This window comes from Manacus candei, unplaced genomic scaffold, assembly GCF_025592945.1.
Source record: "Manacus candei isolate 608988 ecotype Guabito, Panama unplaced genomic scaffold, ASM2559294v1 h1tg000095l, whole genome shotgun sequence".
NCBI classification, from domain to species: domain Eukaryota; kingdom Metazoa; phylum Chordata; class Aves; order Passeriformes; family Pipridae; genus Manacus; species Manacus candei.
The window spans coordinates 3,511,339-3,583,427 of NW_026138143.1; the positions used below are offsets into that span (position 1 = coordinate 3,511,339).

The window sequence follows — 72,089 nt, forward strand, 5'->3', positions numbered from 1 at the left end:
TTCATGTTTATTTATGCACACCAGCATAAGACAAAAAACCCTTAAAGCACTGATATTGGACTGAAGATCCAACTAGATTTTCCATCTCTGCTTGAACATTACTGAAATCTTGGCCTAATATATCTCTGTAACCATAAGCTCTAAAATCTGAATTGCCAGTAATTTTGTCTAGCAGCAAGTATTTCATATGTTACTGAAGTAAGTTCCATCTGGGAGTGCTGACAAAGAATAACCAGTGGATTGCATGGAACTACAGCAAGGATCATAGGTCTCTGCATCAAGGAAAGGTACCTAAGATTAAGTAAGGGAAGTAATGTAGCTTCCCTTCTTCTTTCTTCTTCTTTGTTTTCTCTGTGCTTGGTGTTTAGTGGTAATGTTTAAGCTTCTTTTTTTGCATAAAGTATAATCACTAGATCTTTAAAATGTGGTCAGCAAGGATTTTGAAATTGTTATTATCCTTAAAAATTTTAGGTAGCATTTACTGCTGCAAATGTAAATAGTGAAATTGAAAAACTAATCAGGAAAGTTTCTGCAAAATACCTATCACTAGAGAAAATAAAGCCAAATAAGTTACATCAATGATCCAGCTTTCTTAACTCTTGACTTCTATGCAGTACAAATGACTTGCATTACATTTCATCAATGTATGTTTCTAAACCATCTTAAGCAATAAGGTTTCTTTAGGAAGAGTCTTCTGGCAGACAACAGCAATTACAATGCAATAGATAACTATTACTGCTACCCACGTTTCTCCATTCTACAGCACATTTTCATTTTCACCCATGTAAAATGTCTCATTTCCACAACACTGAGCATAATAATAAGTGATTACATTTTTTAAAGGAAGTCATTATTGAAACAATTTGTTATGTATACAAAGAGGAACCCTTTTAAAAACAAAATATTTCAACAGCTAAGTAATACTCTAATCATGTGTAACATGCAAATGTATTAATTAAAAACGCTGCTAAAGGACACTACATATTGTGGTTTAACCCCAGCCAGCAACTAAGTACCACACAGCATCTCGCCCACCCGTCCATCCTCCCAGTGGAAGAGAGAGGAGAATCGGAGAAAAAGGTAAAATCTGTGGGTTGAGATAAGAGCAGTTTAATAATTAAGTAAAATATAGTAATAATAATAATAATAATTTTAATGAAAAGTGAGATAACAAAGAGAGGGTGGAATAAAACCCAAGAAAAAGTAGTGATGCACAACTCAATTGCTCACCCATCACAACCAATGCCCAGTCCAGCCCCCAGCAGTGATTGGCCCCTCCCAGCCAACTCCTCCCAGTTTATATCCACTGAGCAGATGCTTTATGTTATGGAATATTCCTTTGGTCAGTTCAGGTCAGTTGTCCTGGCCATGCTCCCTCCCAGCCTCTTGTGCACCTGCTCTCTGGCAAACTATGGGAAACTAAGAAGTCCTTGACTTAGGGTAAGCACTGCTCAGCAACAACCAAAACATCACTGTGTTATCAGCACTATTCTCATCCTAAATTCAAATATTCAGCACTGTACCAGCTACTAAGAAGAAAATTAACTTTATCCCAGCCAAAACCAGGACACTTCAGTATGCTGGACACACAGAAATCCCAAAAGTAAAACAGCATCAGCATGAACTGATACTCTGGACCCATTTTACAAATCCCACTCATGCAGTCATTCACATATGGCTCTCAGAAAGCATTCAAAAAATAAGACAAGACTAAGTGATTTAAAAAATCTTACAGGTTTTATAAAAACATTACATTACAAAAAGACTTTTATCAATTAAACCTTACAAAGCACTTAAAATGCATAATAGTCTTTTAAACTAAGATTATCTATTTTTCAATAGGTACAAGTAAAAGTTTATATCAAAACTTTATCAAATAAAAGACAATCCCTAACCTTCATACCTATCTAATCAGAAACAGGTACACAGTCAGAAATATGAATGTGTTTAGAGATTACTGTTCTTGTCTATAAAAATAGAAAAGAAAGATGCTGTAAGTATCTCACCTGAACGCTCAAAGTTCTAAACATAGCAAGACCTTAAAATCAGAGAAACTATCCTTCTATTTTTCTGAGTATTCCAGCTCAGAAGAATGACGATGAAAATTAGCAAGAAAGAAGAAAAAGAAGACTGAGCAGAAAAATACCCCTGAGATAAGTCAGAAAGAATTTTTTTGTCTACATGCTTGGTTCTTTGGCTTTTGTTACTTTTAAGCTACCATATAGGTTTGAAAGGAAATTGGTCTTTTCTTAGGTTTGAACAATTACATTATCACAACACAGGTAATTATTCTGACATAATACAAGCAATAAGAAACAAGTAATAAAAAAATACAAAACATAGAATAAGTTCCTCTTTTTCTTCAGACTCTTTCCATTTCTGATCCCATCTCTCTATTCTTTTTAACATTTTTTCACTCTAAAATCAGATTGTTAAGAGGATAGAATAGCCATCCAGAATAATTTTTCCAATTATAATTTCCCACATCTTCCTTTTTTTCTTGAGATTTTTTTATAGGCAAGTTCTTCAAAAGCCATGCTTTCATCTTCCACTTCATTTTCCAAGTCTTTATCATGCACAGAGCCTATATTAAAAACAATAAATTAATGCAGAATGGAAAACCCAAACATCTTTTCCTCTTAATAGGATGACAAGCTATGTCACTGCTATTTGGTGCATCAGCAATATACCTTCATATGTGCAGAATCATGTTTAAGAAGTATTTAGCTCAATATGACAATATGGTTAAGAGCTCTGCAAGGAAGTAGGGACTATTAAGTCACTTGCTGAACTAGTAATTATTTTCATCATGAAAATCTGTTTGTATTGTTACTGCCTTTGACTTTTTTAAGAAGTGTGTCTCACCTCTCTCAAGGTTCAGTTTCAGCAGACAATGCATTTGCTTACTGACTTCAAAAATAGACTATAATGTTGCTTTTGAGATAATGAGAGAGTTCCCAGGTAGTCTTATTACCTGTATCTTTCTTGGAATAGGAAGATGGAACACCAGGCTTTATCACAACCAAATTTTCTAAATTAGAGCTACTTTAATGCTTTACATATAGTGCTATTTGTAAGTCTGATCACTTCATTGCTGCCTATTTATGCAATTGTTGCAATCCCACCACCTAAATATGTGTTTAAACCTGAACATTTAGGCAGGCACAATGAAGTCTTAAACTTGCCCTCAGAGGTTTGTGATGCAATAGACTGTATCAACATATGTTAATTTTGGTATGAAACCAAGAGAAATGGAAGTAAAAGCAAAAGAAAACCAACTGCATGTAATATTTTTTCCACAGAACTCTTCAAAGCAAGCTAAGGATTAGTTTTGTTAGGAAGGTGGTTTCCAAGAACTCGGATCCACACTGCCCATTAAGGCATCAGAGTTAAGAAATAGCACCATCTTATTGGTGAAGATGAAGATGGCTTTTCTTCTCTCCCCACTGCCCAAGTTTCCACTCCGAAGACTGCACCTGAACCACAGTTAGATGGGCAGCTGTGTGTGTCTGTGTGCAAAAACACACTCATCCTCTGTGCAGGCTGGGATCCACCCAGGGCCAGGGAGGAGGCTTGCTCCATTCTGGCCACTCTGCAACCAGCTGCAAGGCTCATGCTCTGTTTTAAAGAGCTACTGAGGAAAGCCTGGTTAACCCATGTTTTCCAGAGTGCCCCTGTGGAAGTGCCCAGTTCTTGCTGCCCAGTTCTTGCTGCCTAGAGGGTAAGTGAATATCCACAACGCTGCTGACTGGGAAACTGCAGTGATGCTAAGATATCATTACTGAATAGTGTCCTCACAGGGCACAGAAAGCTGTGCAATTTGAAAACATACCTTCTTCTTTTATCCTGTGAGAGTCCATTTTCTTCAGCCACTTACGAGCGTCATCAACGGTGACAACCAATTTGTTGGCATGTGTGGTTATTATTTCTTCAGCTGAAAGGGAACACAATTAACATTCTGTAAGAACTCTACAGCAGCTAAAAGCCAAGCACAAAACTCAAGAAAACTTCATGGACTTAATCCATATGTAAAAGCTTTCCATTAGGAGTAAAGATAAAGCTTACACATGAAGATCACAACCTAAGATTTTGTTACAAATTTAACATATTTCACTGATCAGAGCTGCTGAACATACCAAATACTACGGTATTTTCGCTACTGTCAGACATCACAGGCAAAATGACAACTTGACAGGATTGGTGGATTTCTATGCCTGAAGTCAGTAAAAATGTTATGATCTAAGTTGTCACTTTCTCAAAGCAAGTGCACCAAACAAGTTTGCTCCTAGGCCACTCATTCAGTACTCATTCACTCATTTCGCTTGCAAAAATCAGCATAGAATAATGTTTTAAGCATATGAGGGGAAAAAAATCTAATATCAAAATATATATCTCAAGTACCATAATTTAACGAACTTTATAACACCAGCGTTTTTCTCTGAGTATCTGACACCCCACAGATTTGTAGTTAAGTATCCCCTTTGTTCAACCCTTGCAAAATTACAAGTTCCAGAGCAGACTAGTCAGAGATATTCTTAATCAAAGACTCCAAGTACTCCTAACACTCTACCCCTGCATACCCAAATTACTATGGCTGGCAGAAGTAGGAAACAGTAGAAATAACAGAAAAATTCATAAAGATGACCTTGACTAATACAATAGGCTGCTGTAAAAGTGTGTAAGTTTAGAGAACACAGCACATCTGATCGCATAGTTAAAATTCACTTGCTTATCTGTAAAAATTCACTACTATTTACTTTACCTGTCCTATCTGATGCATTAAGTTGTGTTTGGAAGAGGTTAGAAAATAATTTTCAGTATTTCCAGCTGTCTCAGTTCTTTTCCTCAGCTACCTGAAATACCTAGAAATACCTTCCTCTTGACCATATTAAGATTTTCAAATGGAGCTTTGTCAGGTCTAAAGGTTTGGCCAAAAATGACATATTACATTGTTTAAAGAACACTGTAAAGGTCCTACCTTTAGCCCAGGCTTTTCTTTCATAGATTTCCTCTACTGCATCTGAAATTTTCTTAATATTCTCTTTGATTTTTCTCTGGCATAAGTTGGAACCTTCTTTATATGCTAAATGGTCTCGTGTGTAAGACTTTTCTGTAATGGCCTCCACTACTTCCAGTCCCTCATATATTATTGGATCTATCTCTCTTCTGAAAAACTCGGCGTAGGATCTGTAGGCAGCATTATTATTTGTGTGTTCATCTGTGTTTCTGTGCTCTATGTAGGCCTCACTGGCCACAGAAATTGCATTTCCTTCTGCATGCAACTTCTCTTCCCCACTGCCCTCTGTTGGTGTCAGAGGTTCAGAAGCATCTGACTCCATGTTTTCCGACCTGCTGAAATAGTTCTCAGAGCTCTGGATAAATCTGACTCCACAGAGGTCACACTGGGTTTGGTCAATATCTGCTTTTTTGAATATCTCTGACAAAAATTCATCATCTTTCATTGCAACAGGATGAGCTCTGGAGCAGGCCTTCCTTTTCCACTTCATGTAAAGGGAAACAAAATTGAACACACGATACAGCTGGCGTTGAGCAGATGCTTTCTGCTCTTGCTTCTTCTGCTTGCTGAGTGCAATGACTTCCAGGGGATCCTTTTGATCCTTTTGGTCCTCTAAGCAATGAACTCTTTCAAGTTCCTCTTCTAGCTCATCAGCATATTCTGTTTTATCCAAAGAGGTCATAAACCTGTCAAGGTTTATGTGTTCATACAGGATGCCCCGTATGGTTGGATGCCCCTGACTGTATGCAGCGTCCCACTTCCAGTGGCAGTCAACCAAGTACTCTTCATCTCGCTCTATCAGCAGCTCTTGCAGGCCTGTAGCTATTTCTCTTACATGTGTAGCATCACTCACTTGTTCAATAACCCTCAGCAATCTTTCAGGAACTTTAGAGAGAGTGTCTTTTCTCATTGATTTCAGCATCGCCCTGATTTCAGGAAAGTGGTGGCATAGGAGGGATCTATGTTTAGAACTCTGCACCTGGTCAGCATTCAGCAACATCACTAAGCACAGCACTACAGTCCGCTCAGCCTCCCCTGAAGTTATGCAGTCGGGATCCCTGAACGCATCCAGAAGGACATCAAACCTTCCATGAACACCACACAAAACTTCTGCTAGATAACAGAGATGAAATCTGAAATTCTGTACAGCTACATATGTTTCCTTTGGTCTGTACTCCTGTATAATAGAAAATGTGTCTTTCAGTTCTTTGTTATGGTCCTTGCTTCTGAACAAAAACTCCCAGTAATGAAGGAGAGCAATGTAACTCTTTGGAAGGCAGAGAGTAATGTTCTTGGACAGACGCATCAAGACAGCACAACAGAGAATATACTGCAATTCCAACAACATCACCGTATTTCCTATGCTTGGAATCAGGTATCTTGTGCACTTCCTGATCAGGACATTCATAAAACGGAAAAAAAATCTTTTACAGTTTTCCGGGTTCTTATGAACATAGAATTGCTCAAGTGAATTTTGAAGAAGTCGAATGAAGCACAAGTGTGTTCTTCCTGCATTTTCAGCATTTTTGTCAGGTAGCAACATACCATGTCTGCCCTCTATTCCTTTGGTCTTTCCTCCTTGGTCTCTAGTCTTTGGGGAACTTCTTGCCTTTGCCAAAGCAAAGTTTAGCTCTTTGTTATAATCATCCTCTTCCTTAAAAAGAAGTTTCTCAAATTCTTCAGGATATCCTGAAGATAAGATAAAAACTTTCATGGCACTTAGCCATAAGTCAGTTGATTCTCTTCTGGCTGCAGTGCCTTCATTATTAAACTTAAATGTGATATACTCCTTCAACATTGCTCTGCAGGGTTTGGAAATAATGCTACTGAATTGTAATATTTCTTTACATGCCTTTGGGTTCTCAGACAGTATTCTCAAATGAAAATGATCAGGAAAAAACATTTCTAGAAGGGCTTTACACGATGCATATTTGTCAGAAGTCAAAATGTCATCAAAGCTTTTGCACTGATTCAGGAGCTCTTTAGGGAAAGTGCATGTGGCTTCTAAGAACAGCCCCCTTATTGCCACCAGATGCATTTTACACTGAAATATTGTCTTTGCTTCGTGGCGCAACAAGGGCCTATGGTAATCACAGGTTCTGTCTCCACAGTTCAAGCCGGCAATGAACTTCTTACAAATATCAGGGTAATTCTTGTTCAGTAACTCACGGGTGATAGAGCAAAACCTGCTTAACAAGTGCTGCTTCAAAGCTGATTTTACCTCCTCTGTACTTACTGAGAAATCACCTTTTATCTTCCTCTCTTTTAGATTTGGCTTGTCTGACAAAAACTTGAGAATGGGTTCAGCTTCATTTTGAGACACCTGGCAACTGTCACCTGTTGGGACAATCCCAAAATAGGCAAAGCATAACTTCACCATATCTTTCTCTGCATTGGTGGCTGCTCTCTTCAAACCCCTAACCAGGCTCAGAAGAGCCACTAAGCCACGCGTTGCCATGAAGAGGATGTCCTGGCTAGGAGTGCTGAAATGAGATAATGCAAAGAGAGCTTCAACAGCACCAGCAGAATGATTCAGAGATAGGAACTGACGGAACGCGTCGCTCAGCTTTGTGAAGTCTCCCTTCAGAGCTCCCTGCAAAAACATAGCCTCAGCAATGCCAGACTTCTGCCCAGTTTGATCACAAAGTTCGAGGGCTTCTTTCAGGATTATCTCCATGTCTACCAGGTCTGATTCTGAACAATGAGTCAGACTGGCACGTGCTGCAGCAAGCAAACACGATGCACGAAACTCTTTTATAGCTGTGAGGTTGGCTGCTTCCAGAGCAAATCCATGTTGTTTCATTAGCTTTGCAGCTTCCTCCTCTCGACCTTTCCTTTTCAATAAGTCTGCTGTTTGGTGCAAGCATCCACGAGACTTCAGAAACTCAAGCTGATCCTCTATGTCAAGTTTTGAGAGGACTTGCATCATTTCCTCAGTCCTGTTCATACTCAGGTACTTTGCAGCTGCTTCCAAATACAATTGATTTGCTGTACATGAGAGTTTGGAAACCATTTGTCCTTTCGTATTCAACATCTCTTCATATCTGAAATAATAGATACATCAATTTACTACCACAGATGACTAATCTAGACAAAAAAAACCACCACTGCATTTTTAAAAAAACCTTAAAACATTACGCAAATAGCTGCCCCTAGAAGCCTTTCCTTCAAAAAGGCCAATTATTTCATGTGATATGTCTGTCAGGAGATAAACAACCACAACATCTTAAAAAAAATCTACAAAAAGAAATTAATTACAACATAAGGCTGTCTGAAGCAAGATCATCAAAACTTATGGTACAAACAAGATGCAACAGTGAAGCATTATCCACACTGTTGAAACAATGTACAAATTACTTTAATCACATTTTATCAGTGTTAATCCTCTATTCTTAAAAGTAAGCCTCAATACAGAAGATAGAATGAAATAGATACGAATTCAATGAACCCTCCACAGGCCAATACAGATAATATCCTATAAAATTTACATAAACTGGTCAACTTAGAGAACTCTCTCAAGTCTGTCACATGTATCTGCATATACTTTGTGTGGGAACCAGTTAAGCCGGCAGCACCCGCATTCAGTTAATTAGGATCAAAAATGAGTGTTTTGGCCTTCACTGGTGCTTTTGATAAAGAGAGTGCTGTGTTCTCAAAGCAAAAACAATTTTGAATGGTCTGCATGATAGCATGTGTTTTTCTCTCGTGGCTGAACGCAGCCACCACATGATGCAAGGAGAATGGGATCAAGGCACTGGTTTAGGATGATCCTGGGAATTCAGGATAACTAAAAGACAAATACTAGGTGCTGTTTACGAAGGAACTCTAATAAAAGGGGAATGCCAGACAAATCCCAAAATCGAATTCTGTGTGGTGGCTGCCTCATTTCTTTTAGCACCCATAATCGCCCTGTCTTTGTTGCTTAGTGAATGCCTCAGAAAAGTATCCAGTTGCAACTTTCATAACATGCACTTTAAAATATTCAGTTATTAAGTATTATTGGCTGATGTAAAATTATTAAGGTACCCCCGAGCCAGTTTTGCAAAAGTGTGCTCTCCTGTATGCTGAGAATGAGTCAATTTTTTCTGTTGTGTAAATTATCATTAGCCTTTCGTTATCATCTTTCTCATGATAAATGCAGGAGTGTAGATTTTTTGTATCTATATTTATAAATTTGCATTAATGATTTGGGAAGGCTAAGTTAAAAATTCCTCAGTTGGGAAGGTGACTTAATGCTTGAACAATCTCTTTATATTTAACAAGCTTTAATAATTCAAGAAAACAGTTACCATTACTAAAGGTACATCACAAAGGATTTCAGTGAAGGTGTGTAATTGCAGGCCTTGCTAGAATTTTAATTGGTTTACATATTCTCTAAAAATCAATCAATTTAAGTGTACTGAAAAGTGTGGCCAATAAATGAATCATTTATGCAAGAATGTGCTAATGAGGTCACTATTTCAGTCTTAAGAGAGAAGTATTTAATACTTCTATAGAATTATTTTGTCATATTTACCTTAAGAACATAGTTCAGAGGATTGGCTGAAGGAGAACTTGCATGACTAATACTATAGACTGGAAAAAATTTCCAGGAAAATTAAACTAGTCACTGCACCAGCTGTGAAAGCAGTAGAATCCTTTCACCATGTTATCATTACCCAAGTAAGAATTCTGACAATGTTAATTTAACTTCATATAAAATGAAGTCACCAGCCAATAACCCTTGTGAAAATTTTTCGGCATGCCAGTCATATTGTGTTGAATTTGGAAATGGAAAAGAGAATTATATTCCAGTACCATCTTGGAAGACATACCTTTCAACTGCCTTTGCTGCTTCTTCATAGAGTTCTTCCTGACAATACATTTTAATGGCCAGATCAAATTCCTCAATTTGTTCATAACATCCAGATGCTTCTTTGTAGCACTGGCTTTTCTGATAGTAAACTGCAGCATCCTTCATCTGCAATGCAGAAGTCAGTAATGAAACTGAAGTGTTCTAAACAGCCAAAGCTACATGAATAGAACAAATCTAGTAATTCTATTGTGTAAGTGTCTCATAAAGAAGTACACTTAAATAAAATGTAATTAAAGTATCTTAATGTAATCATATAAATATTAAAGTAACCATCATTAAAATGGAACAGATTTTAAAAAAAAAAACCTTTATGTCTTAAAAACTAGAATGTAAAAATAAAGGTATTATCCAGGATTTTCAAACTACTTTTTACCCACCAAGCTCTGCCCACTGTTAGAAAACACCATACACTTCTGTTGACTTACAAATTTCTCAGAATCAACAGGATTAAATTTAAACAGTTATGGATTCAGAATGAGAACCCTAATTTTTTACCTTAAATTTCAAATATTTGGGAACAATTACTTTACATTCTTTTAGTGGAAATACACTGCAAATAAAAAACAGTACATACTGTTAGCACACTACTTCAACCCTTGCAAGTTACAAGGTTCCATATAGATGGCTGTAATCAGTGAAGTTTCAGTATCATCAGAGTACTGAATGAAGTAACAGCTTAAGTTTCATGAGATCAGTCATTAACTTTTGACTGCAAATGACTGATGATGACATTTGAGGAAAGCCAAAGAAATAAACCTGGCCTGCATAACTGCATTATTCTCTTCTTCATTCCTCTTCTGCCTATTCTCTGACAAATGCTTCCTTTTGAACAGCACAGCTTAAAGAGCTCATTTAGTTCAGCTACTACCATGCCACAGAAAAATACTATTACTTTATGTGTAATATGAGAGGAAAAAAAAGCTGCAGGAAAAGGAAAGTTATAAAGTGAGGATAGCTTAAAGGATTTAATACCTTTCCTAACTTTTTACACAGTTCTGCACAAAGCCGGAACTCCTTTGACTGGTACAGACATTTTAGTGATAGTTTCGGTTCTCCACATTCCAAGTAAGTTTTAGCCAATGTCATATACTCCATCTTTTTTTCCCTGTAGAAAGCAAGACAAAATTACCGCTTACATCCAAATTAAGTTTAGGGTCATGTGATCTGTCACTGAATCCAACCAGCACTGGCATCATGTGTTCTTCTTCTTATACAACCTGATGAGCTATTACCTTACAATTAGTTATATTTTGGGCTGACACAGCTCTGTCCAGAAGTCTGTTCTAGAATCTGGCTTCTGTGGCAGTAAATTTTTTTTGTTTTGTTTTTTTTTTTAACTAGAGTATAGTACTGTGGTTTTGCAACACTTTTCTAGCTTAACTTGTTCCTTCCTTTCTTGTTTTAACCCCAAGGTAATCAAATACAACAATCAAACGTGTTATCAGCTGTTGTTTTGTATAACTCAACAATCTCAGCATTTCCGGTATCACTGCATGCAAGTGATCTAGATTGAATTCCTGATTCTCAACCCTGAAGAATCAGAATTGTACAGAGCATTTCATATTATAGAGCACACAGGAATCTTACTTAAGCTTTTTACACCAGCATTAATACCTCTATTAAACAAAAAGTCATTTTAACAGCTTCATTATTACATATATTCTGTCAACTTAACACATCCCAATATACTGAGTTCCTTCTCCCCAAATTTGCTTCAGTTGACAGGCACCTAAGCATACAGTGAACTGAAAAAAAGTTTTATCAGTCCCATCACCAATTTCTCTATGATCACTAAATTTCATGAGCATCCTTATACTTTTAACCAGGGCCACTAATATAAAGCAGGTAATTACAAAAGATAAAACCTTGTTTAACTCCAGTAATAGCAATTCTCTAGACCTTCCCTCTTCTTCATTCTGTGCTAGCTTCCTCTAATCTAGTCATTCCTTACCCACTCTGCTATCACTGCTAGTTTCTGGCCTCCCCAGCATAAAAAGGAATTTATTAACTTAGATCTAGAGCTCTCCTCATTAAGTTTTTTCTTGTCTTATGAGATGAGTCCCAAACAGTTTCCCAGCCTCTTCAGGAAACTGCAAACTCTTTCCCCGTCAAACCCTTGAGCTATTTTACTCAGCTGACAGCATGAACTCAATGATTAATTTCAAAATATGTTCTTTAAAACTGTCCTTCAGATTTAGTTCTGCTTGTTTTGTTTAAATTGACTCTAATTTTACCCCAAAGCTCACTTTTTGCTAGCAGTTTTTCTTCCCTAATGTACAACAATGTTCCTTTCTCTTTGTTAAACGAATATTCAGTGGGATTAACTGAAATGGAGCACTGCTGATGGAGTATGTTCTTCTATCTATATCAAAGAATATAAAGCCTCTTGAGGTAATGCAAATCCTGTTGCTTTTCTTTCACATGACCAGTAAGTCCTTTCAAGGGCCACATTTCATTTGGACAGCCTATGGTGTACAACTTCTCCACTACTCCCCAAAGGGAGCAGTGCCCCAGATCCTGTTGTGCTAGACTTTCTCATTTCTTAAATCCCTTTTGCCACCCACAAACATGTGAAGACACCTCATCTGCATTGTTCTCTGATGTTTCCAGTCCAGTCCTACAACTGGGGTGTGAATCTCCCCATCACAAAATGACACTTGCTCATCTGCACTGACACTTACCTAGGGCTGCTTTTCTTTGCATGTACTTTGAGAACAGCATCATGTGCCAGGGCCAGTTTTGACTTCTCAGATGCTCCACCCTTTTGGTAACATTTGGCTGCCACCTGGGGTGAAATCATACACAGCATTCACAGATGTGCATCCAGTCCATGGCTTATCACATAAAAGCAATACTTAATTTTAGTCACTGTAATGGAAAGCAGAAAGAATGGCAGGGTGCCTGGAAGAAGGAAAAGGTAAAACATTGCAGTATATTTTTAGGACAAAAAGAAAAGCTTTAAAGTCAGTCCACATGTGACTATCAAAATTAGAGTATTAATTACAATGTTTTACATGGAAGTAGTAAAAGCAGAATTCCTGGTAGGCTGATAGAATAAATAGCATATGCAATTTGAATGATAGGCTAAACCATTAACTGGTAAGTCACCAGACATCTACTACATATTAATAAAGGAGGAAAATCAATGTGTGCAAAGTGAAATCAAAAAGCTTGGAACATTTTTCATGCTTTGATCATACCAGGCCCTTTCTGTGATAAACTAAACAGAGGTACCAGGAATTACCATGCTCCTAAGCAAGGTTTGTTTCATTATCACCCTGCTTATTCTGCAACACCATGATTTCTTTATTCTATCCACTAATTTTGTATTTGCGTCTGTTTGGAATTTGCCCATTGCAAGCCACTCTTAGAAATGCCAAGTTCACCAGATAATTTCTTCTAAAGGTAGCAACGATAAGCAAAGATGAAGGTTATAAAGAAAGCAGAACAGCAGATAATATAATTAATACATTTCAGATTCCAAGATAAATTTTTTTTAGCTATGTTGTTTTTTTTATCTAAATTCTTTTCTGTCCATTTAGGGAATTGCCTTTTACTTTCAAGGGGAGATAACAACTGTCTGTACAGTGGCAGCTGATTGCTTTGATTTTTTGCCTTGTTATAATTATCTATTTTTCTTTCTAGCTACCAGCAAAACACAGAAACTTTCTTTTTGCCATGATCAAAGAAAGCATCCAAAATTCCCTCTCTGGACTGGCTGGCAATGCTTTGCCTGATGCCCCCCCCAGGACACAGTTGGCCCTCCTGGCTGCCAGGGCACTGCTAACTCATATTCTACTTTCCATTGACCAGGACCCCCAGGTACTTTTCTGTAGCACTTCTCTCCAGCCTCTAATTCCCCAGCCTATACACACAACTAGGGCAGAATCAGGCACTTGCCCTTCTTAAACTTGATACAGTTGGTGAGTGCCCAGTGCACTAACTTACTGAGGTCTCTCTGCAGGGCCTCTCTATCAAGGGAGTCAACAGCTCCTCTCAATTTAGTATCCTCCTAGTTTAGTATCTCTGGCAAACTTACTTAATGTACATTTAATTCCTGTGTCCAAATCATTTATAAAAACATTAAAGAGCACTGGCCCTTAAATTGAGCCTTGGGGAATCCAACTAGTGACTGATCACCAGCTTGATATAACCCCATTTACTGTAATTCTTTGAGCCTGACTTGTCAGTCAATTTCCCACCTAATGTATTATGGACTTGTCTAGCTGTGAGCTGGACATTTCATCAAGAAGGACACTGTGAGAGACGGTACTAAATCTTTGCTGAAACCAAAATATATCACAACTACTAGCTTCTCTTGGTCAATTAGATGGGTGACCTTATCATAAAAGGTGCTGGACAGCTTGAACTCTAATCAAGCTTTGGCCATACAAATTTTCTCCCTACAGTGACAGCATCTCTGTTATCCTCCCATGTCACCTCCCTTTGCTTCCAATGTCCATACACTTTCCCTTTCTGCGTAAGTTTTAGAAGAAGATTCCTGTTCAGCCAAGCCAGACTCTGCCCCACTTGCTTGACTTCTGATGCTTTGGAATCACTTGCTCCTGCACTCTTAAGAGATGGCTCTTAAGAAGCACCTAGCATTCACAGACCCCAAGATTTTAAAAAGCAAATTCCCAGGAAATTTTACTAATTAGATCCTTCAGCAGCCCAAAGTCTGCTACTCCCATATCCATGGTCAAATATTTGTTGGCCGGCTTTCTTCTATAGCCAAAAATTTGAAACTCAGTTACTTTGTGGCCACTGTGACCACGAGAGACACAAATCACCACATTACTCATAAGTCCCTCTCTGCTTACAAACAGTAAATGTAGGAGGGCACCCTTCCTAGTTGGCTCCCTTAGTACCTTGCACCCAAGGGTTATCTTCTTCAACATGCTCCAGAAATTTCCTGGACCTGTTAGTGTCCACTGTATGATATTCCCAGTTGATATCTGGGAAGTTAAAATCACCCATAAGGACAAGGGTAGTTGATCTATAGATATCCCTTATCTCCTTGTAGAATAATTAATTGGTGGTGTCGTCCTAGCTGTGCTTTGCTTCCATCCAATTAACTGTCATCCCATATCTGGATTTGTATTAACTACCAATTTAGGAAAAAAAACCTGTCAAATCTCCATGTTCTTTAAGAAGGAAGGGAATGAACCTGTCATTTTACTGCCCAAATTAATATACTTCCAAGAAATCCTTTCCTTCTCCTACACTATGTGGAATGATAACATCAAGAATATGGTTTAGATTCACAGATTTTAATCAATTCCAGTCGTTGCTAATAATTGTTTTTTTCCAATTGTCTTTCATTTGTGTATATTAAAATGTTTTCCCCTCATTGGACTGCAAACTTTCGAGTAGTAAATTTAAGATTACAAACAATAGGCTTGTCCTCCCTGCTTACTTCTTGTAAGTCATTGACAAGTAGTCTGTAGAGACCTACACAAATCTCAAACTAAGACAAACTGCTACACAGCAACTGAAGGTTTACAGATGATTTTATAGATACAAATAAAAAAAAAGGTTTCAGAATAAACAAGAATCCTTATTTCAGATAAACATGTGTTCCTACCTCCCAGAACTGGTGTTTAGCATAGTAGTCTCCCTGTGCAATCCATTCTTCTGGAGTTGAAGTTTTAGTAAACATGCTGTCATCTAAGTCTAGAAAGGCAAAGAGTAATTATTTTATGTTAAAATGGATAAACCACCGAAACCATGTATCATGTACCAAAACTAAGCATTAACATCTTATAATGTTCCCAGCTCTATGATTTGTGCTCACACCAGTAACAGTAATTATGAGTTAAATGTGTTTTATGTCTCTCAATCAGCACTGAAAATCAACAAGTTGGGTTTGGTTTTGAAAGACCATTAAAAATTATGCTTGTTTTTTTGACAAATTTTGAGTAAACCCACTCTCTTTATAGAAAACAAATTATTTTAATTGATAAATCTCTTTTAGCTGGGATGGTTTTTCTGTAACAGCTTTTGTTACCGTGCAGGTGTGAGGCTATCAGTGAGAACACAGCATCAAAACAAAAAACATAGTTTGCCTGGAGACTGGGCTGGCAAGGGGCTGAAACTGCATTAACAGAGCAGAAAATGTGACTACAAATTAAACACTGAAACAGCTCAAAGCTATACATATCTGCAGCCATTCCAGTCCATTGAGTTCTCCCTCCATAGCAGCTGGTTGAGTGGCAGCAATCTGCCTTTGAATAGGAAAGCCTCTCACGGCTACCCATTCAGGCTGAGAGATCCCTTACCCAACACCAGACACCAATGGGTTGGTAAATGACATTTTTGCATGTGTGTAACATTAAAGATATGTATAGCAAGCTTATGTGATAATTGTTGTATCCCATGCTAACTTTAAACGTAGTAAAAAACAGAGTACTGACCACCAATTCATCTGTACTTAATGAATATTTTATATCTGAATTTACTAGTGAGAACTCAATAAACTAACTACAAGATCAGATCTGTCTGAGTGATCTGACTTTTCTCCTGTGACACCAATGAAACTTATACTAATGAATTAGCAATGAGTTATGCTTTAACATATGCAACCGATTTTAGAGACAAAAGAATTAAGACCCACTGAAATAAGTGGAAATTTGCAAGGGCAGTTATCAGTGCATACTGTTAGAAGGACCAAGGAATTTAACCTTCTTTACTATACGGCCTAAAAGCAAGAAAGCATAAGTAGGCTGTCCTGTTTGACAGTCTTTTAAGAAACTTTTAGGATAACTTTACCTTCATTTTCATCTGTTTTGACAACCTCAACAAAGTTTCTTTTGATGAAATACTTAAAAGCTGGAGCCCGTTTATCACAGTCTTCATCGAAGATCCACAGATTTACCCTGGCTCTTGTAATGGCAGTATACAATTGCTTGAGTTCTCCATTCAGCATCTGAACCAGAACAAAAAATAAAATAAAATAAATGAAATGCCAGATGAGCTAAATTGTTAGAATGAAACAGACTTTGCAGTTATCAAAAAACAGATAATTTATACAGAATGCGTAATAAATAAGAAAGTGTCTTTGAATAAGCAAGTCTAAATACTAAATATTGGATTTTACAATTACATAAGCCATTGTGCAGCTAACTTGCAAGCAACTACTGCCATAAATCTAGCAGCTGCACCATACAATCCTGAAAATATCTGACCCACTAGATTCTAAGAAGTTTCCTTAATTTCCAAGTAGTGACACCAATCGGAAAACAGACTACAGAAATAATAAATATTGACAAGCTGATTTGCTATTTGCTTTAACCACAGTTGCTCTTTAAATATACCTAAAAGTCTATGGCACAGGTTTTCTGCTGTTATCAAACTAGCTTTTAAAATCAGTATTATATTATACAAATATGAACAACTACCAAAAAGGCACGGCAACCTCGATAAACATGAAAGTATTTAAGAAATTTGTCTGTTTCTAAGATGTAAGAATTTAACTTGTCCTTCCTATTCCCAGTGTTACAAAAAACTCACCTTGTACATTTCTACATTAAAAGGAGATTTTTTCTGCACACCGGCAGCATCCTCTAATGGTATTTCGTTTAGCAAGTTGCTTCCCATTTGCACATCCGAATCAGGACTATAAGAAGATATTATCTTCCACTCTTTGCTAGCCTAAAATATCAAGAGAATGAGGTTTACTTGTATACAGTGCCCACTACTGCCTACATTGCAAAAGATAAGGTTGTATGTTGTGACCAATCCATCTCTACAACTGAAGGCAGCTCAGAGGAGATGAGTGGGGAAAAAATTTTCTCATGGAAGAATGTAAAGAATAATCAACTTTCATCAAGAAAGCCAAACTTCATCTCAACACAATCTTTGTTTGAGATACTTGTCTGTACCAGGTGATCATCAAGGCATATACACAACTTCCCCTAAAATAGCTAGTAGAGAGTAACATCTTCCTGAGTTGCCAAGATAAAAGTGAAGACATGCCTCAGCCCAACAGAGTGTGTGAAAATTGAGCAACAAACAAAACAAACCTGGAAGAGTGCAACTGGCTTGAGCTGGCTTCAAGCTATGTATTACTTCCCAGGGACTGGGGATAGCCAGCATCATGATGGCAAAGCTAATGGGAATACATATATGTATGTATGTATGTATGTATGTAGGGACTGCTAAGTGGAATCACGTTTTTATTGTGATTCTGATGTACATTGCCATTGTTACACTATGCCTGCCTTGGGATTTCAGGATACTGCTGTATCACTTATAAATCCAAATCATATGCAATATTCAATATATCAAATAAGTAAAATTTGAAATTAAACATTAAAACCTCCTTGGGTGGACTATACATTTTCCCCTACAATGGATGGCCCATCTGTAGAAAAGATCAGGTACCCTCCCCTTGGATGAGGCTCAAGTTTTAGTCCTAGGGATGAGGATTTTCCTACAAAACCCAATATCACAAAAGGCAAAGTCACTGAGGGGGGGTGTGCTGATTTCTGGGCCAGGCAGATCAATGCCAGCTTGGAGCAGGGTGAAAGGTAAATGGTGGCGGAATAACACGTACAAGTTGCCAACTGTCATGCTAAAATGTGCTAAGACGTGTTGGAGACATCTTGGCCTGCAGGTTAGGATGGGCAGCAACTAGGTCTCCTTGACTCTACAAGACTGACAAGCTCAGTGAGTTGCAGACCAGCTGGCCCACAACTCACCGCTCCTCATCACTTAGCACCAAGGAGACCTTGCTCCACCTGGAGCAAGAAGGATCCAGACAAATAGAGGCAAGTTGGTGCTGTCCTTTTTCTGGTGCACCAATAAGTCAGTTCTCTAAACAGGGACCAGATCATTCATCTTGGCAGGAAAAGGCAGTAGATTAACAAGAGGGAAATTCAGGACATCAGCTTTGGCACGTGAGTCATCAACAGTGCTTGGGTAAACCATGATGATGCATTTTGAAGTTAAGGTTGCAATAAATCATCTATCAAAACATTTCTAAGCCTGTCATAGATTGCAACATGACAACCAGCTAATGGTATCGGTTTGGTCAACAGCTTGCTAGGTTTTGGGGATTTGGCTTTTTTACCTTCTAGATTCTTCATTCAAATCTGCTTCCTGAAACAAGACTGTTCTTAAATCTCATTTTCAAGACAAATAAAAAGAAAACTCAATACGTTACAAAATGCACACAGCCACATTGTTGTGTTTACAACAGTTCACAGATTCAACTTTCTTAAATTAGAAAACCTCAGGGTGAGCTGCTTTCCTGCCTGCTTGTTTAGTTGCTCAAATCAACTCAATTACTCATGACTCACCGGAACATGGAAGAACTGTATGAAAACCGTTCTCTAGGTCTGACACACATTATTAGTCTAAGCTAAAATGCCCTATACAACTCAACTCTGTTAAACTGATTCTGCTACATTCTCATAAATGGCTTGCTGTTTTTCTGAATATGACTTGCATCACCAAAACCAAATCAACTTTGAGAAATCTACCACGACAGCCAGTATTGTACTGCCCCCAAACTTCAGTAAGCCAGAGTAAAGGTCATTTACCGCAAGCTCCTCCCTATGAGAAGCATCATATAACATTCACTAAACTCTATGAAGAGCCACCAGTAAACTGCCCTCAGTTTTCTTGCGGTTTTCATCTGTTGAAAACCACATCTGAGACACTGTTTTGAGGGCTAGAGGCAGAGGGCATCTGCAACACAGTTGTTCACACTGAATGTTTAATCGTAGAGTAACTCAGTCACAGGTGCTCTCAAGTGTCTGCAGGCACATTCAGTAATGTTGCTTACTTGGCTGCCTAGGGGCAGGGCAGGAGGGTTCTGCAATGCTCCAGCAACAACAGCGAGGCTGCTGTAGTTGACAGCCCATTGCAAGGAGCCTCATGGACTGCTCCCCTGACAGGTCTGGAGTTACAAGAAACCCTAGAGAGACAGGCTTTGAGCTCCACAGAGAACAACAAATGGGGCAAAAGAACACAAAGCACAACATCTCCATGAAAGGAATTCTGTATCTGAGGCCATTCTATGGGCAATGACATCCACCCTAGGCTCTGAGACCTTTTCAAGTATCCTGACAACTCCTGAGCTAGACCACAATGAGTTTTTTGGACCTAAGCTGTGGAAGGATACAAAGCATGCTCCTCCCCACCCCTCCAAATACATACACACACTATTTGATTCTAAACAATTGGTTTAGAATTTTATGGTGACAGAAAGCAGGGGTGTATAAAGTGCTTTTTTGGGACTTGGAACTCCAGTAAAGAATATGGGAAAGTGATGGAGTGTCCTTCACCAACTGCTCTGACCTGAACTGGGAGCAGTCAGCAGAGACAGGATGTAAGCTAGAGGAGTAGTCTTGGTACGCAGCAGAAGTGTGTGTGTGTGTGTGCACATGTGCAATGTTGTGTGTATCCCAAGGCTCTCCCTTATATTTTAACAGTCAACCTGAAGGAAAATGCAGGACTAAGGGAAGGAGATCTCAATTCATAAACCTCTGTTTTCTACTGTGATGAAACCACACATCTTCAGAGAAAACAGGGAATCCTTCCCCAGCTGAAATGCTAATTAGACCACATGTAAAAGTGACTTTTGAAAAATTTGAAGAAAAAGGAGTAAGAATTAAATACCTCTGAATCTGTGAAAAAGTTGTAAAGGAGTACATCATCAAATTCCAAGCCCTTTGCTTCATAAATTGTCAGTACAAGTGCCAAACTAAGTTCCTCAGGTATCTTCTCCTTCGCAGTTTCATTTGCCACTAATACCACCTGCCACAAAATACAGGAAAAAAAAACATATTAGGAAGCAAAAAAAAAAAGGTAACAGTTTTACAACAAAATCAGGCAAACATGTCACAATAATGCAAGAGCCTTCTCAAAACCAGACAACATTTAACACAGACATTTCAGCACACGCCACAAAAGAGGTCACAAAACTGCCATTAGAGATTGACAAATGTGTGGCATGTGCAGACAGTTTTAGATCTGGTGTAAGAAAATTTGGAGCTATAAAGGAACAGGATAGACAATACCTGATGACAAAAAAAAAGAAAAGAAAGAGCCAGACATATAAGAAGAAACAGAAACCAACACAATAAAGGTTTCTAAGTTTAAAAAGCATAATTTATCAGTGAGACAAAGGCTTAAAAAAGAAAGTTGTGGGCAGTCCATACAGAATTATTATTTAGAAACAGAGGTGGAAGAATCTGCAAAAAGCCTAAGAAAAGCACACCTGATGTGCTCCAAATTCAATCGGTTGTGTTTTCCTTTTGTTGCCCCTCAGCAGAATTGCTAGGTCACTAACGCTGCAGGACTCCAAGACCGTAGGTTTTGGTCCATCAAAGAGACCACGATCCTGAGGAAGCCGATCAAAAGATTCTGGAAAATAATGCTGGAGCAAATCAACCACTCCGGATGCTAAACGGAGAATACCTTCAAAAAGCAGAATTCAGATTTTAAGGTTCAGCCTGTTTCAAACTCTCTCATAAACACAAATTTAAATCAATTTTTAAAAGAACTTTGAAATCAAGACATATCATGACAAAAACATTAGTCAGAAAAGACAGAAGCTGTAAGGTCCACTTTATGTTTCTGCCATTTTGAGTGGATCTCATTTTTGGGCCTGTAAAGATCAGAAAGCATGCTACAAAGGCTTGGTAGAATTCCCAAAAAATGAAGGCCATAACTGAGAAACACATAAGAAAAGCAGAGCAGCACACCAATGCTGCAAAGTCTAGTGCTTTGGGGATGGGACAATAGATGTATGAACATTTGTTAAATTTTCCTTCAAACAAGTAGAGCCAAAACATGCAGTAAGCATGGGTGTCTAAAAAAAAGACACTTTTAAAAACATTCATTCTTGGTTCCCCAGTGGAGACGTCACAATACAGAGCTGACATATCAGAAAAAGCTGCCTATCTGATCTGCTAAAAAAACAGGCCACACAGAGATGCTTTGAATTGGCCGGTAGAAAACTTCAATCATTAGTGACATATGAAGAGCACAGGCTCAGCTCATAAATAAATTTGTTACTCTACCTGAATGGGACCTGTAGTTCTGGTACAACTGATATATCCTTTTCGGTTTTCTAACACGCTGCTTCTTGTTCGCGGAGCTCTTGCTTGCGTAATGAAACAGTGACCTCAGGTCACTAAAACGAAAAGCAACTCCTTTCATTATGCTCTGGGCAGTGTCACCAGTTAGAAACATGGCATTAGGGTCATTGATGCATTTCATTAACAGTGCTAGCTCGGCTTGCGTGAAATCCTGTATCTCATCACCATAAAACTCATGGATGGACCATGGCAGTTCCCTGAGCTTTGAAAGTCGTTGAGATAAATTATATAGCAAATCTTCTTCATCAAAGTAACCTCCCTGTGATAATATCTGCTGATAAAGACAAAAGAGATGATAGATTTCACTCCTGTCTTCCGTGAAGTTTGGTGATCTCTTTCGGCCTAGCTTTTTGTACTTCTCCTCAGTAAGCTTGCCTCCAAAGCAACTCAGTGCCTCAAAAGAGCCTTTCAGAAAAGATTTTATTTCTTTCCAAACCAATGCTGGATTGTACAAGCTTTTACCTTTTATCATTTTTGGCCATATTTCCTTTGCAAATACATCATAAGTCACAAAAGTCCAATGATCGCTTTCCCTAGAGTACGCATCTGCAGCTCCTCCATCATCACCATGTTCTGCTTCAAGGTTACCTTCTTCATCCTCGTCCTGCCAATTTGGTATGACCGAGTCTTCCTGAGGACTCCAACCAACAATGATTCTTTTAAGACTTCCATCTTCATTTCTTGGAAAAAATGGGTCGGGCATGGATGCATCCAGTAACAACAACAACTGCTTGGAGGTGACAAACAGTGGAAAATTCTCATCTTTAATGTCTTGTAGTTTGTGAATATTTGGCTCCAGAGGCTTGAAGTGACTGGTTACCTTGGAAGACTTGCTAAGTTCAATGAAATTCTTCTGAACTTCTTGGCATAAGACAGGATTTTTTGTTACAAAGATCTGGTGCAGGTGCTCCAGCCTGTTTGATGCTTCTGTGCTACACATTTGGTCTTCTTCATGGTCATCACATGAATTCATTTCTGTACCAGCTGTGCCTGAGGGAACCTTTTCATTTTCACTGTCCTGGTCTTGCTCGTCCTTCACCTGTTCCTCACTCGAATCATCATTGTCTTGTTTTATTTCACCCTCTTCCTTCCCTAAACTGGCTTTTTCAAACTCACTGCACTGTCTTTGCTGCCATGTCTGCCTCTCCAGCAGAGGTCCATTTGCCAAGGTGGATTTTTCCCAGTATGAATAGAATTTCTTCCAAAGCCTATACAAGCAGCAAGTCGTCTTCCCTGTCCCACTTCGCCCAATTAAAATGATTGGTTCCATGGGCTTTGGATTGAGATCAATTACTGCATACTCCAACTCCCCAACTCGGAAAGGGTATTCAACAGAAGTCTGCACATCATTTATAATGTTAAGTGCCATGTTAGTACTGAAACTGTGAAATTTTATTATATTGTACTCCAATTCGGCTGCACTGGCTGGAGGGAAATACTCAGGCATGGTATACTCTTTTGATTTTTCTGCCGCTGTGTCTTCAACATAACAACGTGGAACACGCTTCTCTGTTGTCACACTGTGGTTCTGATGTCCTTCATTTATACACTTCAGCTTTTTTCTCAAGATGCAGGATAAACCACGATTGTAGGAAATACATATATTTTCTAAGGCACGGTCCAGCTTGCCATGGTCAAGAACAATGGCCCAAATTCTAATTATTTCTGTGTAAACTCTACCTGATTTTTCTGGAAGACTTTTTGTCTGTTCTGTCTCCATGATCTTTTCTGGACTCTCGCTGCAACGAGGAGAAAAGTCAATCGCAAGTTCCCAAAGCATTCTTGCACCTTTGTCCAATTTGGCTTCATACAACCGGATATTAGCTTTCAGGTGTTTCAGTGGCTTCTGAAGGCCCCTAGTCCATTCCCCATTGCCAAGCTGCTTAATTGTCCTTATAGTTTTAGTTTTCAGATCATGAGGCACAGCTTTGCTGCTCAAAGTCTTCAGCATTTCAGGAGTGCACTCTATTTCCCAGGTCATGTTATCAAACTCCTGCTCATGTGCCTCAATATCCAGACTCTCCTCCTTTTCTTCCTTCTCTCCATTAGGCAGGGCCATGTTAAATTCCCCTGCTCCGTTCTTTTTCTCCCAATCATGCCTTTTTCCTTCAGGATAAGCTATGCTTCCATAAGACTGCAAGGAACTTCTTCCCTCCTCCAAACTAGTCTGAGTTGCAGGTGGTTTTTGTACTAGGGGATGATCCTTTCTCAGCGTGTCGCCCACTTTCAGTTGCTGAATTAAAGTTGTGATTGCCTGCACTAGACTTTCCTGCAGTGTTAAAGGGCTATTTATTCCTTCTGTTTTCTGCTTTGCCAACTGACCTTTTCTTGTTTTTATAGAACACGGGGGTTTTAAATCATTAGGCATTACATTGCCAGATGGTGTTTTTAATGAGGACCCGGATGAAGAATGCCTTGTGCTCTTTGACTGTGAAGTCTCAGAGGCTGGAACGGGCTTAGATGTTTTACCCAATTGTCCTGCTCTATCTTGCCGGTGCTTCTTTTTCTCCAGTGCAGCATTATTCCAGGCAAGTAGCAGTGGGTCAGTTTTTTTAATTCTATGCCTCACATCTCTTCCAGATTTGTTTTTTATATTAAAATTAATGTCGAATTTTGCCAATGACTCTGTTATTCTCTTAGTCTGCTTTGAAAATCCTCTCTGAAAAACAATATGCATCACTGTATTTCCATTCTCATCTTGTATGTTTGGATTAAGATATGGAAAGTCAGAAGGTCTTGAAGCAAAGAGATCAAGTAGATAGTTCAGGATGTTTAAACCAGTGCCATCTGAAAGCAGGAAAACAAATACAAAAAGAAATCACTTGCTTTACAAGGATGCATTGTATGTCAACAATATTTTTTTTTCCTGCAGCTAGTGAATTAAAATCTATTTACTGTCAAAAGAAAAATAAAATCATGTTTGTAAAACATGGTTATTTGAAATGGCTCAAAACTGAGCTCTCCTAAGGTTCAGGGAAAACAACACAATGGCAGCAAAGCTTTAGAAATCCCTAGTGCTGTAACTTCTTCCCATTGCATTAGTCAATTACACTCCTTTTTAACCTCTGGGTACAGACAGATTTGTTCATTTTCCAACATGAGCCCTGACTGCTACAGAAGGAATGCCAGCGACTGGTCATCTGGACAAGCAGCAGCAGCTCTAGGTACTGCTCTGGGGTCATTTGGTTCACTTTAACATGGCACCCAGAAGTAACCTGCTGAGGATAACTTTGTTTCACTAAAATAACCCGCAGGAAATCCCAATTATTTCCTGATATTTGAGGTCCCTAAAGCAACTTCCTACAAAATGAGGTTAGTCACCTCCCTGGGGGGGGGAAAATATATATACATATATATCTATTCTACAGCTTTCTGGATTTCATCCAAATAATATATGTGATTTAAACGAGACAATTTATGTGAAACATTTCTTTTCTAGCTGTAAAATAGTGACAATGAAAATCACTGTAAAGAAATCCCACCTTAAAAACTTTACACAGTGAAAAATACTTAAGATATTCTCACTGGACTTCTTAATCTTTTGATTTAAAATTTACAACTGGCAGTAGCTATGCTTTTAATCTCTCTAAACCCATTCACTGAAATGTGTTTAAAAATTAATAAATTCAGTATTTTTAATTATTTTCATTCTCCACCTCAAAAAATGCATTTTTTTCTTAATTTAAAATCAAACCTGACTTCGGGGCTTAATCTGACAGTTTATCTTACTTTCTTGTATTTTTATGTAAGCCCTAGAGTCCTTTCAGTCAGTTCTCCCCTAAACAACACTTTGCTGATTTATGACTGAACAAAAACCTTTGTTTCTTCCTAGATACTTCCAGTTTACTTCATTCCCACCTAGTCCACATTTTACAGGGTTTCAAAGAGGAGCCTTCCTTTCTTGATTAAACACAAGTATATTCACAAAATAGTAACTGACAGAGACATTGCAGTTGTTTGATTCCACCATGTCACCTGAGCTGCCATTACCTCTCCTCATAGTCCCAGACACTGGAACCAGAGAGTAGAATACATCCTCTGGTGTGTATCCTCTGGCCTGCAAACTTTGGGGGCTGAGTGAGACAGTCAGACATCCTGATCTCCTGCCTCTGCTAGCACATCAGTAAACAGCAGCAGTGGGCTGGACAGGTAAGAAATGGGGATGTTTACAACAGCAAAAGCCTTACCTCTATTATTGAAACAGATGGAAACTGCAGCATGCAAAGGAGTATCTCCTTGTGTAACAGAGAGATTCTGAGGATCTGCACCTTTGGTCAGCAGCAAATACACCAGTTCAAAATAGTTCTTTTTGAGGCATATTTGCAGTGGAATTTCAGAGTTGGTTGCAATCCCATCTGGCAAAGCTGGAGTGAAGGACAGGAAAATATCAGGGGTTAAATCTGATATGCCAGATCTGCTAATTACAGAAAGTTCTGAACAGATGAAGGCATGCATATGCTGATTGCCAAGCAGGTGACAGTTTGGGGTTTTCTGTTAGTTTTTAACATGTATCTGTTAAACATTTTTTGACAAAGAAAAATCTTCATAATCTCCTCTTCCCATTAAGCTGAGCAACCAGTTCTCCTGTTGTGATAGGAAGACATAAAGGCCAGAACATATCTTCTTCAGTCAGTGACTGACTGGCTTGAAATAAGAAGCATCCTTGCACCTCTGGCATTCACAAGGCTTCATCAGGACTATGTGTCCATAACTTAAAGTTAGCATCAAGCTATAAGATTCAGTGAAAAATGACAGAGTAATCCTAGGAATAACCTCATGCAAAACAAGAAGAATGATGATGTCTACACTAGTTAAAAAAAGAAAGACATGTGGTCATGCCTTTGAAACCAATGAAGTAGTCAGTTACTTGCAACAGCAGACTGAATCAGAGACTGTAGCTAACAGTTTCTACCAGGACAATATTGTGGCTGAAGACAGAGAAATCAAGAAATCAAAAGAAACTACAAGCAAAGGAGCAACAATAATCTTTGACCTTTTACCGACCCTAACAAACCAATTTCATTTGACTAACATCTTCTACCCATGCAGCCTTACTAGCTTCCCATACGGCAGATGTAGCCAATGCACAGCACTCCAAAGTACTGCCGCACTTATGCAGAGTCACGAAAAAAACCACATGTTGGTATTTCTGAGACCTAATGTTGCTCCCAACATGTCAAATAACATACTAGATCTTTTATAGTACATTAATATTGCACTGGTTTTCACCTCCCAGTTCAAGCAAGCATCTTATGAGGTGCACTTTCGTATCTGATCTTTCACACTGTTGGATAATGTTGCCGATGTCAACATCTGGAAGACTGCAGTTTTTGAAGAGTCCTCCACCGGCTGGCTTTTCCCCATTGGCTTTCCCTGTTAGTAGCAGCAAAACTTTATGCCACATTTGCTTCTCCAGCAACTGTTTTATGAAGCTGTTAGCACAGGCATGGGAGATGTTGCATGGGATTTCTTCAGGGATTTCTGCAAGACAGTCAAACCAACACAACTCACTCAAAGTCTTATGACATCCATTTCACTGTAAACTAGTTTCAGAATAATTAATTCATTAAATTCAAAGCAAAGAACAACAAAATGCATCTTTCCATCCTTATGCTGTCAACCAAGTAAGTTTGAACATTTCGATGCACCATGCTGAATTTTTGTGCACATTCCAGTGATTCTAAGTGCAAAAAACCAACTGTAAATATAATTAAAAGCACATCATTCCAGTAATAACAGCTGCAGAAACAGAGAAGAGAAGGAAGGGTAAAAGGGCAAAAGGCATGTGTTAGCATCAAACACATTTTTCACAGTAATTAAGTTTTGTGAAAGGCAGAAATGTGAACTCATTGTACCTTCCAAAGAAGACAGTAGTTTCAGAAATCGCTTAACAGCACCTTCCTTCAATACATTTTTATTATGTGCTCCATTTTCAAACCTGTAGAACTGGACAAACTGTTCCACAACATCCCGGAGAGAATCTGTAGCAGCTATGGCACTTTCTTTCCCCCCTGCAAAACATTACAGAAATTGAAAACCCATTTCCTTGATGGCATGTTTCCAGGGCAAGACTGCAAAGCATTACATCCCAGGGCTCTAAGAAACCTGTAGTGGCAGATTAAAATCAGACAGCTGAAACTTACTGCCAATGCCAGTCCTGTGATGGATTTCTCATCCCAAAGTATATTTGATACTTTCATCCAATACACTCTTGTCCTGGCTTTGCCTGGGACGGTGTTATTTTTCTTCTTAGTAGCTGATACAGTGCCATGCTTTGGATATAGGATGAGGATAAGGTTGATAACACACTGATGTTTTGGCTGTGAGCAGTGCTTACCCTGTAACAAAGCCTTCTCAGTGTCCCATGCTCTGCCATTGAACAGGTGCACAAGAAGATGGGAGGGAACACGGCCAGGACAGTTGACCTGAACTGCCACAGGAATACTCCATACCCCACATAATGTCATGTTCAGTACATAAACTGGGGGGAATTGGCTATGAGGGGCCCATCACTGCTTGGGGACAGGCTGGGCATCGGTTAGCGGGGTGTGAGCAATTGTACTGTGCAACACTTGTGTTTCTTGTGTTTTATTCCTTTCTCCTTGTCATCATTTTTAATACTACTACTACTAATTTACTTTCTTTCAATTATTGAACTGTTCTTATCTCAATGCACCATGGGAGAGAGGGCGAAGTGAGCAAGCGGCTGAATGGTACTTAGTTGCCAGCTGAGGTAAAACTATGACACTCTTTACCATAATACCCTAGACTGAAAACTGTAATAGTTTTAAAGTTGATCTGTATAAAAGCAGGAAAATGCTGCCTCACAATTATATCACTGTTCAGAATTTAGAGTGGATGACTAAACCCAGTAATGTTTTCAGTATACAGTTTTAGTCAGATGACCTGAGCTTGTCTGATTCCTCAGCGTCATTTACAAAATACAGCCATAAAATAACTTGTCCTCTTAGAAGAAAAAAACAAAACCAAAAAATTCCATCAGACCAAAATGATATCTACAAGATTAAGAGATACTTATATAATGGGCAATAGCAGATTTTAAATGATGTCCCAATAAATGCCCTTAAATAAACACTGAAAGACTTGGCCTGGATTTCCTAAAAGGTTTGGGGAATTTAGCTACATCAAAGACCAAACAAAACAGTAGCTTTACCCCATAGGACAAAAGAGACAGACAAGGTTAGTCATCTTTTTAGCAAAAGAGACTAACCTCAGACTGTTAGCTATAAAGGTGGGGCTTATTCTCCAGCCTCTCATTTGCAGTAAGCATGGAAAACTCTCGCAGATTGTGCATTGCAAAAAAAACCCACCCAAAATCTGGCCACAAAAGACAGGTTGAGCTACCTGAAACACCAACCAAAGTGATTACTGCCACATGGGTATTGGTGTTAACCCCTAACCGAGAACCACCACGCTAAAACCTTCTCCAGAGCAGAGATCTCTGCAGCAAAGAAAAAGAAACTGTGGGAATTTGTCTGCCAGGAGCCCCAAGATGCAAGCACAATGAAACCCAGTTTTCCAATAAACTTACATGCAACGCACACATGAAAACTGAGATGGAACCTAAAAACTTTGCTTTATGCCAAGTTTGATCTGAACAGTTAGACAGCAATAACCTTCAGGCAAGGACAAAATATTCACTTTTGACTGGTAGGAGATCACGGTGACAACTCGTAGGAGAAGTTACATAAAACCCACCCACTATTACCAAATCAAAAGAAAACAATTTTGTACCTAAAGGATATAATTTTAAAACAGGAAAAGCACATACTGCCTGTAGTACCTGTCTGTTTCTCAGAGGAAGTGTGTTTCTCAATGTGCTTGCTGACTTGTCTTACAGCATCAAAGTTTTTGTTCTTTTTCAAGATATCTATGACATATCTTGACCGCGCATCTGGAAAAGTGGGATCAACCCCACAATTCAGGAGCATGATCACATCTTCTGTTTGGCCTAAGAAAACATATGAATAAAAATTAGAGGAAGAATAATTCACATCGTTCAGGGGTCTTGTTCTGTTTTCCTTTTTATTTTTAATTTCCTGGCACAATTTCTAGCCTATTTTTAATTTAAAAGATTTCAATTTTTCCAGTGTCATAAGAATGAGGTACTGGAAGGTGACTTGATAAACCAGAATATTTCACACATTCAGGCATAAATATACACAGGTAGGCACTGAGTTTCTTTCCTGTGAAACATAAACCACGATTTTCTTGGAAATAAACTCTGTAACTAAGATGCCTACTTTGACTAAAAGTATAATTGTCTTCAACAGAAACTGCATTTCACTACAAGTATTACAGATTACACATAAGCACAATAAATATGATGGTGATTTAAAGCCTTGAGATCATATCTAATATTCTGGAAGACTACATGCTCACTTCTTAGTATGCCACACTGTACTACCAGGGGAAGCTTTACAGCTGCTTGTACTTCTCTTGCCTCAAAGAGGCACATTTGCTAGTAGTCATGCCCTCAGAACAGCTGGGAGAGCACAGGAGCACCAAATCACCAAGTCATGCAGGAGAAAACTGAGCAACGGTGAGCAAATAAGTGTTAGACCACCACCCCTGGCACACCACCACAGGACTTGAAGATCTTGGAGGTCTTTTTCAGCCTCAGTGATTCTATGATATATAATGTTCAAAATGAATAGCTAAAAAGAAATAAACTTTAATAAATACATATTAACATATATAATCTCTCTATAATAAATACTATATGAATATTATTAAATAAACCTTAATTTAAGGAAAAAATAAATTTATACAGATATGCAGTCTCTTCTACAAATGTGTAAGTCATTTAGCAGCAGATGGAACTGCTGCAAAAGATGTGTTACACCTTTCCAGAAAATGAAATTATTTAGATATAAGTTGTGCACATTTCATTCACACTATTAAAGCAAACCACCAGAATGTCACTGCATGCAATGACCCACAAGTCTGGTGTTATCTTGGCATTGATGTTTGTTTCCCGTTGCCACCTAGTGAGTAGAGTAAAAAATACAAGGAAAAAAGCCAGGTTAACATAAAAGAAATCCCACAGAAAATGTGAATGAAAGCATCCTGTTTTCCTCCCCTGACAATGTACACTACTACTCAGTCTTAAATTTTCACCTATTTTAAGGACACATCAAACTTTAAAAGGTAACTTCTAAGATTCTAAAAACTGCAGCATACTTGTGGGAAAATCCTAATCAGTCAAACCAAAGAGCAAAGGAAACTGTCAGACATCAGGTACACAATTTCGAAAAGGAATTGCTGAAATGTTTAAATATTACTTGTTATTACACAGTCTACCTTCAGATACCTTCTCATTTTCTTCCTTCGCATGAAACAGTAAACACCAAGGTCTGAAACTTTCTTCCATTATTGATTGTTTAATATGAAAACAGAGCAACACACGCACACAAACAAAAAAATTGTACTTACTGCTTTTCTGGGAATATTCATTGGAAGAGGCCACAATATGCAGGAGGGTATGTCCATCTCTGTCTTGCTGGTTGATCCTATCCTTCAAGTCTGGCCTCTGAGTCAGTAACCACCTGAAGAGATGGTTATTTGCTGAAATGACAGAAAAACACACATAAATAGATTAGCGTTTTTTTCTCCTATGAAATGGCAAGATGCAAATCTAAGGTTGACTCATGACCCTTTCACAGACATAGAAACTGCTGCTCCACACTGAGATGGCAGGACGAAACACTGTTCTTTTGTCAAAGTTTATATATTCTGGTTACAAAAGACCCATATCAAACTACACTTTTGCTTCAAATCACAGAAGAGAACAACTATAATAGGTTTCCACCACTATCAGGCACAGATGATCAAAGAGAGTGTTTAAAACATTTCTAAAATAGTGCTTTACTGGCACATGCAAGATTATACTTAATAATCTGACCTGAGTTGTTGTGAATTTTTTTTTAATTTAAAAAAGCTTTAAGTGTCAGTTCTCTAAGGAAAGCCACCACTGGTTTATTTTAGCTGCAGATGTCACTCACTTGCTTTGATACACAGTCTGATAACAGCATGCAGCGGATACACTCCAATGGATTCAGCTTTTGCCCCAATGGAAATTAGCCACTTGACTAACTCCACTAGTCCTTGCACCTTCTCACCACGACCATACAACTCAGAAGTCTGACAACAAAGAGAACAATTACAACACATTATTTTTACATACACAAAAGGTATTTGCTTTTTAATTCTATTTCCATGTTTTTATGACAAGATTCAGTGGAACAATAACAAGCTATATCCATTGTAAAATGAAACTATTTCATAGACTTTCATAGTATGGTTTGGGTCAGAAGGGACAATAAAGATCATCTAGTTCCAACCCCCAATAGGCAGGATCACCTTTCACTAGACCAGGTTGCTCACAGTTCCATTCAACCTTGCCTTGAATGCCTCCAGGGATGGGGCATCCACAACTCCTCCTGGCAACCTGTTCCAGTGCTTGACCACCCTCTGAGTAAAGAATTTCTTCCTGGTATCTAATGTAAACCTACTCCTTTTCAGTCTGCAGCCATTCCCCCTTGTCCTGTCACTACATGCTCTTGCAAAAGCCTCTCTCCATCTCTCCTGTAGGCTCCCTTCAGGTATTGGAAGGCTGCAATTAGGTCAACCCAAAGTCTTCTCTTTTCCAGGCTGAACAATCTCAATTCTCTCAGCCTTTCCTCATAGCAGAGGTGCTCCATTCCTCTAATCATTTTGGGTGGCCCTCTTCTGGACTCGCTCCGACAGGTTGATGCCAGAAATAGTGTGGCCAGCAGGACTAGGGAAGTGATTCTCCCACTGTGCTTGGCACTGGTGAGGCTGCACCTTGAATCCTGTGTTCAGTTTTGAAACTCTCACTACAAGAAGGACATTGAGCTGCAGGAGCATATCCAGAGAAGGGCAATGGAGCTGGGGCAGCGTCTGGAGCACAAGTGTGATGAGGAGCAGCTGAAGGAGCTGGGGTTGTTTAGCCTGGAGAAAACAAGGCTCACAAGGGACCTCATTGCTCTCTACAACCATCTGAAGGGAGGTTGTAGCGAGATGGAGGTCGGTCTCTTCTGCTGTGTCCCAAGTGAAAGGAGAGAAAACAGCCTCAAGTTGCACCAAGGGAGGTTCAGACTAGATACTAGGAAAAAAAAATTTCACTAAAAGAGTGGTCAGGCATTGGAATAAGTTGCCCAGGGAGGTGAAAGTGTTCAAGAGGCATCCGGGTATGGCACTTGGGAAATGGTTTAGGGGTGATTCTGGTTGTGCTGAGTTGATCTTGAAGGTCTCTTCCAACCTTGAGGATTCTAGGATTCTGTGAAAGCACACAGCCTGAGCAGAAGACAGCTGAACTGAAAACAGATGTTCTAGCAAGGACTTAATGAACATAAAGCATAGTCTACAAGGGGCACAGCAATATAGGGTACTCTGGAGGTGTCCAGAGGAGGGTCAGATGGAAATTGAGACAATATGCCAGAAGGATCAGGACATGAAGAGGTGGTCGGAAACAGTGTTCAGACATAATTTCTGCATTTGTGCCTGTCATCTTTTTAAATAGTAGTCTTCACACATGCTTTCAACATCCACAAATAAATCTTTTTTTTTTTCATACCTCATGCCAAATTTTGACTGGCAAGAATTACTGTTTGTGAACAGTTAAAAAAAAAATCAAAATACAACAAATTACAGGGAGATTGTAGTGGCAGCAGGGGAAGTCTGAGTTCTCAGAAAGCCACATTTTCTAATTTTCACAAAAGAGAAGCACTGCTTAGGGATTTTTCATCTCGATTCTTTCAGTCTTCCATGTGTACAACAAGCCCACTAGAATAGGTAAGACTTGTGGGGTCAATTCAACAACAAAGGACATGCTATTTTGTAAAGGCAACCCATGTTTCTCCTCCTCTCTCAAAGAAGTATTTTGCTTTGCTTGCCTAGGAAGGAAAATATTTTACTAAGACACTCTACATGCATCTTCTATTGTGTTGCCATGCTTTACTGCCAGTGTGAGTAGTTACTCTGTTGGCACTAACACAGCACACCTCTGGCTAATGATACCTAAGACATGCTTGTATATATCCATCCACTAACTCTTCTGCTATCACTAAAAATAAGCCTATGAGAGATGTTGATTTATATCCTTTACACTGCCCTTATTTTTCAGAATTGCTTCTGCTCACTCTGTCAGGCACCTAACTGAAATAGCCCCAATTTGAAATTATTTTGACAGAAGTACCACCAGCACCGTAACAGCCAAACGGCAAATTCTGGCATATTCCATCAATATGCCTTAAACCTTAATTTGCCAACCAGTAAATGCCAAGCAAAGGTACTGAGTAGCCTACAGCTAACATCTTCTAAAGTTTCTGTCAGGAAAATCACAGTGCTGTAAGAAATCCAGAAATTCTTTACTGTGATGCAGTGAGGCACTGGAACAGGTTGCCCAGAGAAGCTGTGGATGTCCCATTCCTGGCAGTGTTCAAAGCCAGATTGGACAGGACTTTGAGCAAACTGGTCTAGTGGAAGATGACCCTGACCATGGCAGGTTGGAACCAGATGATCTTTAATGACCCTTCCAACCCAAATCATTCTATGATTCCATGATAAAGCCTAAGGAATTTCTCAATGAATGTGCAACCATATCTTTTAAAAGTAGGTTACCTACAACAGAACTATACTTAATTAACATACACACAAAGAAATGAAAGAATAAACCCAAAAAATGCTTATACAGAAAAGAATTTTTTAGTAGTCTGTAAGAAATGTTTTACTTAACTGCAACTGAAATAGGCTGGGCAACCACTGTGTGGTGAGAGGCACATGCTTTGTGAGATGCCTTTAGAAAGCTGATATGTCACTGCTATGGACACTGGCTGTTCCTGAGTTGCAGAGCTGGTGAACTCCCAGCAGCTCCTGGCTCACAGTCAGCCTCCAGCCACACCTTGGTTCCCAAGGTAGCAGAAGCCATGGCTGCTCACCCCTTAGTGCACTTAAAGCATTTTGACTGAACACCTGTGCACAAAACCAGGGGTGAGCAGCAGCAAACTCTCCAAGGCCACCTAGTCACACAGCAAGGTGGGCAGAGCCTCTGGGGTGTACCAGTGGCATGGACACCAGGCAGGTACAGTCATCCAGCAGTAAGTTTGTGTGAGCATGGCAGTTTGTGACAGCTGAAGATTTTATTTTATCCTGCCAGCACAGAAAGTTTGGACGTTCCCAAATGCTGTAGAACATAAGGAATCACAATATAAAGAAAAGAGTAAGTTTCAGGAGAGCATCATAGGGATCAAGTTCTGCTGTCTGCAGATGCCATCATCTCTGCGGAAGGTATCAGGAATTGTGGCTACTTGGTCTATGACTACATGCTTCCACCTTGTCAAAATCCTCTAAATAATCTGAGAAGTGTCAAAGCCTTTATAGAGAAAGTTTAGCAGTTGCTGCATAGATGTAAAGCATCCTACCAAAAATGTTGTGTGTTGAGGGAAAGAAAAATTCCAGCACTGCACCCAGCTCAACTCCCTGTGATTATACTCAATACCATGAAGCAGTCCAGAGACAGGCTAGCAAAGTACAAAAATATCCTAGCCCATATCCTAAGTTCCTCTCATTGGAAAGCATACCCAATTTAACTGATATCAGACATCTTTCAGTATTAAATTGTCAAGTTAGAAGTGTGACATAGATATCTTGCTGTATTTGAGAGAAAAATGTCTTCTTTTGATCAAATAAAAGGAAATAGTAAATTACATACAGAAATTAACCAAGCTGGAGGTTTTAAAATTTTCAAAGGAAAAGAAACAAAATATTTAGCATGATAATATAACATCCATATATTTTTCATTTTATTTTTCTTGCACACAAGATGGAAAATCTCTCACTAAACTAAAAAGAAAGAAAAGATACAGACACAAGGAAAAAAGAGAGAATACTACTTTACCTCAAAGAGATTCTTCAGAGATACCTGGTTGACTCTGAGATTACTGGGCAACTTTTCCTTCTCAGACAGCAACAACAGACAAGACTGAAAAAAAACCCCACATTAGTGATCTTATAAGCACACTTAGAAACTCTGCATCATCAGATCTTGCAGGGAAGCAAACACTGGCTAACAGCATTTCGGATCTTTTTGTAATATTTTAAGAGATTACTGAATCTCCTCTTCTAATTTTCAACTGAATTAATGTAACACACAGTGGAATATGACCAATGAAAGTTTTCCTCCCCCTCCTTCTCCACCTCTGGTTCTTGCAGGGCTGTTTCTCTCACTCTTTCCCCCTCACTCTGCCAGGCAAGTATTTGCCTTTCTTAAAACACACTTTCCCTGTGCCACCTCCACCTTGGCTGCAGGGCTCAACCATGCCCTGGAATAGGGCCATTGGAGTGGTTGGAAGCAGGGCAGCCCTGGTCGCTCCTCACCAGGGCCCTGCAGCCTGGGCTGCCAGCACCTCACCATCAACATCCAATACAGGTACAATTGTGACAATGATCAATTTTTTCCATAGTCTCTAGAGAAAATAGGATTAAAATAATTTCAGATGATTCGCCTTCGGACTTTTCTAAATGATCTGGTTTTGTTTAACAACCATGTACTTCCACCAAGATGCTCCTTGTTTGTGGGTCTTTCACAGACAATTTCAAAAATCCTACTTGTGACCCAAAAGGAAAAGGGGCTACAAATACTCTTGTGGGTTTTTCCCCTCTCAAATTTCAAGAATAATGACTCTAGATGGCACCATAAGACAGACAACAGCAAGAGCCAAGCAGGATTTCATGCCCATTGCACCCCTTCCAGAAATGAATTTCAGAAATTATTTACCACTAAAAGCATTTTTCAAGTCATAAGAATCAAGACATTTGAACCAGGCAGCAACATATACTTACTGTTTTGGCTTTCAAAGGTAACATAAGCTTATGTTGAAGAGGTAAGACGAGCACCCACCACACAGAGGGAGGTGACACGGTGACAGACTTACCCTCCACTTCCCTTTCTGGGCCAGCCTTTCTATCACCGCTTGCCAAACCAGTGCATCAAATCTTGCACTGAAAACATATTCATACGCAGGGGGAAAAGTTGGTGGAAAGATTCGTTCATCTGCAAGCATAAGCAATTGAGAAAACTATTGGGTATACAGAGCACTTCAAAAGTTGGAGACTCCAACTAAACTATGTCATTGCACAGTGACGATTTTAGCACTGATTAATACCCAAGGGAATGCCAAATGGGGGATTAAATAACCCTGATCACCCAAATGATACAGCATCCTGTTATCAGTGGCCAGACTTCATTAAACAAAGAGAAAAAAATTAATCCCTGCCCTCAAAAAACACCTCAAAACCCCAAGACTTTGTGAACCTCGTGGCAGTTCTTCTACTTGTGGGTCAATGAGCTATGGATGCTGCTAAAAATAATCAAGGTCCTAAACACATGGCTACAAGCTCAAGGAAAGGCAGTAGGGGCACAACCCTAAATCTCCTGGCATGCTTGCAGGCCCATTAGACAAAGTCTGTTGAACAGACAAAAAAGCAAGCAGAGGAGGAGAGACTGAGGAGATGGCAAGGAGACACAGGGTGGACATAGTTCAAAAAAACCCCACACAGTGGCACAGGAAGTCCCCCACACTGGAATACACTGCACTGAAAACTCAAGTTTAAACTGCATATCTTCTAATTATTTTCAAATATATCTAGCTAAAAGAAAAGTAGAGTGGTCTGGACAAAATTCACTAAATGCCTCAGGGGTCTGGTGCTCCAAATTTCCTGTCTTGTTTCCCTGCCCCTGAATTTTGACCTTTTCTAACTACTTCACAATTGACATGTTCCTGTGATATCTGAGATTTGAGATGTAACAAGAACTAATAGTTTTTGCAGTGGAATGTACCACAAAAACTACATATCGTTGAGCCAAGTGATTTAAAGGGACCAATCAAGCAAGGTGAGGAAACAATGAAGAAGGGAACTGAAGCAGCTGAACAGGCAGCACTGGGTTGATGTATAACCAAAGGTATTGTCTTAAAGAAGGTCATAAGGCAATCATTTCGAACTTTAGGGACTTGAGACACAGACAACCACTAGAGACCCCCAGTGAAGCCCCTCGGAGACCTTGTAGGGATATGTATATATGCTAGAAAGTGTTGGGCAATGTCATGAATGTATAACAGGAAGGCAGGGAATGAAAAATGAATAATCATATAATGCCAACGTATCAGCTGTAGCAAAGATAGCTCTGTGTGCACTTTAAGCGAACTGATTCCCAGGGTACCTGGCATGCTGTGCATTGTAATAAACAATGCCTGGCTTCTAAAACTCATAAATTGTGTCTCAGAGGTTTCTTTTAAGAGTCGATTTTAGGCAACACCTGTGAGACAACGCTACCCCCTGCACAGTGTTTTGCAATTGTTGGCATCTGCTGTATACAAACTGGACCAAGTTCAGCACATCCTCAACATATTCGTAACCCTCAAACAGACCTGAGGCACTGAAAGACCAAAGGAATGATCTCATGAAAGACATCCTATCAAGGATTTGTGTTGTCATCACTACTGAAAGGTTCTTAGAAAAATTAAGATCTTAATTTGAGCTTACCATTGACACTTATGAAGATTCCTGCTACAAAATCAGCAATTTGAGTTCGATCTCCAGAAGAATTCAGGAGAACCAAACCTTTATGAAACATAGAAACTGCCTTGTAAGAGTTTGATAACATGATGAATGACTGGCCAGCTCTATAATAAGCCTGAAAAAAAAGGAGAACAAAAGACAATTGTTGGGAAAATATTCAGAGATCTTTACTACAAAACAAAATGTTGCAATTTTTTTCTAAATTCTCTGTTATAAAATGACATGTTGTACTATTTCTACAGCTTCTTATACACAGATAAAAACAAAAAAGTGCAATCAACTATTCTATTCTAATCCCTTGAAGTTCACAATATGCTACTGATATCATCACAGATACTAAGAGCGATAAAGGCTGGAACACAAAACTTGGAAAATAACTACAGGATGAAAGATACACTTTTAGCAACTGTATTTTAACCTCCTCTGGACAAGGTTTTTTTTTGTCACAAAGTCCAGAATATATAATTATGTCCCCACATCACTGTATTTTGCCGTATTTGCCACAATGCATATATTTTTCAGCCAATGGCACCTGAAGATGTTTATATTCACCACTGAATTAGGCTGTACCAGCTCAGTCACAGTGGAGTTAATTTGTTCAGATTACATAAATTGGCATGCTGCAGTGCAAGTTAAATGGGCATTTGTGCAATTTTACCATATCTGAATGAAATATCTTCTACAGAAGTCTCCGTGAGTCTGTAGTAGTCAGACCAGAAGACTATCACAAAGAAGCCAATCCAAGAGTATGTCTCCATATCATAAATACTGTACAACTGCTCTTTATTCACAGCAGATGACTATTTGAGTCAATGTGTACTTAATCACAAGCTAAGAGCAGTGTATTGTTCTGTCCACTGGAAATACACTATGACCTTGATCACCATGTACTGTTCCCAGGAACTGCAGACTTATTAACACATAAAAGAATATTAGCACATACTGCCCAAGGGAGCCTTCAAAGCTAAGTCCCCATCCCAGAGCTGAGTGCTGTCATCTGTACTGTAAGCCAGGCTCCGTAAGACCACAAGTGAGCACAGAGCTGGTGAACTTCACCACAGACAAGATCTGCACATGGCCTGACCAGACACGCAGCTAGTGCTGTGTCATCCCCAGGTTTCAAGCATCACAAGGCCACGTAAGATTTTCATCTTTTATCATTTCCTATCACGTTGTTTGGGATACTAATAAAATTGTTATATTCCTTGAAAGCATTGGTGCTTCACTTGTTGGGACCCAGGACAACCAGCAACTCTTGGTGCAAAAAGATCTGCTTTATTTTATTAAAAGTACTATTACAGTAGTAAATCTGATGCTTATGTATAGAATCAAACACTGATTCTGGAATTTCATGTTATATTTGCCTATCATACCTCAAAGCCAAAACACAATAAAAACAAGACTATGACACTTCAAAAAAGGAAAAAAGTAAGGAAGGCATGCAAAACCCATCAGCTTAAACATCTGAATACCTTAACATACTCTGGATCCCACTGTAAGCTCTGGTAGGCTAAAAATGCTGCTTCATTCCATTTACCCAGATAGTACAAGGCAGTTGATTTGTTGCACATCAACACAGCTATGTCCCGGGAACACCTAAAAATATGTTTTTAGCATTACTGTTTATTCGCTTGAAAAAGGATCATATTTTATAGTTAGCCATATGGGAAAATAAAAAAAATATACATATCACCCACCTAACAAAATTAGAGGTAAAAAATGTAGTTGTAGAACATAAAGATCATTGGAACATTGGCTATAAAATCTCTTTGAGACATCCTAAATGATACCTTAGTGATAACCTGGTCTCTTCTGAAGCAGAAAGCCAACCCACTGGAATAATGCAGTATGGCAATATAGAAAGAGTTCAGACAATCTCAATTCACCTACATATAGCTCAGTGAAAGTCAGCAGCCAAGAATGGGAGAAAACACGTGAATGGAATACATAAATGTGAGACGGAAACAATGCTAAACACATTATGGTCACCAAAAAACAACTTCAGTGCATTTTACTGTATCACCAGTTGATGAAGTCAACAGAAAAATCCACATCAGCTAAGAAATAAAGAAATGTATTTTAAGAGAACTCTATATACTCAAGTATATAAAGTATCTACTGAATGCAAGAGAGTTTCTGGAAAAAGATGCACACAAACCATAGCCCACAGGGTGCTGGTGAGCCTGGAAAGCCTGCCTTGCCTGTGCTCAGACAAATAGTATGTGCCACAGAGCTACATCCTTCATGTTCTTCCTAGCTACTAATTCACACTCAAATAAGTTGTTTCAACACACTGAATGTGTTCAGAGCACACTCCTGCATGCGAGCAAATCCTGACGCAATCCTATGCCAATGGTAATGGAGATATTCGGGACCAGATCCCTGTGTATGATGAAGGCACACTGACAGTAAGGAACAGGCACTGAAAGGAGCCTGCTCAGCTCTGTCCTCGCTCCATCCCATTCCCTACAAATGCTCCAGACTTACCTTACTGCTTAGTCTAAACAGTTAACAGCCAAACTAAATGAATGGCTGGTGTTAAATTAGGTTAACAGCAGTGTTAATATATTGTAGTAATGAATATTTAATAGTTAACATAACACTCAAATATTTCATCACTAGTAATATTAGCAACTGATGTTAACTGATAAAAAAAACACTTAACATCTGGAAAGAAATACCCAAAGAAATCTTCTGCTGAAAAATTATCTTTTAACATACCTGAAAATACTAAGAAAGACCAAATAACAAGAACAAAGTAACTTGCATGAATCGTTTTACAGATAATCAGACGACCCACAGAACCACAGGCCACAAGCATGACCAAGACATGGCAAAATCACAGGAAGATTAATTCACAACATGTCATCTAATTTATGGAAAATTAATTCGAGCTTTAATTACACTAATAACTGATGGAAAAGTATTCAGATTAAAGTCACTAATTAATCTCCCACATATATGCAAGGAACAGCAATTCCTCTTTAACTATAAAACTGATACGCTAAAGAGTATGACAAAATATACAAGAAAATCAGGTGTCAGGCCAAGAAATAGAGTTTTGAATTAACTCTACAACTGTACACATTTCAGGCTTGTCTTATGGTTTACATGTTATAATTCAAGAATACTTACGGGACCCATTGCATCAAAAAATGAAGTGTTTGTAGAGCTTCATCATACTTTCTGATGGCCAAAGAGTAATTTCCATTTTTAAAAGCCTGGTTTCCGGCCTGCTTCATACTCTGTGCATGTTCCATGGGATTCATGCTAATGAAGAGCAAAAAAAAAATTAATCAAACAAAAGCATTGATTTATGAGACACTTCTATCCCTAAAATCGACCTAAATTTTCACCTTTGTTTCTGCATATTTGAAAAGAAAGACAAAAGAGCGCATCTTTGTTTGCTTCAATTGGAATAGTAAAATACAGCTCAGGTGATAGGCTCACCTTTGCTCTTGATGCCTCCTCAACTTCTCATCTTTTTTAATTAATCTCAGCTAACCAGATACACCACTGGTATGCATTTTTTTCAGTTTTTCTCCTCAGGCCTTAAATTGTATCTTTTAAATTAAGATTCAAAATTATTTCAATGTGTGCACACATACTAAATGCAGGAGAACAAACATCATTCATATGCTTAAGTAATACATGAAGCTATGCATTTCAATTAATTAAACACAAAATTTATTTACTTGCTCTTTACTTATGACTTTTTTGTCCAGCTCCACTGTCTAGACATTCAATAATCCAGTGTATACAAAACTTCTTAGAAACTGAATTACTGCATGGATATATGGTACTGTAGTATATTAATAGTGCATGAGGACCCTGAATCAGACTTTAAACAGTTATTAAAATGAATATAGAAAGTGTCCAAAGAAAACAAAGGTTGAAACCAGCATCAACTGCAAGTTAATGAAAAAATATTTCATCATTAAAAATGTAAAATCAGGTTCATTACATAAAACTAATCACATGATTAAGTAGCTAGATAATAGAAACAAACACAAGAGAAGAAACAGCTACAGGTATGTTGAGACAAGAGTACATTAAAAACAGAGAGGAATACCCAGTGCTAAAGCCTTCTGTAGAATCATTCTCTGCAGATTGATTTTATGACTAAAAGATATTTCTATTACCTGTAAAACTGTGTATGAATCTCACAAATCTCAATGCTGTTAAATAAGATAAATTCACCATACAGGAACGCACAGATTTACTTATTATCCAGGTATTAGCAGGCCTGGAACAAAACCTACAAAATCTGTAACCTTTCACAACCTGCTAACATAATGTTGTGGTTTAATCTGGCAGGCAGCTACACAACACACAGACCTTTGCTTACTCTCCGCCTCCTCGAGTGGGACAGGCAAGATAATCGGGAAAAAAAGTAAAATTTGTGTGTTGAGATAAAGACAGTTTAACAGGAGAGAGAAAAGGAAGGGAAAATATTAATTCTACTAATAATAATAAAACTAGAGTATAGAAAACAAGTGATGCACAGTGCAATTGCTCACCCACTGACCAATGTCCAGCCAGTTCCTGAAGAGTGGCCCATGGCCAGTTTTCCCTCCTAATTCATATACTCAGCATGACAATCTATGGTACGGAAAACCTGCCTGGCCAGTTCAGGTCAGGTGTACTGGCTGTGTCCCCTCCCAGCCTCCTGTGCCTCTTGTACCCCCCCACCCCACTGCAGCTGACAGGGCAGCATGAGAATCTGAAAAGTCTGGCTTAAGGTAAACACAGCTCAGCAACAACTAAAACATCAGTGTGTTATCAATACTATCCTCATACTAAGTTCAAAACACAGCACTGCACCAGCTATTGAGAAAATTATCCCAGCTGAAAGCAGGACTGAACATCTGCAAGATCTCTTCACAACACAGCAAACTAGATATTTTTAGGTATATGAAGTAACAGACAAACTGAGAAACACTACCAGCATATTTTCTCTGTAGTACTCCTCATGATGAACTGAAACACTGAGAACCACTATTGTATTGTGAATAGAGACATATGATGAGGTATGGCTGACACTCTGCATTTATCCAAGCACAAAAAGCGCTCAGCAGGCTGACAACTGCACTAAGCAAACAGCAGAGCAGCAGCCCACAACTCTGAAGAGGCAACAGCAGAAGAACCAGGTGCAACCACAGAGTTCAGATCCAAAGTGCTTCGGACTGATCGGGAAAAGCCCTGTCAGAAGTTATGTCTTATTAAATTAAACAAATAAACACTCTGTGATGATGCCTACAATCCAAACATCACCTCAGTAATTCCAGGGAAGCACCAAGAACAGACGAAATCCTGGCTATAAACTAAATTGAAGAAAAAGAGGTCCCATATACGTGGTGGAGGTAGGACAACCAGTCATGCTAGAGGAATAATTTTGACATTTGGCCCAGGTAAATTAAATCATCACTTCACTGAGCATTGTGAATACAGTATATACTTTAAAAATGCTATTTTTCCAGACAGCAAATCAAGTGTATTCATAGCATACGCAGGACTTTTTTTCCACTGCACGGTGTGAGCACTATTAAGGTGAAGAAAAGGAAAAGAACAGAGCAACAGAACAAAGAATAAAAAACAAGTGCTAAGAGATTCTATCTCACATTTTTTGTAATTCTTTCAGATTTCAACTTTTTAGCATCAAAAGATTTGAGACATTATTTTCCTCAAGAATAATACCAAAATAGCTCAACTACACAGCAGTTTATCCATGAACAAGTATATGTGAACCAATGTTTTTCTAATTTATAGTTGAATTTCAAGGGGTTTTTTGTTTTGGTTTGGGTTTTTTTTAAGAAAGCTACGTTTCTACTTCGGGTGATTTTTTTTCCCCAGAATTACATTTTTATCTTATTTTTCTTTGGAATCCACTAAGAGTACAAATAAAGGGTATTTAAAAGATGTTTAAAGTATTATTTTTCCCACAGTACAGCAAAAGACCCCCAATCACAACATGCATTTAAAAAGGACTTTCGAATGTGTCCTGTGCTGAGAAATTTTGAAACTAAGCTCCCTGTTTCACATCAGGAGGCAGCAGGATTTCCAGCTCCTCCTGATTCTCATCCTTTTCCAGCGCTGGAGTTTCCCAGCCAAAACTTCAAATCATTTAAATAACTGGGATGTCTGCTGCAGGCTTTTGCAACTACACCCAAGTTTGTAGACCCAAGAGATGCACTGGCATGCAAATCTGACATCTAAGTTAATGATCCAAAAGAATCACTGTGTTGACTAGCACAGCAAGTCTTGCTATTGCCTAACATCTTCCTGAAGCATAAACAATTTTAACTCAAACCAATGGACTAACTGAAGACCTATTACGTAAAGTCTACCAAGCGTGAGGAGCATTAAACAAAAATGTTGTCTATTACACAGTTGTATCTGAATATAACCAAAGAAAGACTTTGTTGGGTTGAGTGCTGTGGGTTAACCCCAGTGGGCAGCTAAGTGCCTGCTTCCCCCCATCCCCAGTGAGATGGGGAAAGAGGAAAGGAAGAGTAAAACCAAGAAAAGTTGTAGATCAAGATAAAAATTGTTTAGTAAGCAAAAGAGACATGGAAGAAGAGAGAATTACAACAAAATAAGTGATACAAAGGCAATAATTTACCATCTCCCCGACACAGACCAGTTCCCATGCCCACCCAGTTCCCAAGCTAGAGATGGTTAATCTCCCTAAGCCCTCTCCTCTTCATTGCTGAACATGATGCTACATGGTATGGACTATCCCTCCAGTCAGTTTGAGTCATTTGCCCAGTTGTGTCTCCTCCCAATCTCTTGTGCACTCCCAATCTATTCACTGGGAGGCAGAGTGAGGAACAGAGAAGGCTCCAACACTGTGCAAATATTGCTCAGCAACAGCTAAAACATTATTGTGTTAACAGTATGGTACAAATTTAAAACACAGCATCATACCTAATATGAAGAAAATTAACTCCATCCCAGTCAGACACAGTTTCCCCTCATAAAACGGGGATTCCTCCTAAGCTATGAACACATAAAGGTGTGGGGACACCCTAAGGTCTGGGAAATCCTTCCCCATATATTGTTGAGATCACAGAAATAAAACCAGAATTAATAAAAATAAAATTAAAAAAAAAAAAACAAACCACCAAACAGACAACACAGTCTACTCCATTTACTTCTTTTATGACTCCAATGACAGCAACAAGAGGCACATTAATTTTCACTCGAAGAACTGAAATGAAAGATTATACGGTTCAGTCAGAAACTAAAGGTTCCAAGCCCTACTGCTGCCAGTGGTCAAAATTTCTATTTACTTCACACATTGCCAACTCTTACGTTATTGTGATGGTCAGTGTCCCACTGAACTGCTTCATTCAGACTGCAGTCAGAAGCAGGGCAGCTTTAGAGGAATTACGAGGCTAAGTTTTGATTCTTCTTGCTTCAGAACATAAGCTTGAAAACACAGACAGAGACTGCCCAGAAGACCCACTTGTCATTATCGAAAAATGTTGTGTTCCTTACACCAGCTATCAGTCTCAAGAGGCCAGCTTGTGCTTTCTGAATATCTGAAGCTGGCAATACTAAAAACTTTATAAATCTGAGAGTGAGCACAAGCAGTCAGTTTTTGTCTGCATTTGTTTTACACATTTTTAAATAAGAAACTGTGTGACACTTTAATTTACAGAGAAAAAGCAGAAGGTCTACACAGTCATGCTTTTAATTATTGTTGATACTGCAAGTTAAAGTTTAAGGATTCACCCCTATGGCATTACTCACTGGTAGAATTATGTTTTTATTCTCGAGGTACAGTAGATTTCCATAACGCAAGCAACAAATGAAGTACAGCAACCTAAGAAGCTCTGTATCTGAATTAAAATAGTGGTTACAAATGAGAACCCCCATATTTTCAGGAAATATAAGTTCTAAAGATGGTACTTTCCTCAGTCCTACTAAGCAGAAGAATTACTCCTTCTTCCTCCTTAACCTAAAAGGCAGACATTAGAAACTGGCAATAAGTAGAGAGAAAAAAAACCCAACAATGCATCTAAACTGTGGTTGAGTGACAACCAAATACATTTCATCAGCATTCAAATAATTCATGTTTTTTCAACGGGAAACCACATTAGCTCTTGCTCAACAATAGCATGCTGACTCAGAGCATGGTGCCACCAAGAAGGAACCATCACATCACCCTGCCTGCTACATCAGAGGGACCCCTCCAGCCACGTGCCCACCACTGGCACCACTTGTCCAGGCAGTCCTGTAGTCACTTACCAAAAGGACACTGCATGCAAGTTTTCCAAATGACATTTTCATTATGACTTTCATTATAACCTTATAAAGGCATATGTGAATGCCAGGGCAGAGTCAGTAAAAGAGAGGAAAAATACAGGATGAGAAGGTTCTAGCAGGTCATAACTGTTAGCCAGTTTTACCTGTTTTCCTGACAACAACAGCTACCAAAGATATAGTTACAGAACACAGCCACCTTTGAATACATAACCTTTGAGTAACCTTGGCAGTGAAAAGCAGGAAAAAATTTCCTTCTTTCAGTCTTGCTTTTCCACTGAATGCTGAAAAGTCAAATGAAAAATCTGGAGAACACCTGTACTTTCAGAGGAGGCCCTGGAGAAACAGTAGAGACAAAAATGAACAGGTTATAACCAACCAGGCTACAAGCAGCACATTTGGAAATCTCTCACAGAAGAGGAGAAAGAAGCTGAAATTTAGACATGGACATCCTCATGGATCTGTTTAGTCTGGAAAAGGTCATAGTGCTATTTGTGACTATCTGAGCAACATTTTAATCGAGTGTTTAGCCACTATCTCATAAAGAATGTGTTCAGCCCTTGTAAAATGTCATCTCATCTTGGAGAAGCTGGTCAACTCAAATAAAAAGCCTATCATTTAGACAGCTTCTCGTAAGACATCCCTATCGTTAGGGATATATTCAGACAGATAGACATAGCTAATCATTAGATAGATTCTCACTCTGCCCTATGAAATAACACGAAAAAACCCACACAAAAAAACCCAATTCTGTAAGAAGTCACCTTGCCAGATTTCTACCAGAAACTGGAACTGCCAAAAGACCCTTTGTTCCCGGTAAAAGCCAGCACCACTTGGAAAATTATGAATGAGATTCAAGAGCAAATTTCGATTAGGGTAAGTAGAGTGGTACAGTGATAGCTTCTTAACAGTGCATGTTGCCCTGAGTTTAGCACAACTTGGACCCAATGAAGTTCCCTTATAGCTTCTGTGCTCTACAGCTGCTCAGTGTCCTATGCATCACAGTGCTGCAAAGGTAAAGACAGCATGCATCTCTGTAGCTGTTTGCTCTAAAAGGACAAAGAATACGGTTTCCGAGATAAGTGAATTGAGAGAAAACTTTATCGGGTTTTTTCAGTCTGAAGTGGAGACCTGAACACAATCTCCATAACTGGACACAAGCAACCCTAAATACCACTTACAGAGTTTTGCTTCTCTAGATACCCTTACTTCCTAAGTTTCAGCCAGAATTACTACTAGGGGAATTCAGACTACCTTTTTGTAGCTCCACCAGTGCAGTACCACACTGAATCAGCGCACCTTGACAGCACAAAGTGCGTCTCAATCTTGAGATGGGATTCACACCTGAACTGGGTCTAACATGCAAGTGTTATTTCTGTATTTTGGAAGTCAGCTGTGCGACTTCTCAGTTCTGGTTGTGCTTTCAAATTATGTTAAATGGTTGGTGGTGCATCGAGTGAGACAGAAAATCCCAAGCTGCTCTTCATTTTTTACTAAGGTTTTCCCTGGAAACATGCTCTCTAGTAGACTGTAGATGATTGTAGGGCACAGACATTGTGAGAAGCAAGACATAACATCCTTATCAACAATTGTCAAATGCACTTCAGGATGCAATTAGCACAGACATCTCAAAGGCCTGGTAACACCTAAAATGCTACTACAAACCACATAAAGAAGAGACATGTGCAAGGTCTGAATGAAACAAGGGGAGTAAGCGGAATACAGACACAAGAAAACCCAAGCTCAGGGTCAGGACCCTGCTCTGGGTAGGACTCACCTGAATGACCTCCTGAGGTCCTCCTTTACCAGATTACCACTGAATGTTGCTTTCTATTTGTGTAATAACAATAACAACTAATAACAAAGTCCAGATGCCTGATGTCTCCAGCTAGTCACATACCAAACTCACAGAGCTGACACTTCTTGGTAGCTCAGTTCTTCTTCAGATGCATGACCAACAAACAAGACCACTGAAACAGGACCCAAACCTGGCCAGAAGTGTTGGGCCAGCCCTGCTGACTTGCAGTAACCCATGCAAAACCCCAAGACACAGACACTGAAATGTTACAAATGTTTAGAGTAGGGATTTGTGGTTGACTTGCACACAGGAAAGGTACTGGGCAAGAAGCAACACAGCAAGGAAATGAAAATTAGAAGCACATTATCGGGAACAAGACAACACCTTCCACAACAAGAGGTGGCTGCACACACCCCAGGACACCAGCTCTGTACCTACCTTAGACCCTAAGTGTTCCCTAGGAAACCTGAGTTTTATACCACGAACAGGGCAATAGAAACCTGATAGACCGGCTCCTACAGACCACTTTGTATGTCACAGCATGTCCCTAAGGTGCCTTCACGTCACTGAAATGGCATCCATCTTGGCAAGGCCCCTAGAAAAATTAAAAGGAAAAATAACACTACCAAAAGACAAAAAATCTCAGACGCCTCTCTGTTTATACCCAAGACCTCAATGCGTTGCTGATTAATTTGGTGACAAAGGTCTTCACACAAGGCCATGATACATCATTTGGGATTTAAGGAGGTGTCATGGTTTAACCTGACAGGCAGCTAAACACTACACAGATGTTCACTTACTCCCCACCCTTCCTTTCACCCCAAGCAGGATGGGGGAGAAAAATCAGACAAAAAAAAAAGTAAAATTCATGGCCTGAGGTAAAGACAGTTTAATAGGACAAAAAAGGAAGGGGGAAATAATAATAATAATAACAAGAACAAAACAAGAACAACACAAGTGATGCACAATGCAATTGCTTACCACTCACTAACCAATGCTCAGCCAGTCCCTGATCACTAGCTGCTGGCCAGCTTTCTCCCTAATTTATATACTGACCATAACATTCAAGAGTATGGAATATCCCTTTGACCAGTTCAGGTTAGCTGTCCCAGCTGTGTCCTCTTCCAGTTTCCTGTGCCCTCACACAGCCTCCCTGCTGGTGGGGCAAGCTGAAAAAAGCTTGACTTAGGGTAAGCACTGCTCAGTGACAACTAAAGCAGCAGTGTTTTATCATTATTCTCATTCTAAATCTAAAGCACAGCATCATACCAGCTATTAGGAAGAAAATTAACTCTATCCCAGCCAGGATAGGTGGCTTCTTGGAACATCCTTCCTCCTTTCCTTGCAAGCTGAACTCAGCTCAAGTACTTGACTAGCTTTCGTTGAAGACTGCTTCACAGTTTGCAGCAGTGACAGGTCTGGCCTTGCTCCCCAGCACATCCTGTTTTGCTAAGTGAAACAAAACATGATTCTTTTCTTTCAGCTTCAAATGATTCTCCCCTCTGTGTAACCTACCGGTAACAAATTATACCTAAGAGAACATACGGTTGAGCCCTGTGTGAAGTTGCATTTTCAAGAAACACATCTGTTTATACATATAAATACCTATGATTTCCAGCAAACTCAGAAAGGACTTGCATCTCCCATTTTATGTACAAAAAACCTGATGTGGAAGCATGTTCAATACTCTACTTACACAGTGTCATTACTGTTTTACAATACAAATTAAACCCCAAAACCTCACAACAGTGGGAAAAGTCAACCCTCCTGTTTCTCTCTGAAACAAAAACAATCTTGAAATCCCTAGTCTTGCTCAGCCATACAAGACCTAACTCAGTCCAAGAGGGAGATCTTTACACTGCTGCAGTTGTTTGCTCAGCCTAGAAATGTTCCTGTCATGATTGTCCTGCTCTACTCTGCACTGGTACGGCCTCGCCTTGAGTACTGTGTGCAGTTTCAGGGACCAAAAGATAAAAGAGACATTAAACTATTAGAGAGCATCCAAAGGAGGGCCACGAGGATGTTGAAGGGTCTGGAGGGGAAGCCTTATGAGGAGTGGCTGAGGTCACTTGGTTTGTTCAGCCTGGAGAAGAGGAGACTGAGGGGATCCCTCATTGCAATCTTCAACATCCTCACAAGGGGAAGCAGAGGGGCAAACACTGACCTCTTCACTCTTGTGACTAGTGACAGGAGTTGAGGAAATAGCGTGAAGCTGAATCAGGGGAGGTTTAGGTTGGATATCAGGAGAAGGTTTTTCACCCAGAGGGTGGCTGGGCACTGGAACAGGCTCCCCAGGGAAGTGGTCACAGCACCAAGCCTGTCTGAGTTCAAGAAGCGACTGGACAATACTCTCAGGCACACGGTGTGATCCTTGGGGTGTCCTGCGCAGGGCCAGGAATTGGACTCAGTGATCCTAATGGGTCCCTTCCAACTCAGCATGTTCTCTGATTCTAAGACCAGGTAAGAAAGCAATGGCAACAAACAACCTGCATAGTTCCTTTGTATAGAAGGCACTGAATTTGGAATGAGGGAAAAAATCAACAACAACAAAACAGACTAAGATTGCTCTAACATCAAGGTTTTCAAGCTTATGCAGTTGACAGCCAATGCTTGACAAGTTTAATTGCATGTTGGTAAAAACACTGGTAGGAAACACTCCCTCTTGCATGTTTTCATGGGAAATCAAAACCTCTTCCTATTCTCAATAAACCCATGAACTTCTATCAATCTGAAGTTCATTTTCCGCAAACTGAGGGGAAAAACCACAGAAAACAGTGAGAGATCTTTTTGCTTTCATTCTTCCGGAGCACACACAGTGCCTAAACCCCTTTCCAACTGAAAAAGTCTGTTTTGTTAAGTGACCACTCCACGACCTTGTAAAAGAGTTTTGCTTCTCAGGGAAAGGATCCAAAACCACTGAAGACAATGCTTCGCTCCGGGCTATGCTAAACGAGTTCTCCCTCTTCTTTTCAAGCACGGACAGAGCAGCTCAACTCCCCCAGCTCCTCCGCGCAAACGGTACCAGGTCAATACATACTCCCAGATGCCTGGCCGGAGCAGGAATGCACTCTTCTCCTTCAACCACCCCACACATTCCCTGGCAGGCTTCCCAAACAGCACAGCCTCCTCCGCTGCCCACACGCCAAATCCCGCACCCGAGCGTCCCATCAGAGCAGCACGACGCCCTCCGGAACTGGTCCAATATACAGGAATTCACACCACCTCCACAGACGTGGGAAGCCACACCCAAGGAGCCGCTGCCCCCTGCGCGGCGCAAGCCGAGCGCTGCGGAGCGCGAAACACCGCGGCACGGAGGCGTGCGGGGCCGAGCAGCGCGGGCAGCTCCCGCCGCACGCCCGCATCCCGCACGGAGCGGCCGGCGGGCTCAGGGCGGCCGATTCCCCCGCTCCCCTTACCGGGAAGGTAGAAGGGGTCGCTGCGGGCGCACATCTACCCATCTGCGCATCTACCCACCGATCTACCTATCTATCTACCTACCTGCCTGCCCTACTGCCTGTCCTCCCCCGCCGCCGTGCACCGACAAGCCCCGGGACGCGCTCCAGCCGTCGCCCCTTAATACTCCGCCCCGCGTCCCGCCCCCGATCCCCGCGTCAGCGCCGGAGTGGGGGGCCTGCTCGGGGAATCGAAACCGAGACCGGCCCGCCCCCGGAGGGGTCCTCCCCCGCCATCTCCGACCCGTGTCCGGGATTCCGCCGGCGGGGGGTGTGGTGTCAGGCGTCCGTCTGCTGCCAGCACGTTCAGGGAGCGGCGGGATGGTTCCGGGCTCCCACCGCAGCGGGAGCCAGGAAGTGCCATTTTTAAAAATGGTGTAGCGGTGTCTTCAGGATACCTGGAAAATCAGCGCTCGCCTCCGCCGCGGGCACCCCTGCGTCCTGAGGCGCCGTACTGTCCCCCTGGTTTCTCACGACCGCCCTCGCCCAGAGGAAGCTGCTGCTGCTTTGGATTTCCACGGCGTAAAGGTCACCTGGGGAGTGAAGGCTTCTGCTCCTCTAATGCAATTGTTTCCTAATTCATCGTTTCTTGTGGTCTTTTCACACTGAGAGAATCAATAAGCCAAAGATGAATACTTCACAGGAGATCGTTCAATAATTCACTTCTCTGTGAACCACCTTTCTAATCGAGTTTTTCTCTGTCATTGAGTATTACTGCCTGCACTTCTGCCTCTGTATCGGGGCTGGCTGGGGTGGAGTTCATTTCCCCCAAAGCAGTCCCCACCGTGCTGTGCTTTGCACTGGGAGCTGGTTAACACGCCACTGCTTTGGCCGCTCATCTCTCCCATATTGCCCCTTCAGCAGTAAAGTGGGGGTGGGTGAGATCTTGGGAAGGGACACGGCCAGAACAGCTGGCCCAAACTGACCAAAGGGATATTCCAGACCGTATGACGCCTACTTAGATACAACATCTAAGAGGAAAGAGTAGGAAGCAGGAGCATTCATGATTTACAGTGGTTGCCTTCCAGAGCAACTGCTACACATGCTGAAGCCCTGCTTCCCAGGACATGGCTGGACATCCTTGCTGATGGGAAGTAGGGAATAAAATCTATTTTTTTTTTACCCTTACTTTATTAAATTGTCTTTATTTTGACCCACGAGGTTTTTTACATCTTAGATCCTTCCCCCTCCATCCTGCTGAGGACGGGAGTGACAGAGCAGCTTGGTGGGCACTTGATTTCCAGCCAAGGTCTGCCCACCACAGTCCTTTTGACCTGGAATATGGGGCATGAGATAACAACAGTTTTGTATTAAGCATGCTGTAGCAACAGTGGTTCTTAAGGGTCAAATTCCTATGCGGGTCACGGAGGTTGTTGGCTGCACTGCTTCTCTCTTTATTTTGTTGAGCTTGGGAACATGTTACTAAAACAATGGCACTGTGCTTTGCCCTGGCATTGATGGCCTTGCTGTCCTGGGGGAGGTATCTTGTGGAGAGCATGAAAGAATACATATCTCTCTCCATACTCAGCAATTATGTGGGTGGTTTTATAATGCAGGCTCCCGAGGTCCTTGTTCATCCTTATATGAGCTGTTTAATACTACTAATTAACACTGTTAGCATAATATGTGGTTTGTGAAATCCAGTGTTATCCTGATATGAGAGAAGACAACTTTTGGATGAGCCAATACTGAAATGTGCCCTGAGGCATCTGGTCTCATGGTGGCAGAGTGTGTGGAAGGATTTGGGCAGGTTCCTAGGGCAGTTATCACCTCCCATACCCTGGGACTTCATACCTGAAGAGGCAAGTGACCCTGACAAACTGATGCAGCACAGGTGCCTTGCCTACCCCAATGAAAACCAGCAGCTTCTAGCACTGTACTGGTACCTGGTCTGTGCCTATCGAGCCACAGTTCAGTATTCTCAAAAGACTGTGGTTGAAACAGGCATCCAAACAGAACTACAGCAATTCTCCCAGTACCAAGAAACAGTGGACAAAAAAAAGAATGGATTAATATTGTCAGTTAGTAAGGGAGGAGGAGGAAGAGTAGTAAAGGTCTGAAAATAGAAGAAGGAGTGAGAGGATTCAAACAGGAAGCAGAAACTACCTGGTCCCTGAACCGAACTTCGAAATAAGCTGAAAGATTACAGCTGCTAGGCAGGTGAGTGGATTTCTGCCTGGCTGCTCCGATGCTGGGATAATGCATTCAACCATTAACAGTTGGAAGGTAAGAAAGCCAAACAGCTAGGATCCATTACTAGAAACTGGAGAGATGAGAGAGGAATTGGAAAAGAGGCAGTAATTTCCAGTCTCTGAAAACAGCTCCTCTCAAGTGTGAAGGCAAGGTATCCGTTCAAGGGAGATCTTGTGAACTCACTGGGAAAGTGTACTACCACAGATGAAGGCATCCATTCTGAGAGATTTATTGGTGATGAAAGTCATATAGAGTGATCTAAACAATTATGAGGTCCCCAAAGATCCAAAGGATGTCCTGTGCACACAAGTAATATGGAGAAAATGCTCCAGCTTCATATTCTAACAATTTGGCAGTGATGTATTGCCCAGATATCGACCTCAAATTTTGGAGTCACGTCCTCTCCAAAACTTTGGAGATAATCTTGGTACCTCTTCATCCCTATGGGCCAGCACCTTAGCTGTCAGGCATGCCCCAAAAAATCAGTCCTCTCCTGCCCTGATCAGAGGGAAAGGAAGCACATGGCACACTTGGTTCTTTCTGTGTGACCAGGAGGAGAAAAGCAATGACCAGGCGTACTGGACTGTGTGGATTCAGTTGCCTGGCACATCAGACCCACAGAAGTAAAAAGCCTTGGTAGACATTAGTGTACAGTGTACACTGGTGCCACAGGCTACAGGGGTTCATCTGGATCTCTGGAGTGACAGGGGTATGACAAGAATTGTCTTTATTGGAGGCAGAGCAACCACTATGCATACTAAAACCCTACTTCCTGCGAAGTGGCTGGACATTGCCTGCTGATGGGGAATAGAGAACAGATCTTTTGCTTTCCTTTGCTTCTGCACATGGCCTTTGCTTTTGTTTTAATAAAGTACCTTTGTCTTGACCCATAAGGTTTTTTTGCCAACGTATTCCCCTCCTTCCTTCCTGCTGAGAAGATGACTGATGGAGTGGCTTTGGTGAGCACCTGGTGTCCAACCAAGGTGAACCCATCCTATTCTTATAGAAAAATGAATTTCTGTCAATCATCTATCTTCTGCGCTGAGTATTCACATAAACTATCCTGCTACCCATTTAGGGAGTGGAGAAACAAAGTAATGCTAACTTTAGCACAGGTGGTTTTATATTGCTTGGCTCCTAGTGGAGTGCATCAAAATAATAGGCAAAGCCACTTTTAAAGAAAGCAGTCAGAAGTACATCCACAATTGTTTTGTAGCTGCATCAACATGAGGCAGGAAAAGTACAGTGTAATCCTTTTTCCTAAGTGACTTAAAGAAATCCAAATCCATGGGTGGGATTTTGCAGTTCTTATTCAGGGAAAAGTGCTTGAGTGAATTACATGATATAAATGTTGAGAGGAATGAGTGGCTGATGTATACTAATGTATCTGGCATTTCATGTGACCTCCAAACTCCCTACCGTTGTTATTTAGGGATATGTTCACTGCAGCACAGAGAAAACAAGGACCAACCCACCTTAATTATGATATGGAAAGCGGAACTCACTGCTTTTTGACTTGGAAGGGACTCTGACCTAAACACCATCACAGCAGTCTTTGCTACATCTGTTGGCATGCCATGGGTGTGTTTGTCAAAACAGTCACAAGACAGAAAACGAAACTATTTTTCTTTTTTTTTTCATAACAGCTGTAGAAATGAAACTTGGCAGCTTGTAAGCCTTTCGCTGGTGCACAGAGGGGCGTTTCCTCCTCATGCAATATGTCCTTGCCACGCACACACATTGCCAGTGAATTACTGAGTCTGCAAATTTTGTTGTGTTTCCTGATCTAAATGAGTGGAGAAGAAATAGAAACTAGAAAGGGTGGACACATTTGGGGAGGCAGTACTATATGTCTGAGTGCACAGGCACTCAGACCAGTAAGGAGTTAGGCACACTGGTTGATATGGGGTGCTCATAAATGAGAAGGAACAGTGGGAGGAGGTGCTCATAAAGCCCAGCAAGGCAGCAGGAAATTATAAAGCCCTTTATAAGTAGATCCTACACCCGTTCTGTTGCAACTATAGAGTAGAGGTGTTGGTGTGGGTACATTTCCAAGAGAAATTTCTTTTGCATGACAGAGGGAGTATTAGACCCCTCCACTTCCTTGTCACTCCACACGTGAACCTGTATATCAGAGCTCATGATGGAAGTACGTACATTGCATGGAAGGGATGGGTCTTGACATCATGCTAGCAATCTTGCTTTTTATCTCTGCTCCTTTTTCAATGATGGGAAAACCTCACTTTGAGAGGAAGAATACATGCAGGAAAGAGAGTTGCAGTGCACATCACAAGTCTTCAGTTGTGTTGAGCTTTAAACAGCTACTCAATCAACAGCTCTTGCTTTCCTGAGCTGTCAGCATCTCTTGGCTCCTAAGAGTGCAGCACTGTGCCTGGATCAGACATGCATCTTACCATAGACCTGCATCTGGTGCAATGCAGACTCAGCTCTCAACTAAAGACACTGCATCTATTGTAGTGGCAACTTGCACCTGACACCAACATAACCTGAACAGACAGCCCCTGAAGACCCAAACAAACTATACTGCACATCAGGGCCTGGGGACATCTGCCAGCCTCAAGAGCCCTGACCAAGCTCACCTGGGACACCCTCCAGCCCATGGGCCTGGCAATCACAGGGCTGTGTCTGACCCTAGTTCCCCTCATCAGGCCTGATGCTGATCCATGCCAGCAAGCTGACATCCCAGCCTGGCCTCAGTGCATCCCCATCCCCGTGGGGCTGCCCAGTGTCCTGGGCTGGGGACTGTGCTTGCTTCCCCCACAACCTGCCCAGCTCCCTCACTGGGATCAGTGGGATGCACCCTAGCTGGGGAGGCCTCTGCTTGGCTGGTCTCCTGGGGATCTCCACTTCTCCCCAACCCTTGGGGAGTAACTGGCCTTTGTTGATCCCTGATACTGTACATGGAAAAACATGTTATTTCCTGGTATAACCGCCCAACACAAGACCAGCTGTTAACAAAAATACACTGGCCATAAATGATATCTCCAGCTTTTACAGCTATGAAGGCAAAAGTTTGTGGTATAGGTGTGGTTTTGTGGAGGATGATTATTTCTGAATGTTTAATTGACTTTAAAAGCATTTCTCCAAACTGACGTAGTAATACTGGGGATGAACTTCTGTCAACTCTAGTTCATTTTGAGGTCAAGAAACAGGTCCCAGAGAAATCAAGGTGCTTCAGAATAATAGCTTTAAAAGAACTTTCAATTAAGCACATAATAAGTAGAGGGTAGTGCAACACAACTAGCAGCAAATACGTGCCTAATTTATTATTTTGCTTCTAGTTGTTCTTCATGATGAAAAATGTCTTCACATCTCTCCTGTCTAATGTTTCTTGCACATTATCCTTTCCTATTACGGCTTTTCCGTAAAACCTGACTGCTTAACCTTGCCTGTGTCAGCATCATGTAGGCCAATATACTTGTAAACCCCCTGAAGGACTATTTGACCCCCATAAAGAGGTCTGTATCATTGTACAAGCAGTTGTCAGTGATCCACACACAATCTCTGCTGCACTTTCCAAGACAAAGCTTTTTGTTCCTCTCGTGTCTGCTACCAGCACAGCCATTCTCCAGTGTTATTCTTTACACATTTAGTTGTGGCACAGTATGTCCTAAGTGGGGACCGGTGTCCTGTGACAGCAACCATTGCATATCTTGTTAGGAAAGATCTGTTGTGCGTGGAAAGAGTGATGTCTCTTAGCTAAGCTTTAACCCAGCTATTGATAGCAGGATTAAAGTTGTAGAAGCACAAAACTCACTTAGTACTGCACAAATAGTTACCTTCCTTTGCTATCTCCTTTTCTGGCTGCTAAACAATTTGGAATAACCCATCCAGTTCAAGACTGCTTACATGAAGTGTAGTCACCCCTGTGGGAGCAGTTCAAATAGTCTTATAAGAGGCAGAAACTGAGCCAAATGAGTAATGAAGAACGGGCAGGGACAGCAATAGGTGTGACCAGGGTAAATAAACATGCACTTTCTGCACCTGTCACCTCAACCTATGTGTTTTGAAGGCAAAAGAGCTGAGCAAGGATGAGTGGGGGGCAAAGGAAGAAGGAGAAAGGTGGAGAATGGAGAAGATGGTGAAGGTTTTGGGAAAGGCACTCTTTGAGGCTCACTGGTGCAGGCTGGGACTCGTGAGTCTCCCCATCAGCGGTGCCTGAAGGAATCTGGAGAATGGGCAACCAACAGCTGGCAGCAAGAGAACAAACAAAAATGTCAGGCTTGTGGTCAGAGATGAGTCATCCTGGAAGAAACCTGTAATAATAAAACAGATACATGGTTTTGTACTCTTTTGTTTTAAAGTAAATCCATAAATTTTTCCCGGTTCTTGTTCAGGTAATTTTTAGTTAATAACTTTAGATCCATATCCTTGTTGCTTACATCCCAATATGTTCATTAGAACATATTGGATATATACATAGGGGTGCAAGACACCTATGTATAGCGTGAAATAGGAATGCCAAAAACCCTGAGATCACTAAGACTGCATGAAGCCAATCATGAAAATAACAGTAGCAGTGGACCATCAGGTGCCTTGGAGCATGAAGGTCAAATTTTAATTAAAGAACATATCCAACAACACCACCAAGGACTGGACAGGATTTTAGCAAGAGAAAGTGGCATTGAGCCTTACTTCATGAGAAAAGGAGGTGACACGCTTGGTGACAGAGAGGAAGATGAATGCTCCTAGGAAGAGATGTCCAAAGGTCAGGAGATGTTTATGCATCAGAAAAACCGTCAAGAATCTGTGCAGGATTACTAGGGCAACTAATTCAAATATGTACCCATCTAGATTTCAGCACCAGCACACTCCTGGCTGAATACCAGGAGAGACTGGCAGGTTTTCTGTGTTTGTTTTTGTAATGAGTCCATGCCAGGTTTTAAGCAGAAGGTATTTATTCTTACTGACAACAGTGGGCACCGCCATGATGAGGTCAAGGGTGCAAACAGCTTTTCCAAATTCCACTCGTCCCCTTATGTGATTTAAACTCTCAAAACCAGATCATGACAGTGACTACTAAAAAGGACACCTTCTGCCACCCATCCTTCACGACTTTCCAACGGAGCCAGGGTGATCCCCTCCATCTCAGGGGTACAGCATGGTTGACATGGCCATTCCTGTAAAACTGAGCATCCAGCCACTGCACCTGTGTCTGTTCCATCCATGTGGGATGTTTTCTCCAGCTTACTTGGTCTGTATCTAGACTTTTGCCATCTGGAGATGCTGGCAGGTTTTCTCTTCCTGAATTACTTACTCCTTTCCAAGGACTACACCCAACTCTCTCATTCACATAGGAAGTGGTGAAAAACACTGCTTATGTGTCCATTCCAGTTTGTCAGGAAAAGAGCCTTATCTGAGAAAGGCACATCTGGTTTACACATTTACTGTCATACTGCTAGAGGAAGACAATATAGCTCTGATTATCTTCAAAAGTAGCAGGGATCTCTTTAATTGACATCTGAATACTACTTATTGAAATGTCTCAGAAAGGTTTCCATGGCTCTTTTAACTCCTGTGGGTTTACAAAGCTATTTCCTTACAGCTCAAGCAGACAACAAATTCTGAATTACTTGCTGCAGATAAAATTATTTAAAATCCCCAGAAATTTCTGCAGAATCTGACACAAATTTTATGTAACTCTGCAGGTCATGGTGTTCTTCCAGTTATGGAATATAGCCTATATTGCAGCAAGGCATTTTTCTCTGATTGGACTTATAACTATTTGTTTTAGGCTTTCTTGTCAATGAGGCATGGTCTCTCTGCTCAAGGGAAACTCAACAATGAAAATTTGGCTGACTGAAATCCATGGTGCTTTTGCTACTCTTGATGTCCATTGAAAAGAAACTAAATACCCTGAGAACAGCAGTGGTAAAATTTTTCCAGACCCTGCCCAGTAACAGAATAGTTACCTATTTACTAAAATGTGACTTTTAAATTTTAAAGCATTGCGGGGCACTGACTGGAGGTGAAAAAGTATGATTTATCCTCCATTTCACTTCTTTCTAGAAATAAAGCATTTTGGGTTTTTTTTAATTAATTTTACCTTAGAAGGTTCAGCAAAATAGAGGTCATTAGGGATTTCTTAGCCCAGCACTCAGATGTCCCTCAAGAGCTAATTCATCTATTAAAGGAAAGGCTGAGGTATTGAAACTTCAGCATACTTATCTTGTCTGTTCTTGTAGAGTATGTAAGCTAAAGAGCAAAATCAAAATGAGACTTTAGTCACAATAAAAAGTAAATACCCCCAGTATTTATTGTCAATGAAAATATTAGAAAACAATTATTTTTCCCTACAGTACAATCATGCATAATAATCACAGAACCATAGAAGAGCCCACGTTGGAAGGGGCCTCCAGAATTCATCTCATCCAATTTTTGGTGGGAAAGGGAGCCTTGATGAAATTATCTAGCATCATGTCCATTTGCATCTTGGAAATTTTCTGTGATGGAAGGCTCTTCTGGATCCTTGGGCAGGTTTTTCCAGTAATTGATTGTTCTGACTGTAAAAAATGTCTTTTTTATATCTGAAGATGAAGACACCTGTATAAAATTTAAAAATTGTTTTTTCTTATCTTTATTCCCATTAATATATAATAATTCTATATAGTTAATATAGTACTTTTAAGTTCATCTTAAGTTTCCTCTGAGACTAGGCCAAAAAACCCAAATCTTTCAGAATATACTAAATCCCTAAGGAAAAAAAAACAGTGACAGAATACATGCAACATTATGCAGTAGTATTACACCATCCAGAACTCTCAAAATACTTTATAGAGGTACTGTTATATTCTGAACACAATCACACAGGAAATAAGTTACAAAAATGAAATTAAAAACCCGGGCCTTTTGTTTCATACTTCCTGATTGGTCCAGAAGATTTTTTTTGTTTCAAAGGAAAATATAAGTAGAATATCAGAAAAACTAGCATCATCATGAACAGTACCTTGGAAAAATCTAAGCACCATGCAACGATGCAGTTACTGTAATGGGAGAAAAAAAATTGGCATAAATGTGGTTTCATAAATTCCATCGATATACCATTTTAGGAACGTGGAAAATGCTGCCTTGGTAGCAACGTGTGATCAATTTGTGTAAGCATTCTGCTTATGACAGTTTTTAATGTCAGATGAAAAGAAGAGATAACAAGTAATGTTCTGGTGTGGTTGCAAAGGACAAATACAGACTGCCTTGCCTACACCACTGCCCTCCCTAAGAATCAGGACTTAGTCTGTAGTGAAGTAAATACCATTTTTGCTATTACAAATGAAAGCCTAATTTCTGGATTTGCACCAGCTTGACAGGGCAGGGTCTCATCACTTGTCTGGGCTATGTTGGCATAAGCTGACTTTGGCTGATTTTAGCAGAGATAGCAATTATCCAGTGGTCAGGTTGGGTTTAGGATAGTTTTGGGTGATTGTGACAACATGAAGTTATTTTTGTTGACTGTGTTATCTGTTATCCTAGAACAAAATGGGAGGTACAAGAATCAAAAATGGGATGTTATGAGACATCCCAGGCTATGAGGACAAACCACAATGGTCAGTACAGGAAGATAATCTTGTTGAACCAGTTCAGATATAAAAGAAAGAATAGAAAATTGAACAATTGGGAACCAAGTTCCAATACACAGATTGCATTAAGGGAACTCCACATATACATTGTGTCCCATTTTTCCTGTAAGACTTGGAGTGTAGCAAATCTTCAGCTTGTACAGCAGAGCAATTTTTTGTTCCTTAGTGTCATGTGAAAAGGGGCAGAAATGCAAAGATTTCTTGTCCCACCTGTATTAATGTATTTTTCATTGGCTATCAGTGTCCCCAGAACATCAAAGCCCTTTAAAACCCAAAACAGTCTGTGTGCACCTCACTTAAATAGGCCCTTTGCTAGACGGATTCACTGCAATGGACAGGACTTTTGATACCCTGATACGGGGATGGCACTTAATAGCGGTGCAGAACCTTCTCAGCAAAGTTCTCCTACAAGTTACGATGCTGCCAGCACCAGAAACAAACCGGACTAACTCTAGCAGCTCACAAAATAACTTTTATTAATACAAGTATGTGACAAACTACTGTAGGGTCCACGTTGCCAGTGATAATGTTTAACTGTACGATTGCACTTAACTAATAAAAAACATCAGGTGGGGGTTGGTCTCTTCTCTCAGGCACTCAGCAATAGGACAAGGGGGCACGGGCTTAAGCTCTGCCAGGGGAAATTTAAGTTGGATATCAGGAGAAAATTCTTTACAGAGAGAGTAATCAGGCATTGGAATGGGCTGCCCAGAGAGGTGGTGGATTCACCATCCCTGGAGATTTTTAAACGCAGATTGGACGTGGCACTGAGTGCCATGATCTAGTAAATGGACTGGATTTGGACCAAGGGTTGGACTCGATGATCTTGGAGGTCTTTTCCAACCCAATCGATTCTCTGATTCTATGATCCCAAAAACCAGAAGCACACTCTACAAAACAACACAACTACCTAAACCTTAATACAAAACTCAAGGAACCCCCCTCCACAACAGGCCAATTTACAAAGACTAGAACAAAATCTAAACACGCTCGTTAACACAAAGCAAAAAAGAAAGAATATAGCCACTTCCCACTAACACACATTTTAACTCACTAAGATAAGGAAATGCCCACCTTAAAGCAAACCCCGAACCACGGGTCGGCAATAAAGTACAATATAGGACGACAACAACAACAAAAAAGAATATAAAGTAAGATATATACCCAGTAAGTTACAAGGTGTAGGGCAAGGTAAAATTAGTATCTATAAAGAAAAGTAGCAAAGTACAATTAGGAAATAAGGTATCTATGGGGTAAAGATGAAAGACGGTAATCTATAAGGTATAAGGCAAGATCAAGTTAAAGAAAGCAGAGTAAATGGTTGCTTACCCCTGCAGTGTCGGAAGTAGTGGAAGGAGACAGGGCAGCTCGTAGTTACCTCCTCAGGGATGATGGAACTTCTCCCTGATTTTTGCTCCTATCCGATCTCTCTTCATACTTTTTTTCCTTAGGCAGTTTGAGTGACTATAGTCAGTACTAACTTTTGGGGTGATAGACAGATGACATAGGCCTAAGGGTAGGTTCTCGGTGTAGGATGTTGCAAAGAAAGGCCATGCTATTTCCATAACACTCCATCCTTCATTAATCCTATCAGTCTGTTTCTGTGAAGTATCCCTATTTTGTTGAGAACTTTAATGAAGCCATCGGGGTCTCTTTGTCCCTTTTCCTGTAACCCATTATCATCTGACAATGGGTTTCTGAGAATGCCCCCTCCAGGTGCTGAGGTGTTTCCCATATCAGGACCCTCACCATGGACTTAAATTGGTCAATCACCCTACACTTCAGAAGTGCAACTGTAGATGTTTTAAGGTCTGTAGAAATAACTGCCCATATTCTAGGTACAGGAGTGATATTATGGTTAACATACTGATGAAAAAAAGGAAGACCTCTGATTCCAAATTCTGTTAAGCGTGTCCTATAGGGCCTTGTACAAATCATCCTGCTCATCTGGGTGCTCCAGGGTCTTAGCAGGTGGACTTAATAATATCAACTGTTTACCTGACAGGACTGTATGCACAAGGTGTGATGAGGGGATATAAATACAAAACATATAGACTTCAAAGTTATTTTCTCATAATGAGCTTCCAGAACCTGCTTTCCTTCAGAACTCATAAAAATTAACTATAAACTAGGGTGAAAAAAATTTTAACTGGGACAATATTGTCTAGCAAAAACTCTTCTTGCCTTATGTAGATGCTTGAGATTATGTATAAAGGCATGTGACAGTAGTCTTGAGCAGCTCTTCTACTCACAGAAGCACATTTTTACCAAGCTCTGGACCATAAGTGACCAAGTCAGAATAAAATTACTATAGCTAAACAAGTGATTCTGTGTCAGTTACTGTCTTGAATTATACATGGGATAATTAGATTTCAGTGAAATATGAGTCTGATGCTTTTTAAGGTCTTGGGATGGGGGTACTTGTGCAATGTTGTTTTTGAGATAGTGTCCTAGTTAGAACAGCTGGGACCAGTTAATCACTGTATGAGTGTAACCCAAAACTGTGTATTCTATAGCCTTCCATGCCATTTCCCAGAAACTGTTATCAATAGACTGTTCACACCCTCTGCCCAGAGCAGCCTGACTCCTCGGGCTATAAACCGGGTGTTAAGAGGCCTGCGAGATAGGAGGGTGCCCCCTGTCCTCACCCATTGTGGAACTCCCCGCCCTGAGGGAGGTACTGGGCATTCCTGCCTGAACTGGAGAATATATTATCTTGGAGTCTTGGAACTTCTGGTGGGATCCAGAGGAAGACTGCAACCACCACCCTCGACCGGACTGCAATCACCACTCTTGACCAGACTGCACCAGCACTCTCACCAACAGGTTTTCCCCTCTCCTTTTACTTTGGACTCAGGGGGCCCAACGAACACCACTCTGTTCATGCCCCAGGGTGCTGGGTTATACATTTGGGTTTTGTGGGTTAAAACCAATTGTTTGTCTGTATAATCGTACTTATTATATTATTTTATTAAATTGTTATTCTGACTTATAATCTCTCTTTTGAGTTGGGTTCATTTCCCCTGCCGATTTACCTTTAAACCAGCACAGGTAGGCACGACATTAAGTCGAAGTAGATCCTTCTCTGTAAATAGGTTTAGTAATACATCAGTACTGCCAGTGCTATTGCTTCTGCTATTGATATACAGCCAATCTTTGCCACACAAATTTTGTGTTAATATTTTATTTTGCATCCTAAAGATTCATGAAATTCACTGCAAGAAGAGTGGGTCTGTATTCTACAATGTTAAGGGTTAAAAGAACTGCCTGGACACTTTGGGTGCTTGTCAAGATAAGCTGAAAAGAAGCAGAGGTCTGTGAATCAAGATTATTTGTTTGCATTCTTTCAGTTATCTGTTCCTAGACAACTGGAGACATTTCGGAGAAACTGTCATAAACTTCGCTGCTGTTTGGAATGAAAAACTGTAAGAAGGGTGAAAGATACCGTTTTTCACTGACATGCACATCAAGGAAAATTATTTAAGGGCAATTGAAAAGATATTTTCAGATACTGGACTGTCACCCATAAAAAAAAAAAAGCTGTTTTTACAAGGAATTCTATAAAAGTAGTAGCATACTGGAATGCTGTTCAACTTGCTTCTCTTTAAAAACAAACAAAAAAATCAGGCTTTTTTGTTCAAGCAATCCTCATCTTTTAACCTCCTATTCTGCTTGAGCCTCAGTCTAAAACTCTGATAATTTTACTTTTTCAAATTTTACCTCTTCAGTCCTTTGTTCAGTGTAGCAGATCTCTGCCTTTTTTCAGCCTTGTCTCATGTTACAGGATGTACTCTTGGCTTCTAGTTTTGTAAAGAAGACAGTGTTATGCCAACCAGGATTTATTTGCTTCCCCTGTGCACTAATCCCATGCACCAATTCTTTCTTAAATCTTATTTACTATTTCTTAATACTCTCTTTTAATTGCTCAAGCCAAATAAAGCAATGTTGACTTTGAATGGGTCAGTAACATCTTACAGATAACTCTAGAATCTATTTTCTGGGCTTCCTAATATATTTGAGTTGGAATAGCAAGCGCATGCTGCAGATAATGAGTGGATAGGACTTCAAAATTGTATACAGTCTCATAGAATCAGAATAGTTTGGGTTGGAAGGGACCTTTAAAGATCATCTAATCCGACCCCTGTGCAATGAGCAGTGACATCTTCAGCTAGACCAGGTTGCTCAGAGCCCCATCCAACCTGATCTTGAATATTTCCAGGGATGGGGCATCCACCACCTCTCCGAGCAACCTGTTCCAGTGTTTTTCCACCCTCATTATATAAAACTTCTGTGTATATCTAAAAGAATATATTAGATTAAGATTATCAGATGCAAAACTAGAGAGATCAATCTTTGCATTTAAGAAAATAGATTTCATAATAAAAATCAAAGCATTCAAAATCCATATTGTTTAGTGATACTTAGGTCGCCTCTTCCCGGCATGAGAAAGATTTTGGTAAGATTGCAGCACTTCCATTGTATTATTTATGTATATTTTAACTCTTTTTTTTTTTTTTTTTTTTTTTTACTTAAATGATCCTCTATGTCTTAAGGCAAAAACTCATTACATTTCTCTAATGACTGTGGGCTTATTTCAGTTTCGTGTGTTTCTAAGAAACTAATTCTCGCCTTCAGGTATTTTTTAGCATTGACTGCTAAATATATCAGCTTTCCTCTTTGGCATCTTAAAAAGCATTAAGATTCCAATGGGCTCTTTTCATTCATTCTTCATCACTTCTTTTGCCCTGACACCACTTTTGAGCCCTGGCATCAAAATACACTGGTTATATCTCCCTTAATTATTTTAAATGAAATCTAGATAATTTAGTTTTTCTTTGGTTTAATAAAAACAAATTCATACATTCTTTACCTTATCAGTAAAAAGAAAATCTAAAAATCTAAAATTCAAAGAAGTATTTCACATATAACTCTCCCAGGCTTCTCTGATGAAGTATTTTTAGCAATTAGATTGTTACTAAGGATGTTTCCCTTTTTTAACAGATTGTCACTCAAAACTACAGTTTAAACTGGAATGTGTTGGAGCAAAGCTTGCAGGGTATGAACAGGCAGGGCTGACCTCCAGTTGGAGCAGCTGTGATGCAAATAATGAAAAAGTCTTTTGATGGCTCTTTGCAGCCAAACTTTTTCACATCTTCTTCCACAGGGAAATTGGGAGTTTGTCACAGACCACACAAAATTTTAAAGCTTCATGCAAGCAACATCCACTAAAATGAACTGCATTTGTATGATACAAACTATAACACAGGTACAAGGAATAAAGGTGAAGATTTTCTGGCTGGTCTAGGGCAGATACTGACAGCGCAAACAGCTGTCAGCAACAGCACAGACAAGGGAGAGTTTGAGTAAATGTCTTCTGTCCCAGATGGAGTGCCAAGATCCAGCAGATGCCTTCTGCTTTCCTGCCCCCCTTTCCAGATGCTCTGGTTGAAGCTTGTGGCAGACTATCCAAGGCCACCATAAAACAGATTGTTCCCCTAAGTTGAAATCCTGGAGCAGAGCCAGATTCCTCGGATCTGAAGCTCAGTGCTCCCCATGCTCCTGGTGCTTCCCAGGTCAGTACACAATCAAGGTTAGTGCACAGTAGGTCACCCTCTCTTTGTACCTATTAACCTTTTGCCATCTGCCCCACTCATGCTCACAGCTGGGCTTGTATCAAGCTCCCATATTTTGTCCAGCAAATCAAAGCAAAAGTGCACTATGGCCGAGGTAGCTGTCACTGCAACCTGTAGATTTGGGAAGCCACAGCCAGAGAGGTGGTGGGGCAGGACTGCTGGCCTCTGCCCAGATAGTTTTGCCAAGGTCAACAAGTGGGGAACTTGAAGTCAGCTTCAAAAGGGGCATCTTTCATGCCTGGGGGCACTGCAGGCACCTGTACATATGGACAGAGTGACACCTTGTAGCAGCCACCCTGGACACCTGAGGACAAGATGTCCTTGCAAGGCAAAGCACCTTCTAGCAAGATACCGCCAGTCCACCCTTCACACACTTAGTACTTAACACTCACAAAAAATGGTTTTGCTTCACGCTTTACACATTCCTCCTGAGGCCTCTATCTTCATGCCATTGGCTGGGAGCCCATTTAAAGTGAACTTGTGAAGGTGTACCTCTCAGGATGTTTTTTTTTTCTTTCTGCAAAGTGAAAACTGCTTTCAACATTTTACAATTAGTGTATGATTCCAAACATGAGCAATAGGTTTCATTGCATTGTGGCTAGGGTCTCTTCCCCAGCTGCAAGGAAGGGAAGAGGTTTCCTGTCTCCTTTACACTGGTCATACTCAGACCACAAGGACCAAAACGACACATGAGGCTGTACAGAATCACAGAATTATTTAGGCTGATAAAGGCCTCTGAGATCATCAAGTCCAACCTTCAACCAACTACCATCCTGTCAACTGGACCATGGCACCAAGTGCCACATCCAGTCATTTCTTGAACTCCTCCAAGGATGTTGACTCCACTGCTTCCCTGGGCAGTCCGTTCCAATGCTTAACCACCATTTCTGTAAGCACTGACAGAGAAAGCAAGAGCTCTGCTGGACAAGTGTCTCCAAACCTCAGGAGACTCCAAAGCTTGGCAGTTGCTGCCAAGTTTTAGCCATTGTACAAATGGCACAAATCTGCTTTATATTTGTGAGCAATTCCTGAGGTTATAGAGTAACTGTGTACTGTGATTCCAAAGACATATATCACAGTGCATACAGGACGCCCTGGAAAGAATCCTGGCACACATACAGGAGTCAGACACCCAGTGCAGTATGTCCTGCTGTCTATAGGCACAGAGTTCAGCCTCGACAGACACAACAGCCACAGTGCTCACAGCAGTTCACAGAATCACAGGATGGGTAAGGTTGGAAGGGATCACAGTGGGTCAGCTTGTCTGACCTCCCAGCTCAAGCAGGGCCATCCTAAAGCACATTGCACAGGATTGCATCCAGAGGATTCCCGAATATCTCCAGAAAGGGAGATTCCACAACCACTCTGGGCAACCTGTACCAGTGCTCAGTTACCCGCACAGTAAAGCAATTCTTCCTCGTATTTAGGTGGAACCTCCTGGGCATCAGTTTCTGCCCATTGCCTCTCATCTTGTTCTTGGCACCACCGAGAAGAGCCTGGCTCCATCTCCTTGGCACCCATCCTATAGATACTTATACACTTTAGTGAGGGCCCCTCTCAGTCATCTCTTCCCACAGCTGAACAGACCCAGCTTCCTCAGCTTTTCCTCATAAGAAGATGCTCCACTCTCCCAGTCATCCTTGTTGCACTCCACTGTACCCGCTCCAGGAGCTCCATGTCTCTCTTGTACTGAGGAGCCCAGAACTGGACACAGCACTCCAGATGTGGCCTCACCAGGGCTGAGGGGCAGGATCACCTTCCTCGCCCTGCTGGCAATGCTCCTCCTAATGCACCCCGGGACACCACTGGCTTTCTTGGCCACATGGGCACGCTGCTGGCTCATGGGCAGCTTGTTGTCCACCAGGGCCCGCAGGTCCGACATACATCGCCCCCAGGGGCCGTGGCCACCCACAGCGGGGTCCCGGCCACCCCTTCCCGGGCCCCAGACGCGGCGGCGCCACCGCAGCAGGACCCGCACGCCGCGCGCCCTCCCGCCGGCAGGGGGCGCGCTCCCTCCCGCGCTGCGCGCCCCCGCGGCACCCCGCCCCCGGCGCGTGCCCGCGCCGCTCCCCGCGCGGCGGCGGCCGGGGCCGCGCGCCTGTCCCCGCACTCATGGCCGGCGTGATCCGGCGGCTGGATGAGGCCGTGGTGAACCGCATCGCGGCCGGAGAGGTCATCCAGAGGCCGGCCAACGCCATCAAGGAGATGATCGAGAACTGGTAAGGCGGGGCGTGCCCCCGGCGCGGGCCGGCCGTGCGTCGCGGCGTGCAGCGAGGGGCGGGCGTGGGCTCGGGTGCTGAGGAGGGCGGTGCTCTGTGCCCGTACGGAGCGCACGGCAGGGCGGTGTTCGCGTTTGTGTTCGGCGTGCTTTGCTCTTGTTTGGGAAACTTATGAATCGTTTGCTTTCAGTGCCAAGTTAGTAATTCATAGGATCATTTAGGGTGGAAAAGACCACTAAGATCACTGAGTAAAACCATTAACCTAACACTGCCAAGTCCACCACTAAACCATGTCCCTAAGCAGCACGTCTGCACGTCTTTTTAATACCTCCAGGGGTGGTGAGTCCACCCCTTCCCTGGGCAGCCTGTTCCAATGCTTGGCATCCCTTTCCGTGAAGACATTTGTCCTAATATCCAATCTAAACCTCTCCTGGTCCAACTTGAGGCCCTTTCCTTTTGTCCTATTGCTTGTTCCTTGGGAGGAGAGACCAACCCCCAACTTGTCATAACCTCCCTTCAGGTAGCGAGTGATAAGATCTGCCTTGAGCCTCTGTTTCTCCAGGCTAAACAACTCCAGCTCCCTCAGCTGCTCCTCATCACACTTGTGCTCCAGACTCTTCACCAGCTCTGCTGTCCTTCTCTGGACTTGCTCCAGCACCTTAATGTCCTTGTATTGAAGGGCCCAGAATGGACACAGTACTTGAGGTGCGGCCTCACCAGTGCCAAATAGAGAGGGACAATCACTCCCCTGGTCCTGCTGGCCACACTATTCCTGATACAAGCCAGAATGACATTGGTCTTCTTGGTCACCTGGGCACACTGCTGGCTCGTGTTCAGCCGGCTGTTGACCAGCACTCCCAGGTCCTTTTCCAACAGGCCTCCAGCCACTCTTCCCTTGGCCTGTAGCGCTGTCTGGGCTTGCTGTGACCCAAGTGCAGGATCCAGCACTTGGCCTTATTGAACCTCATAGGATTGGCCTTGGCCCATTGATCCAGATCCCTCTGTAGAGGCTTCCTGCCCTCCAGAAGATCAACACTCACACCCAACTTGGTGTCATCTGCAAACTGACTAAGGGGACACTCAATCCCCTTGTCCAGATCATATATAAAAATATTAAACAGAACTCTGTCTGGTGTAGTGAGCTGTATCAGCTATGTGAAAACAAGCAGCAGATTCTGCAGTAGGTTTCAGTAGTGGGGAGAGAAGATCTATGTATTGACCTAGGTACCTCCTTAGTTTTTTAATTTCTGAAAGTTCTTCATAAGTATTGTGGATGGTGATTTAGAATTATGTGTCGCTGTAGTTAAAAAGGAAGGAGACAGTAAAGATTCACACGTAACAGAATGAATTCCAGTATGAGTGATGAGTAGAAACAAAGTATCATTTGTATGAGAAAAAAAAATTTAAATCATCATGTAGTCCTTTATTCTTTAGAATGCTTTCTTGGTTTCTGCAGTTTGGATGCTAAATCTACAAGTATCCAGGTAATAGTTAAAGAAGGTGGTTTGAAGCTCATCCAGGTCCAAGATAACGGCTGTGGTATCAGAGTAAGTAAATAAACTTGACAGCTGTGTGCTGGTGTTTAATATGACCTTTAAAAATTATTTCAAGTTATAAATGTTTTTGATCCTGAAAAACTTGCAAAGTGACTATTGCTTGTCTCTTTCCCATAGAAAGAAGATCTGAACATTGTATGTGAGAGATTTACTACTAGTAAACTGCAAAAATTTGAAGATTTGGCTAATATTTCTACATATGGTTTTAGGGGCGAGGTGAGCTCTTCATCAAGGTTTTGAAACTGTTCATTGTTGCTATCCTGCTGTAGTGGGGTATACTATCTCATTCCCAGTACTCTTAACAGAAGCTTCTGTTTTCCAAGAGTCTGCCATGTGAATGTAGTTCAAAATACATTTTTGTGTCTTTCAATATTGGATGGATGCCTAAGGAGAGGTATATATTCTTCTTGCTTTCTGGGGTAAGATTTTTTTTTTTGAAGTAAAACAAGGCTTCTTTTCTCAAATGCTGCAGGTAAAAGGCAATGAAAAATCTGAGTGAAAGGTGACTCTTTGATGTCAGACATTTGTTCTAAAACCACACTTAAAATTAGATGTTTGAAATGTACATTTGTCTTCCTTTGCTTTTGCTATTAAATAAAGTTACTATCAGATATACTCTCAGATATAGGAGTTCTTCATATTCTCATAGGCTATATCTAAGCTTCTCTGGAAGAACAGTCATGGATGAGTTTAGCTTTCCGTGCCAGGTAAACAACAAGATATATACCTGTGCTCAGATACATAGATCCTTGCATGCTCCAGAGGGTAAGCTG

The 72,089-nt window shown here is 40.7% G+C and overlaps 2 protein-coding genes across 5 annotated transcripts in view; one reads left to right on the forward strand and one right to left on the reverse strand.

The window, feature by feature from the left end:
* Nucleotides 1-1,051: 1,051 nt before the first annotated feature.
* TRANK1 (tetratricopeptide repeat and ankyrin repeat containing 1) lies at nucleotides 1,052-52,238 on the reverse strand. 4 transcript variants are annotated; one of them, XM_051768556.1, is made up of 25 exons: nucleotides 52,163-52,238; nucleotides 49,107-49,263; nucleotides 41,738-41,872; nucleotides 40,075-40,198; nucleotides 38,567-38,717; nucleotides 36,958-37,076; nucleotides 35,922-36,005; nucleotides 32,005-32,143; nucleotides 31,436-31,567; nucleotides 29,784-29,951; nucleotides 27,835-27,990; nucleotides 27,209-27,460; nucleotides 26,167-26,343; nucleotides 21,902-24,766; nucleotides 21,097-21,296; nucleotides 20,496-20,633; nucleotides 17,382-17,522; nucleotides 16,641-16,797; nucleotides 15,457-15,545; nucleotides 12,554-12,657; nucleotides 10,845-10,977; nucleotides 9,832-9,977; nucleotides 4,979-8,061; nucleotides 3,833-3,934; nucleotides 1,052-2,584 (listed from the first exon to the last, which is right to left on the reverse strand). In XM_051768556.1, exons 3-25 carry the CDS (start codon nucleotides 41,869-41,871, stop codon nucleotides 2,472-2,474), a joined length of 8,907 nt encoding a protein of 2,968 aa, XP_051624516.1. In that variant the 5' UTR covers nucleotide 41,872; nucleotides 49,107-49,263; nucleotides 52,163-52,238; the 3' UTR covers nucleotides 1,052-2,471. The 4 variants fall into 4 exon arrangements, with proteins under 4 accessions (XP_051624516.1, XP_051624515.1, XP_051624518.1 ...); XM_051768555.1 differs by lacking the exon at nucleotides 49,107-49,263 and having other exon boundaries at nucleotides 52,163-52,193; XM_051768558.1 differs by lacking the exon at nucleotides 49,107-49,263 and having other exon boundaries at nucleotides 52,167-52,190.
* A 17,362-nt stretch (nucleotides 52,239-69,600) lies between these two features.
* MLH1 (mutL homolog 1) overlaps nucleotides 69,601-72,089 on the forward strand; it is a 17,552-nt gene continuing 15,063 nt past the window's right edge. Inside the window, exons 1-3 of the mRNA XM_051768594.1 lie at nucleotides 69,601-69,760; nucleotides 71,217-71,307; nucleotides 71,434-71,532. Of these exons, the coding sequence (XP_051624554.1) occupies nucleotides 69,654-69,760; nucleotides 71,217-71,307; nucleotides 71,434-71,532 (297 nt within the window). The 5' untranslated portion in view covers nucleotides 69,601-69,653. The remainder of the gene's footprint in view (nucleotides 69,761-71,216; nucleotides 71,308-71,433; nucleotides 71,533-72,089) is intronic.

What these genes read in the sequence shown, in the direction of transcription:
- TRANK1 (XM_051768556.1), bottom strand. Translation starts at nt 41,871, where the DNA reads ATGAATCCCATGGAACATGCACAGAGTATGAAGCAGGCCGGAAACCAG. An exon ending in CCCAGAAAGGGAAGTGGAGG is followed by an intron (nt 36,006 to 36,957) that starts GTAAGTCTGTCA and finishes GTTTTTTTTCAG; the next exon opens with TCTTGTCTGTTGTTGCTGTC. An exon ending in ACTACTGTCTTCTTTGGAAG is followed by an intron (nt 27,461 to 27,834) that starts GTACAATGAGTT and finishes ACTGTCTTGCAG; the next exon opens with AAATCCCTGAAGAAATCCCA.